Source organism: Rhododendron vialii, chromosome 8a (assembly GCF_030253575.1).
Source record: "Rhododendron vialii isolate Sample 1 chromosome 8a, ASM3025357v1".
NCBI lineage: Eukaryota > Viridiplantae > Streptophyta > Magnoliopsida > Ericales > Ericaceae > Rhododendron > Rhododendron vialii.
The window spans coordinates 6,523,658-6,584,036 of NC_080564.1; the positions used below are offsets into that span (position 1 = coordinate 6,523,658).

Here is a 60,379-nt window from a genome sequence, read left to right on the forward strand (position 1 = left end):
TTTCTGATTCGTCATGGGCTAGCACCCGGGAAGCCTATCTCTCAGTAATAAACTATACTACTATCCAAAAGGAAAAGCCTTAGTTGGGTCGTTTGCAAAAGAGAATCTTATTCACGCCGGAACGCAATCTCAGCATTCATTAACGGTAATAGTATGAATTTAAAATAATTTATTAATGATAATAGATACTATAACTGTTAATAGATTGTTTTTTAATTTGGATCATCCAAAACACTTTTGGATGGTCAAGATTGAGTGTCGTAAAACTTATTCACGGTTCCTCTGTGAATAAGTTTTTCCGTTGCTTGCTAACTGTAAAAACTTTTGCTATTTATATAATGGGTTGATATTGTTCATAAAAAAAGAGGGTACTGTATACTGTATAGTTCCATAATTTCAGCATGTCCCTTCTTTTCTTTCTTTCTTTTTTTTGGGGGAGGGGGGTTGGCGTTCGAACACATGAATATTTTATTTTCCGCGCGATTTATTATGGATATGATATTTCTAGTTTAGTGCCATTATATAATCCATATACCATTGCTCCACATACAACATAGATTATCTTTAAAAGTATTTAACATAGAAACTGAAACTTGGTTTTCTTTCGTTACTAGGACATCTCTATTCCGAAAATATGTTTTTTTTTTTTAAACAGATTTTCGTCATAACTGTAAAAAAAGAAAAAAAAAATGTCATTTGTTTAATTTGAACAATGTATAAAAACATAAGCAAAAACTATATACCAAGTAAGTATCATTCTTGCTAGGAAATATCTCTATCATTACATAAACTTCTACTCCAATTTATGGGTCTTTTTCATACATAAAAGCCCGATTTAATTGGTTGGGTTCAGATGTTGAGCACACTGACATAATTAATTTGCTTTGGTCAACAGTTATTTGTCATGTTTTTCCTGATTTTCGAAATAGGAAACAAGTTTGTTGTTCTATGCCCTACTTGTTGGGCAATTCAACCGTGCATGAAAATTAATTAATATCCACTCACGTTTACTATCTAGGATGCTTTAATTAATTATTACGATCTAATTTTAGCGAATAACTAACTCTTTGCCCCTTTCTTTTCTAATTAAAATAAGTACTTATTTTTTTAATTAAAGGTGATGTATTATGAGAGAATGACCTGTCTCATGAAGCGGAAAATAAGTATTTAAAAAATTAGAAGAACTCGGAACGGGGCCTAACTGTGTCTAGAGAACTAATGAGAATTGGGATTAATCAGTCTATAATGAATATATGCTAAAAAGAATGAGGAGAACCAATATTCGATTATAAGGATATGGAGGTCATGAAAAATGGATTCAGACCTAGGTTTTCATGATGAATATTTGATTCTCAGTTCTTGACTAAAAATTGTGTCTGACTCCATTTTTTCAGGTTCACCACCTTCCTAGTAACAATATTAATAACTCATCAACTTGTGTGCTGCAGGGAGAAATTAAAAAAATCCATTTGATATTTCCAGTCGATTCTGAAGCTTTTAATGATTTATATAGAGGGAAGTGATTACGAGTCTGTTTATTATTATTATTTTTTGTTCTGTGTTACTTATATTTATCGTCATTATGTTGGTCAATTGATTACGAATCACAAATAATTTAGTCAAAAAATTTCCATGAATTTCGGTAGCGTTGATGAAGAAGATAGCAAACGAACGTTCGTTATCACAAATCTAAGCTATTACAAGAGATATTTATACACATTGCAAATCAGCCAATCACAACAAATTCCTGATCATCCTACACCAAATAGATGAGTAACAAAATTTACACAAGTAATTAAATAACTGCTACAGTTGTTGGTATATTGTCTCTTGCCCAATTGAGATAGTGAAATCGAGCAACAAACAAGGGTTTGCTAAAAATGTCTGAGATTTGATCCGCTTATATCGAAACTCCAGACTCATTCGGTTATCAATAGATTCGCCTCAAAATAAATATAAAAAATTTGTTCAGGGTTTACTATAGCATGTTTGTAACCCATCAAGTCCACTTCTTAAGTTTGTAACCCCTCTAGTTCACTGGTAATATTTTGTAAGGCCTTAAATCCATTTTATTTTAAAAAAAATAAATTTACAAGACAAAAATGCCCTTTTAGGGTTTTAATCATACTCTCTCTCTCTCTCTTCGTCCGACCACCACCACCACCCCCACCGTCGCCCCACCCCCAGTGTCACCATCACACCACCACATCTGCTACCACGACCACCATCGCCCCACCACCACCACAACACCGCCACCGCCGCCGCCACAACTGTCAAAAACTCACATATAACGTTATAGATTTTACTCTCTTTTTTTTGTTTTGAAATTTTGATTACTCTCTCCACATTCTAAATCTCACCAACTCTGTCGCTCCACAGATAACATTATATGTTTAGGTCTGTTAGGCCGCTGCGCGAACCAATTCATATAAAGTTGTTTATGGTTATATATGATTATGTTTATGCATATATATATATATATATATATATATTAAAGTTTTAACAAATAACAGTCATTGAAACCATTACATCCGACAATCAAAACATCTGTATTCAAAATAAATAAAAAATGGATTCAGAGTCTGCTATTGTTCAACTACATAGTTATAAATTTGATCGATAGATCTACAAAACGGATTCAGAGTCTTCTGAATAGCAATATGAAAACAAGACAAAGAAATTACACCAAAAGACTTTAACCAAATTAAAATTCTAAATCTAATGTTTTTGGCTATCTTGTCAGGCTCAACATGCCTAATGTGCCTCTTCAACGTCATGAGGTACCTTTGGTAGAAGGATTTAATGTGGAGGGCTCTTTTAAGATTGGAGTTCATCCTAAACTCCATTTATCACGATGTCATTGTGGTGATGAAACCATACTCCTATTTCTTTTGGATTTGTCATTTCTGCATATATAAGAAAAAAGTTAAACAGATGGAAACATATAGCTTTATATGTTAAAAAAATGATTCAAGAATTCGTATGTTATTATATATGTTTCATGATATCAACTGTCAAACGAAAACCTAAACATTATATAGATCATGATACACTATAACAGAAAATCACATATAACCATATATATTAGGAATGATGGCATGATACAGGGTACAAAATTTGATATATAACTATATGTGCCTCATATACAGAAAACAGACCATATTTTTTTTAAATATGGTTATATGTACAAATAAAACTAATATATATTTATACACGAAAACTAATAAACTACTAAATTTATGTTATTGAATTGATCCACGCAGCGGCCTATAAACTTGAATATATAACCATATATATTCACAGAATAAAATGACAATCGAACAAAATAACAAAATACCATACATATTCACAGAACAAAATGACATACATAAACAACCAAAAGAAAAATATATAATGTCATATAATGTTACGCGAGTTACAATGTTATATGTTTACATTTGACCTAATTATATTACAATTTGTACGTAATTAGGGTTATATGTTAAAGAATCCGATGTAAACATATAGCATTATATGTTCTTCCACTGCAATGGAAATGATTTTAAAAGCTCATATATAATATTATATGATTCCATAAGTTCATCCAAGACCCTAACCAAACCAGATCTGCACAAATAGTAACAAATAACCGTATATGTTCAACTCTAAACTAAACTCGACTTACCTGTTTGTGTTGAAAACAATGGTGATGGTGGGAAAGGACAGCGATCTCATTGAGATTTGTGCAGATCTCGTTTGGTGACGCGATGGCGACCTATGCCACTTGTCGAACACGACGGTGAGATGCGTTGGCAACGGCGAGGTTGAGACAGGATGCGACGGCGACGGGAAGTGGGTGGAGACGGAGACGAAGAAGGGAGGCTGGGACGGAATGTGACAGCGACGAGAGGTGGGTGGCGATGGCGACGATGACAGGAGGCTGAGATGAGAAGCTTGTCCCCCCTCGGCCCCCCCTTCTCTCTCTCTCTCCGTTGGAAGAAAATAGAAAAGAAACTACATATAGTGGGGTATATATAGGGTTACATATAGTGATTAGAGCTATGTATAGTGGGTTATATTGGTATTTTTGTAGGCTAGTTAATTTAGTGGGTTATGAAATTTAGAAGTAGACTAAATGGGTTTGAAAACTGTAATAGCGAACCTATGAAAAATTTTCCGACATAAATACTACTCCTACAAGCAAGTAATCATAATCAAACCAAAAGTGTTATGTACAAAGAAATGTTACTCAAAAATAATCCCGAAATACACTATTTATGACCGATCATAAAAGATCCGGGGTTATTTTCGAGTAACATTTCTTTGTACCTGGCATCCCTCTAATCAAACACACCCTCGTTAACCTTTTAGTGTAAAAATGATATTTTTGCGCTAAAAATGGTTATTTCTCAAAATACTTTGGTAAAAGTGTCAAAATTTTACTTTTTTTATTTCTTTCATTGAGACAAATCAATAATCCAAAAAAATTTGACGCAACACTAAAAAAACGCAAAAAAATTCAAATAAAAATAAAAATTTGAAAATTAGTTAAGTCTAAAAGAATGCAACCTAAGCATGGTTTTCAGAGTAAATTTTCGAGGCGGGGGGGCTGCTGTCCCGGCTTTTCGGGCCCACTTCGGTCTCGCTCCGATGATCTGAAACGTTCACTTTGTAGAGCTCGTCGAGTAAAATAACTATGCAAAAAATCAGATTAATTGGATATCATTAAGTACCTGATCGGAATCTTTTTATCTTAAAAAGAATGGATCCGAAACATTGGATCAAATCCATTGTAACCCATGGACCGAGAGTTATATGGGCTCCGATCAGGCACTTAATGATATCCAATTAAGCTGATTTTTTACATAGTTATTCTACTCGACGAGCTCTACAAAGTGAACGTTTCAGATCATCGGAGCGAGACCGGAGTGGGCCAGGAAAGCCGGGACAGCAGCACGCTGCTGCCCCCTTGGGGCAGCAGCCCCCCCGCCTCCGTAAATTTTAGCCTTACAAGTGTCTTAATCAACTCCGTTGGCATTGTCAGTGAACACCCAGACATGGAATTGTCAATTATAAATGTCCAGTACTTTTTTTAATTTGACAGCTATCTATTTTTTCTAAAATTTTAAGAGCCCATTGAGTTGGATATTTTGATTTTAGATTTGTTATAATTATTATCTTCTCAATTTTCAATCATTACTCTTATTTTTTAGAAAAATGACTGTCAATGACTTATTTTGATAATTAATACCCGTCAAGAATATTTTCAATATTAACAAATATTCTTAGCATAATCTTGGCGGGTATTAATTATCAAAACACGTCATGAGCCGTCATTTTCCCTTATTTTTCTCTCTATCTCTCTTCAATCGTTACATCTATTTTCAATCATTACTCTATTTCGCTTTACACTCATTACCTATAAATCAAAATTCAAAATACCGGCTACAAATAAGGTCTAATTGATCCAAACGTGATAGCTACCTATTGAAAACGATAATTCAAGCAAATTAATCAATCACCACACCTGGGTTTTTATTCCATGCTCTGAACGATTAAATATGGAGTTTGGCATAGCTTCCATTGGTAACTCCTTCCTATTTCTAAACTCAATGAAGTGGAAAGCATGAGAAACATAGTATATGCATAACCATCGGCCATGCAGCCGATGAATCGAATTGTCAAAATCATGAATCAGACCAACCTGATCTATCTGCAAATCAAACCGAAGTATGCTGCGGATAGATACGGATTTAAAAATACTAATTCTGGCATATTCGATTCGGTTCATGTTCAAACCAAACCATCCGCCACTTAACGCAGAGTCAAGTTAGCCCTAATTACTCATGCCTCTCTCCTTCCCAAAGACCAAAGGTCCAAAACCCTAACATCTCGCGTCTCTCTCTCTCTGGCCAGTCTCCTATGCCTCTCTCCTCCTCTCTCTTCGACCATCTCCTTCTTCTTCGGCGATGACCCGCACACACCCCTCTCTCTCTCTCTCTCTCTCTCTCTCTCCGTCATCGCACGATTCTTGACTATAAAAAGGTATATATCAATTTTGATACTCGAACAGTCAAACTAATTATGATTCTCGAATTGATTATGATTTCGATTCTTGAACTTATTACGATTTCGATTCTCGAACTTCTTACGATTCTCGAATTAATTCTGATGAAGTTGGATTCTAATGGACTGATTCAGATCGTATTTCATTCAAAAGTAAAATAGCCACACGGAAATATAAATAGCTGGATGAAGTTGTAATTTGTATGTGATTTTGTTTTAGTTTTTTGACGTTATTGGAGAAGACAATCGTATTTTGCGTATTTCGCCTAACATCTCCACCTCTCTCTCTCTCTCTCTCTCTCTCTCTCTCTCTCTCTCTCTCTCTCTCTCACTGCAGTTGCTAATAGGACGAGACCGTATTTTGCATGCTGGTTCTGAGTTTTCTGACTTCTGAGATAGGTATCTATTTCGATCTTCTCTCTCTCTCTCTCTCTCTCTCTCTCTCTCTCTCTCTGCAGTTGCTGATAGGACGAGACCGTATTTTGCATGTTGGTTCTGAGTTTTCTGACTTTTGAGGTAGGCATTTATTTTGATCTTTTTCTTAGGCGGCGGGACCCTTTTTTCCTTTCTTTTTGTTCATATCTCAAGCGGCGGGACCATTTTTCTAGAATAACATTGGGTGAAAAATAAATAAAGAAAAACAATTAAGATTGATGTTAATTAATTAATGGATCTTCAAACTGAATTTGGAAAACTTAGATTACTCCATAAGCTAGGATTTGCAAGTACAAACATTCTTGATTATTTTCTCTAGTACTTCTCAAGTAATTATTACAACGGATTATACAAACACTATATTGTTATGTCATAACCGATGGTTGGCCTAGTAGTACCGACCAAACCCTAGAAACAACAACATCTAGCTTAGCTATTAGTACGATCGAGCTTATATATTAATCGTCTATCCCGTAATCAAGCTCCTAATAATAGCAGCCTCGGCGCTATCGGCTTCGATGGTTTCCAACAGTTGCGAAAGCCGGTCGCTCAGGTCGTCCACCTCTCTGTTCAAGTTCTTAATGTAGTTGCATGTCTCCTGTAACACCTTCGATGCCGAAACCTACACACATGCATATTATTCGAAACTATCAATATAAACACGTAACAGATACGTACTTCGACAACTTTAGCACAACGTTCGCGTCACATTATCGCAGGCCAACTTAACCATAGGACTACAAAGTAGTCCGGCCCTATATGTTTGTTGGAATAATTGTACCATGTTGTCTTGGGGGGAAAATAACTAAATAAACAGCTATGGTAAAACACAGGTTCGGTGAAGTACTACACTGTGTAAGATTAACCAAAAAAATTAATAAGAGTTATGGTAGAAATTTATATAACGTGTGTATATATCATCAATATATCATTCTCTTATGTGTAGCGTAGTGGTCTCTATTGCGGTCGTCTTGCCTTCATTGTTATACTGTATAAAACACATCTTTGTTGGATGCAACGCGTATAGTCACTGTAGACTTCTCTATCGTTTGTGTACTTTCACGCCCCACATGTCTTAGCCTGTCATATTTATTAGCTTGTTGGGTTAGACTAAAGATATCGAACTCCTAATTATTTTTTTTATCAAACCGAAAATTCTTAAGATAAGAAGGGAATAGGTCGATCGTATACACACGCAAATCTACTTATATATTAATGATACACTAGCATATGCTTGTACGTCCGAACATACGTACAAACACTAAAACAAGCGTACATGCACGAATGTAGATAGAATTCGTTGGAAATTCAGATAGGAGCAATTAAACAATCATAATTCTAAAACACAACTCCAGATACAATGCATCGAGATTCGTTCGATGCATGTCGGTCCACATGTATATATTCTAACGGTTCTGGACACAGTTGTGTTCGGAATTTGTCTTCCTAAACTTTTCCTTTAGATAGGTAGAGAGAGATAGAGATAAATACCTTACCGGAGCGCCTAGTTCGAATCTCAGGAAGAAGTTGCTGTAACCTCGACACGAGACTAATGATTTGGTCATCCGAGATCCTAGAAGTAGTACTCCCGGATGACTGCCTCGACCTTCTACCAGACATCTTAATTTGCACTATGGGATGTCAGCAATTTGAGCCGAGCTATTTGGTTTACTATGTAAGAGAGGGGAGAGAGAGAATTATAGAGAGAAGTGTGGGAAGAAAAGCTAGCTTCTTTCTCAAAGCACAAACGGTAGGCTTGTTATTAAAGAAGAAGAACTATGGAACATCTAGTGTTAGATATGCACTATAAATGAAGGGGAAGGACCAGAGAGAGAGAGAGAGAGAGAGAGAGAGAGAGAGAGAGAGACAGTGATGTTGGACATGAAGAAGACAATTGCATTGGAGAAAGAAGTGTCGCATTGGCTTGTTATTTGTGTGTGTGTGAGAGAAAGAGAGAGAGTGTGTGTGAGAGAGAGAGGACACAGACCATGTTTACTTTTTTCTGTGTGCTTCCAATTTGGGATTTGATTTCAAGTGAAGGTGTTTGTTTTTGAGTTAACAAAGTGGGCCTTAATGTACATGTCTGAATACACATGACCATGTGACTATCATTGGGTAATTAATAATTATCATCTCCTCCATATATATTCACCACCCACCCAATCAAATTTTCCGACAGTATATGTCAAGAAAATAACTGTACCTTTTGTTTTTTTGTTTTTTTTTTTGGTATTAGAAATTGCAATTGAGGTCTAAATACAATAAAGCCCCGTTCCACTAATTTTTTTTATATTTTTTAAATATTTATTTTCTGTTTTACAAAACAAATCATTTTTTCACAATATATTACTTTAATTCAAAAAATAAGTACTTATTTTAGTTAGTGTAATACACCCTAAGAGAATTTCTAGGGTTGTTTTGACTCGTGCATTATTTTCTAACTAAGAATCCAATCAAATTAATAAACCGACAAATTTGGGAGAAAAATCCCACTTACCACTAATTCATGGGCCAATTAAAGTCGAGATGAAACGTCGTATAAACTATCACCCTGATTACACACGAATTGACGTTAAGCAAAACAAGAGTCAAATCACAAACCAAAGGCTAATTGAGATTACTCATTGCCAGCCGTCAGGTGACTATCACCATGTTTTTTTATTTTATTTTATAGGCAACTATCACCATGTTAATTCCTCTTATCTTTGATTGTTAAAAGTCCCTCTTAGTTATTTTTTGTTACTCTTCCATATATATTTCTTTCCATGTCAAATAAAGGGAGGTAAAAAAAGTTAATTACTTTTCCTCCCCCTTTTCCTTTTCCCCCCACGTATTTGCCTTAATTATTGTAATTAATCTCTAGTTTTTTGCTTAACCATTGCCGACAACTTGCGTACCTAAGATATTAACCACTGACAATAAAAACTACTAGTACGTACTACTAGAAACTTTTATATTCTGTTTGCTGTTAAGTGTTATTAACGGATCGATCTACTAATTAATTAATCAAATATCCTTGAAGATTATGTTGGATTAGACAACTTAATACAGGCTTATTAGGAAACAGCGACAACTCCTTGCTAGAGGAAACTTCGTGACCACATAAACAAATTCCCGTATGACTTGAAGACGACTTCACTTTCTCATCTTTATTACCGTACCAAATTTACGCAGAAAGTTCACTGTGTGGATTGTATGCACAAAAATGCTAGAGGCACATCACCCCCAACCACACCCTCTCACATACAGGCGGATCCCACTGAAACGGGACCCGCCTGTATGTGAGAGGGTGTGGTTGGGGGTGATGTGCCCCTAGCACTACTCATCTTGTATGCACGGCAGTGGCGGAGCCAGAATTTGGTCGTGATGAGGTGGCACCAATCGATATAAATCTAGTTACATATTGTGCAGAGAAAAATACGAAGATAAAAATTTTAGTGTATTGTTTTGTCGTAGGCTTTTTTTTTTTTTTTTTGAAGAAAAAAAAATAAATGGTTGCTTAACCTCACTTATGGTATGCAAATACAAGATATTACGATATTAATTTTTCTAGATTCAAACAGGTCGTTCTCTAAATTATAATTTTTACAATATTTATGCAAAATATTGCACAAGCATAAATACCTAGCTAATCGAATCACATTAGTTTGTTAAAAAAAATGAGTGTTCGAATGGTTCACATAAAAATTTAATGTCCAAATGAATCATGTTGCTTTTCAAGTGGGAAAAAAATACAAATTTTGTAGGAATTTATGCAAAAATTTAGAGCGAGAGATGAGCTTTAAAGAACAGAAAGGGTTTAAAAAAGAAAAGAACAAACATGCTTTAATTTACCACCAAAGCAGAGCATGAGGTTGTGTCTTTTTCTTCACATATTTTTCATTTTACCTTTTTACGTGTAAATTTTTTTAAAAAAGTTTTTCTACGATCGGGGGTGGCACGTGCCACCTCCCCTAATTGCCTCCGGCCCTGATGCACAGTACATGAATAGCTCTAGAGCAATGTTGTAGATCCAGATGCTTGAATAAAGATCCACAAACTGATGTTCCGGCCGCTCGATGTAGGTGGTCTCACGCTACAACCACATTGTGGAATAGATCAAGTTAGTAAAGAAGTTTTATAAACACAGGTCTAAAACTGTTCATGAGTACTCCCTAACTTGAATACATTGCGGGGTTGAATGTACAAGTTATATACGCAAATAAATTGACATATGACTAGGGCTGTTTAACGAAACGAGCAATTTGCAAGCTCGGCTCGTTAAGTATAAATGAGTCAAGCTCGATCTCGAGTTTTCTGCTCGTTTATTAGCTCAGCTCATTCGACAAAAACTCGGTTCGTTAAGAGAGGCTCAGCTCAATTAAAGAGGCTCGTTTAATAAATAACTAAACTCGGCTCGTCGAGCTCAAATTTTTTAACTTGTTTAGTAAACAAGCCGAGCTCGAGCTCGACAAAGCTCAGCTCATTTATAGCCCTACATATAAATGACTGCTATACAAGAAAATATGCTTGATACTTGGGTTGTAAAACAGCCTTGAAATCTTCTCAGATCTTCGCATACTTGGGTTGTGAAACAACCTTCAAATCTTCCCCTAATTGCTGTCCAATAAATCCTCCTTCTTCAAACACTTTGGTCACATGTGGTATATCTTTGATCTTGGGATGTGATTGCTTCAATAGTTAGGTTCATCCAAGGATTCGTATTTGAATGATACAAGGGACACGAGCCAACATGTCATCACAACGAGAAAAACCTGACATCTCAAGTCCTAGCAATTGCGTGCCGCCCAAGCCCTGAAGAAAGAATGAATATCGTATCCCAATAAGATTTTTTGAGCTCGAAATTGTCATGAGCGTTCTTTTCATCATTTGAGCTATTACTTCCGTATAAGCTCAAGTGTATACAACTAGTGTAAAAACAAAAGTTGATGAAGTAATCCAAGCCCAAGATTTTATCACATTTATTTTTACACGAATATAAGACAAGTATGGTTTTTCATAAATTAGGACTGAATCATGTTGCTGCAAATAAAAATTCTTAGTGTTTTGAGTGATTTTTATATCTTTTTATATCTCACTTTGGTAATGATCATTTGCATAACAGGCCTTTTCTAAATAAAAAAAAATGATGCGTAACATGTCAAACAAAAGCAAACTTTTATATTGAATGATCCACTCACTCAAACTTAAAAATGAACTAAATCATCGTGGTAGATTCTTAATTTTGTAGGTTTAGAAGTCTAAAATATTATGGCATATTGCAATGTTATGAATCAAATATGAAAAGACCTGACCGTCGGTAGATAGTTGAATCGATTCCCGAGATTAGCCTAGATTCGTGGCGTAAGTCATAAAGAAACACAGAGAAATAATTGAATCCCGAGGAGTACTTGATCACCAAATTTTTACACTCCCTATAATAATTGAATTTCCCACCTTGTTAGGGACATAACCACGAGAGTGTCGCAACCTTAATTGTCAAAGGGTTTAATGTCACATGACTTTCCAGACAGGACACGTGGCATGTCCAGAGCCTAGTACCTAAATTATAGGAAAGAGAGTGTGCCCGAGAGGCAAAGAAATTAAAAACCTCCCACGCCTTTGCCGACCGTTGTCACGTGACACCAGGATCGAATTGTTGACCCCCACAGTAGATCTCATCTCAGTTTGCCCCATGATATTACTAAGTGAATAAATTATTTACACCGTCGGTGTAAACATTTGTTTTTTCTAAATCAATTGCATTGCGACACGTGTCAAAATAGTGGTCCTAATTAATAAAACGTGGCGACGTGGCGCAATACAATTGATTTGGAGAAAATAAATATTTACACCGGCGATGTAAAGAATTTATTCTCTATTACTAATGCAATTCGAATTGCGCTAATTAACCACAAAGGAGTTTCTCTCTTTTCAATAGTTGAGGTGGCAAGTCGCGCACCTCAACTATTTGCCGAGCCCTGAAGTTAATAATCGGACAAACCCTCCAGCAGTCCCAAACTTTCGAATGTTTGGTCTTCTCGAAATTCGACATTGCGACCTCACGGAACACAAACACCTGTTTATTTCTCATGTGCTAATTAACAAGGAACGAGTTCAACACATAATCTCTCTCTCTCTCCCTCGCTCGCTCTCGCCCAGTGTGCATGTGCCAGGAAAACCCTGTGTAAATGTTTTAATTACTATGCATCTTAAAAGTTCAATGATTATAAAGCTTCTCTCTCTCTCTAAGATTTCAACATAGAAGAGCACATAAACATCAACAGAAAGATAACTAAAATAATTAATTAGTCGGGAGAGTTGCAGACTAATTATGACTTGGGCAAACCAAATCTACTTAATTACGTAACCCCAAATATTCGGTGCTTAACTAAACCTCTTGTATATTTCATGATTTGAAGGATACTGGGTATTGACGTAAAAAGTCTAGTGTTGTTCATCAGAAATATTGGTAAGGGTCCAAGGAGTCATTGGGAATCCCCTAAGCTTTTAGGGAGGCCCCAAACTACTGACTGACAAGTTGTTAAAAGAAAACTTTTTAATATATATGATGAAACCACCAACATGAATTAATGCAATAAAATCAGAACACGATCAAAACCTGAAAATCGATGGAAATAAAATGGTGATCAGCGCGAGTACTGTTGCACTCAGATTTGTCTTCGTTGTGATTCGTTTCTGCTACGGTTCCTACGGGTTGGATGGACGCCCATATCCCATCATTACTTGATCGAACCCCTGCAGAAGTAGCACTACAATCTTTAGATTTTTTGAACTAAACTTGTATTTGTACTCTCAAGCTCAAAAGTATTAACATGAGTTCTACTGAAAATGAATAGAGGAAAAGATACTCATATAGTCACTAGGAAAAGGATAACCTGACCTGTTCATAAAGTTGACATCAGCCCATAACAAATAGGGGTTACTCAAAAGACAGGACTCCAAATCGAATCAATTTTGGGTCAAAACTTCATTCAGGTGTTTCTTTTATACTGTTACAAACCCTTAGTTTAAATAGTATATCTATTGTTTTCAATGTTTCAATCCCTTAGTTTAAATAGTATCTATTGTTTTCAATGTTTCAAAATGGCACAATTGTAAAATAGTAAAAAATGAAAAGAGATGCTGAAAAAATTGAATTATTTCTCTCCTCTCTCTCTCTCTCTCTCTAAAGCTTAAAATCTTATAATATGTATAACTTAAAAATCAAATATGTACAACTAAAAGAATTTAACGCCGACTCAAGGTATGAAATTGAATTAAAGGCCCAGTACGCCAAATAGTAAAGAAAAATCGCAAAAGTAGTAGGGATCAAGACGATTTTTAAAAATAACCAAAGCTCTTCGTGGATACCAACCGACTAGCCCCGTTCCACTACGCGAAATAAGAACTTATTTTTTAAGAAAGCAATTTTAAGCTCAAAAATGATAAGTTTATTAAAATTTAAAAATATACAATATGGATCTTGTTTGAAAGATCTCAATGAGATCTTTAATACGGTGCAAAAAAAATTAAAAAATTATTTTTCATTTGCATTATTTTTTAGTTTGAAAATATGAAATAAGTACTTATTTTTTAAGAAGGTGTTCTGGAACGGGCTAAAGGTTATCTGAAAAAGATATAAAAGAAAGATAACTATGGTTATTATCCGACTCCAATATGCCACAAAAGTAGGGCTGCAAATGAACCGAGCCGCTCGTGAGCGGCTCGCAGCTCTGCTCATTAGTGCCTCGTTCAAGCTTGGCTCGGAAGTTAAACGAACGAGTTCAAGCCGATTTTTTCAGCTCGTTTTGTAAACGAGCCGAGCTCGAGCTGGATAAGCTCGGCTCGAGTCGGCTCGCGAGCCGGGGTATATATGCTTAAGTTTAGGATTTTTATTGTTATTTTCATAATTTGTTCTTTCCGTTTTAACTTTCTAGTCAATCAAGGGAAGCAAGAGCACACGCACATCAATACACCCCCACTCCATAGTGTAGGCATGTAAAATTTCTAGCCTATCACAAATCGCCACGTGTTGCTAGGGCATACAAATTGGCCAATCAAATGTCGCCAAGTGCCTTTAAGTCAAGGTCAAAGTTTCATGGACGGGTCAATTAAATGATGTCAAGTGTCCGTGGTCAAAAGTCAGAGGCATGTAAATAGACCAATCAAATGGTACCACGTGTCAAAATGACACAGGTATTATTTTATCAAGTCCGGCCAATCAAATGGTGCCATGTGTCAAAATGACATAATTATTATTTTATCAAGTCCGACCAATCAAATTAGGCTAATTGGTGAATAATAATTTATCTCTTTATATATAATTACCTTTTCTAAAATAAAAAGAAAGGAAATGTGATTATCAAATAATTATTATTCCTTTTTCAACAAAGAAAATAATTAAAGAGATCATTAAAGAAGGTTAGGGTTGGAGTCTCCACCCAAATCCTTATAAATAGAGGTGCTCCCTCTCATATTTTTTCCATCTGCACATTAAAGCACAAAAGCTCCAGAGTTCTGAAGATCAAAGCCCTCATGCCCTTCAGAAGTCTTCAAATCTGCATCCGACAAGAAGGTTCTTCAGATCAAAGTTTCAAAGCTCCGAAGAACATTCAAGTTAAGTCCACATCAAATTAAACGGTTCTTCATATCAAAGCTTCAAAGCCCTGAAGAACGCTCAAGTCAAATCTCCATCATCAAATTCAAACTCCAGAACTCTGAAGATCAAAGCCTCCAAGCCCTTCAGAATTCACATTCATCCATCCTTCAAAATCTTTCAAGTCCACATTAAGCCAGACGTTCTTCAGTTCAAAGCATCCAAGCCCTGAAGAACGTTCAAGCTAAATCCACCAATCATAAGTCTCCTTCTACCAAATAGAAGAAGATCTCAAATACTGATTTGAGACCAAGCTCTGAAGCCCTCAAATCAACATCTGCAAATCCGCATCTCCTTCAACCAAATCGAAGAAGATCTCAAATACCGACTTGAAAAGAAGCTCCAAAGCCCTCAAGTCTCCGTCATCTTTTTCACCTAAATTGGAGAAGATCAAGCAATTCAACTTGAGAAGAAGCTTCAAAGTCCTCAAGTCAAAACCCATCAAATTCGCCGTCATCTTCATAAAGACCGCATAAGATATCGCCGTTCAAATCGAGATCAAGCTATTAAACCCTCGTTTCAACATCTGAAGAGAAGAATCAGAAGACTTTATTTTCTTTGATTAGAAAATACATCAGAGATTGTAAACCCTAATTTCATACATCAATAAAATTGACTCTTGTTCAACATTTTTTCGTCTTTTTCACAGACTTGAAATTTGTGTTCAACACATAGGAAAATGAAAAATATATACCTTCACAATCAAAATATTTTTGGTTGTATTAGAGCCCGTTTCAGAAACCTTCTAATTTTATAAATACTTATTTTGGTGCTTTATTCCACAAAATTCAAATAAGTAGCTTATTTTCACATTTTCAAACTTAAAAATAATGTAAATGAAAAATAATTTTTCAATTTTTTTTTGCACCGTATTAAAGATCTCAATGAGATCTATCAAACAAGATCCATAGCGATAGGAAAATTATTTGTGTAAGCACATGATTTTTGAGCTTGAAATTACCTTTTTAAAAAATAAGTACTTATTCACTCTTTTGTGGAACACACCTTATTATTAGACAAAAAATAAGTTCTTATTTCGATTCTGGAACGGGCTCTTAGGCCTATGTGAGGATATATATACATTTTTCGTCGGTTCGTTAAGACTCGTGAATAAGCTCGAGTTCGAGTCAAGCCAAGGCCTGCTCGGCTCGAGCTCGACTCGTTAAGTTTTCACTGAGATCGAGCTCGTGTTCGTTAAAAACTTAATAAACAAATTTAAATATCGTAAAACTCGGCTCGTTTGTAACCTTACACAAAAGCTAATAACACCAAGATGCTATTGAAAAAGACTTTCCTTTGTATAAGAATTTTAAAAAAGAAAAGGAAAGGATCGAGCAATTGCTTATAAACATTATAAGATTCAATAATAATATGAGAGAGAGAGAGAGAGAGAGAGAGAGAGAGACGGCAAAAGTGACAGGGGAGACCGAAAAGTGTCAGGAGAGAGAGAGAGATAGATAGAGAGTGAAGAGAAAGTGACGGGAGAGAATCGGTATTAATGTGGCAACGGATGCTCGCAATGGGTAGGCGCGGAAAAATTTCTGGGAAGAACATGGGCTCTGTTAATTTCGGCGTAAAATGTTTTATAATATAAAATATTTTTTTCAGAAAATAAATTTTAAATTTTTATTTTTCGATATTTGGTTGTTACTTGAAAATATTTTCAGGAATTAACAAAATAGTGTAGAGATAGAGTAGGGGGCTTAAATGTTGGAGAGATATGAGAATATTTGAATTGAACGTGAGTCAGGACTGACGATCTATAAAACTAAGCAGTGAAAATTGTAGTAGAAGGCAATAGGTTTATTTCGAAAAATAACTTACCGAAGATTTAAATGTAAGTCGTTTTTATCCAATTGGTAAAAAATGTTTTACATGTAAAATATTTTTTTAATTTTTTACACAACTAAACACCGAAAAACATTTTACGTCCAAACAAACGGAGTCCCAGTCAAACATGAAATTATATTTTATGAGAAGTAGTATCCCATAGTCATGAACTAAAAAAGTTGGACCTGCCAAGAATTGTCTCGAGGAAAATTTTAAAATCAGCTTAGTGGGCTGACAATAATGAGTGTGTGAATATATATTAAAAAGTATAAAAAATATACAAAAATACGTATTTTTTTTTAATCTTTTAATGTGCTTATCGTCAGTCCAGTGGGCTGACAAAACTGTTATCTCAATACACTGTAGTACGTAGGAGTTGTTTTCTACCAGCAGGACGAAAAAGTTGCTCCAACGTCACATCTTAATTGCTTCCCCTCAACGATTCTAGCTTGATAGCACGTCGGGCTTTAAAGGATGGGCTCAAGAATCAACAGGCTTTCAGAAGTTTGGGCCCAGATTTTGGGCTTTTAGCCATTTTCATTTCATTATAGCCCAGATGTTTGGGTCGAGATTCACACGGAGGAAAAGAAATTCAAAGCTTTTCATTTTACACAAACCGGCCCAGCAACAAATACCCAATCAGGCTGGATAAAGGCAACTTAGGCAAGGATCTAGTTTAGGTTGAGAATGATAAAACCAAGAAATCAGGGCGAATTCAGCTAAGGCTTAGGAGGGTCAAGTGTCTTCCTGAAATTATTTGATTAAATTTTTTTGAACCAAAAATTTAGTAATATATATTCAGTAATCTAGAACATCTATGCGATGGGTCGCTGGTTCGATTCCCCCTAGCGTCCCCTTAGTTTTGTTGACGATGCTTACAAAGTAGGAAAAAAGAAACTTCTAAACTTACAGCTAATGAGCGTTGAAACCAAGCCCATCAAGGATTTATGTAATAGCACTACCACAAAGCTAACAAACACCTTTCTACCTATTATAGAACTAAACACAAAAAAGTAGTATTTCATTCATTTTTCCTTAATGTTCTCTACCACAAAAAAAAATTGGATCTGCCAATGCTTAAAACTAGCAAAACTGAAAACAACTGAGGCCCGATTTGGCTAATAAAAAAGCCGAATTATTTTTTCTTTTTTCATTTAATTTTTTTAAAGTTTGTTATTTTGTGTTAATTTTTGGTGGATTATTAGTTCATCTTGACGAGAAGAATCAAAAAGGTAAAAAAAATCTGTTTGTTAGTATAAGAATTTTAAAATTGTGATCATAATTTTTTACTTTTGTGAAACAACCCATTCCTCCTTTGGGCCTTTTTTTTTTTTTTTTGATCCGTCCTTGGGCCTTCCTTGGGCCTATTTCGTAAACAACCCACTCCTTAAATTCAAATTTTCAATATCGCGAAAGCCACGAGCAAAACGGTCGAAAACCGGCTCCTGGATCCAATATTCAAATTTCAAATTTCGAAAAAAAGTTCGAACAACTGTGAAGTGTGAACATAACGAACGAATAGTGGGCCGTTCGAAAAAAGCAAGGCCCACCTTCTCCTTATAAACACCCCGCTCCTTCAACCCTAATCTTTCACCCCAGACGTCTTTGTATACGTCTCCACTCTCTCTCTCTCTCCCCACTCTCTCTCTCCCCCTCTCTTCACCAGCAACAACCGTCCAGCGAAAATGAGAGAGTGCATTTCGATCCACATCGGACAGGCCGGGATCCAGGTCGGAAACGCCTGCTGGGAGCTCTACTGCCTCGAACACGGCATTCAGGTTAAAAAAAAAAAAAAGAAAAAAAAAACTCCGTCGAACTTTCCGTTGTATTTGACGCCATTCCATTTCGTTTTAACCGATCCGTGTTATTTCTGCTGTTTTTCGCAGCCCGATGGGCAAATGCCGAGCGACAAGACGGTGGGCGGCGGCGACGACGCGTTCAACACCTTCTTCAGCGAGACTGGCGCCGGGAAGCACGTCCCCCGCGCCGTCTTCGTAGATCTGGAGCCCACCGTCATCGACGAGGTCAGGACCGGCGCCTATCGCCAGCTGTTCCACCCCGAGCAACTCATCAGCGGCAAAGAAGACGCCGCCAACAACTTCGCCCGTGGCCACTACACCAGTAACCCCTCGAAACATCTCTCTTTATAAATCGTTAGGGTTTCGTTTTTGTCTATCCTTGCTTTGATTTTGGAGTATTAGATCAGTATATTTTCGTTTTATATCCCTGTTCCTATGTTCGCTTTAACTAGTACTAGTACGTTGATCGATGTAGGGGCAATAAATGAACTGAAAGAGCCAGTCGATTGTTCAAATTTGGTTTGAAAACATGACGAGGTTTAGTGTTTAAGCGTCGCTTGTTAGATCTCGAACAGATCTTTTAAAGAGTTTTAATCGAGCCGATCTCATACCATTTCGAGTAGCTTGAAAATTTTAAACATTGTAAGTGGAGCAAATCAAGTAGTAGCCTGTTCAGTATTGACTAGAAAATTTATGTTTCAAAATGACGTTTCAGGCTTGACTTGTCAATGTAACAAACTGATCTTAAACAATCTTTTAATGAGCGAATGTGAGCTAAATTTTAAACAGTTTGGTTTGTTAATTGACCCGGGATGTGAGAAGGATCTGCCCATATAAGTAGGTCTTTTGATTATTTTGTGCTTCGTTTGGATTTGTGGTTAATATATGTATATTTTGTTGATAGTTGGGAAAGAGATTGTGGATCTGTGCCTGGACCGGATCAGGAAGCTAGCGGATAACTGCACGGGGCTTCAAGGGTTCTTGGTCTTCCATGCTGTTGGTGGTGGGACCGGATCTGGGCTTGGTTCTCTGCTTCTTGAAAGGCTTTCCGTCGACTACGGAAAGAAATCAAAGCTAGGGTTTACTGTATACCCTTCCCCTCAGATCTCTACCTCTGTGGTTGAGCCTTACAACAGTGTTTTGTCCACTCATTCCCTGTTGGAGCACACTGATGTTGCTGTGCTTCTTGATAATGAGGCTATCTACGATATCTGCCGTAGGTCTCTGGATATTGAGCGGCCCACTTACACCAATCTCAACAGGCTTGTCTCTCAGGTATAACCATTTTCATAACAACATGATTATGATTACAGTAGAAAACACACCATTTTTAGGTCTTGTTACATAGATAAGATATAATAAGCGATTGAGAACTGTTATTGCAAGAATTTGTTTAAGAATTGTTTAGGCATGAGAGATTTTTGAACTGTCTTTAACTGTGGTTATTTGTGCAGGTCATTTCCTCTCTGACTGCATCTCTTCGGTTTGACGGAGCTCTGAATGTGGATGTGAATGAGTTCCAGACCAATTTAGTTCCATACCCAAGAATCCACTTCATGCTTTCTTCGTATGCTCCTGTGATATCTGCAGAGAAGGCCTATCATGAGCAGCTCTCAGTTGCAGAAATCACAAACAGTGCTTTTGAGCCCTCTTCTATGATGGTCAAATGCGACCCTCGCCATGGAAAATACATGGCTTGCTGTCTGATGTACCGAGGTGATGTGGTTCCCAAAGATGTGAATGCTGCTGTGGCCACCATTAAAACCAAGAGGACCATTCAGTTTGTGGATTGGTGCCCCACTGGGTTCAAGTGTGGTATCAACTACCAGCCACCCACAGTGGTTCCGGGTGGTGATTTGGCTAAGGTCCAGAGGGCTGTTTGCATGATTTCAAACTCGACGAGTGTGGCTGAGGTGTTCTCGAGGATTGACCACAAGTTTGATCTGATGTATGCGAAGAGGGCATTTGTGCATTGGTATGTGGGTGAGGGTATGGAGGAAGGCGAGTTTTCTGAGGCTAGGGAGGATTTGGCTGCGCTGGAGAAGGATTATGAGGAAGTTGGGGCTGAGTCTGCTGAAGGAGAGGATGATGAGGGTGATGAGTATTAGGGTGGTGTTGGTGACTTGGTATTAGTTTTTTGAAATGGAAGCCAATGGACCTTATTGGTAGTAATATTGTAGTGGTTGTCCTGTTTTGTCTGAATCAATGTCTGTGTGTCGTTTGAATTCTGATCCCCATTGAAGGCTTTTATTTTCCCAAGGATCTTGGATTACCTTTTTTTGCATTACTTGCTATATTGGTGCATTTTGGGTTCATATCAAATTGATTTTCTGCATTTTGGTTTGGTATCACTTTTGCGATGCTAAACGTTCTGATTTTACTCTTTTATACATCACCAATCCATCTTTTATTTTAACACAGCCATGCCTAAATGCATATTCCTAAGGTCAAGTTAATTATCATAAAGTTTAAATTAGTTATTAGGTAGTCCAATCCCAAGGGACTACCAATTTTTTGTTTGGTAACCCAAAATGGGTTAGGACAATGTCTCTTAGGACTAGTAAGGTGGGCTTTAGGGGGTATTATGAAATTGGAGGGAATATTTGCTTCTTTTATCTTCTGTTGAATTTCCAAAGCATGGCGGAATTAGTTCTTTAACAAGCTGGAACATTCAGATCAAGGCCAGGTCCGAGAATCTTAGGCTTATAAAAGCCGGCCATGGCCGGCTCCTCATATCGTTTTCAAATGTTTTCTTCATTGGAGAGAGAAGAAGGGGCATGACTTGGCTCGAACCGAGAATCTTAGGCTTATAAAGGCCGGCCATGGCGGGCTCCAATCACGTCGTTTTCAAATGTTTTTTTCATATGAGAGAAGAAAGGGCATACCTTGGCTCGAACCCATGAGGTGGCACACATCAACACAAGGGTGCTGCCATCAAAGCTTTGTTCTGTTCCAATCATGATAGTGGCTGCAAAACCCAACTCTTGAAACCACCTAACTCAAAAATTAATTGATAAAATCGAAGTCATGCTAATGTATGTGATTCAATCTGTGGAAAATCTTATTTTGCGCATTTGATAATTTGCTCGGCAAGTTCTATAGGTCTGTCGTGTAGTCATGTAGAACAGTGTAACGCAGTCCAATATCTAAAATATGAAATACATACAAGCTGGATCCAACTATTAAAAAGGTCAAATGCTTACTAAAGATTGTTCTTACTCCTACAAGAAAGTGAAAATAGTTCACAATCTTCCATACCAATTTTGTGCATTCTTTTTCTTTTTTGGTTAGCAAGACCCGTCGAATAAAATCAAAATGTATTCTAATTACAACGATGCACACCATCGGCCGCCGAGAAAAAAAAAATGCACAGAATGGATATGGGAAATTGGTTTGATTAAGTTTTGTCCTTAGAGTGATGGATATGGGAAATTGGTTTGATTAAGTTTTGTCCTTAGAGTGACACAGGCTTAAATAAAGGGGCCGGTCGTGAATAATCGTATTCCGCTCACTTCAACCATAACAACTCGAAACAGTACCAAGCCCAAAGACCGAAAACCATAAGCCCTGACAAAAAAGAGGCATACAACAACTAAATGATACCCTATACATAAACCAAGAAATAGCCCACAACGAAAAGATTGAGATTTTTTCCCAACAAAAGTTGATGTGGTCTCTACAAGCAATCTGTTTTAAGTCTAAAATGGTGCTTAAATAGCCGGCCAAAGGTGTATTAACTGGAAAATCAACATTTTGCACCACCAGATTTGCATTGTGAATCTCTCTCGCATGCTGAAACAATACTCACAGCATAACAAGCTATACACATTGTCAACAACTTTAGTCTTCTCCGCTAGAGCTTGCGTGCTGGACAGTCTGAGTTGTATCTGATGGTATGGCAAGAATTTGAGATGGCCAAGAATCTGAGGACGATGGATAACGAGCATGTGGTCTGCTTACATTTGTTGGAAGCTTAGACACGGAATCTGAAGTATCAGGCTCATGGTATACTGTCAGGTCATGATGATTTAAGGGAACAACGAGTACAGAACCCAAAACAGGTGCTGGCTGTGACGCTTGTTCAACTACAGGAATCGCAAGGTGGTGATCCTCCTGTAAGTGTGGTACAGTTTCGAGTTGCGACTGTGAGTGATCTAACTTCCATGCATATTTGGAATATATTCTCTCTTGTACCTCACTTTTCAGATCCTCAATCTGAGCTTGAAGGGCAGAATTCTCGTCTTTCAGCTCATGCTTCTCGGCAGCTACCTGTTATCAAATAACTAACTTTCGACAATCAAATTCACTTAGCAAATGCAAACACTTGTCGTTTCATGAATTCAAACTCAATTATTGACTCAATGAAGGAAATTTGTGTTCCTTCAGTTAATCATTTTGAGCATGATCTTTGCTTCTAAACAACACATTGATATTGAAACATCCAGTCCACAGGGAACAAACTCCAATTGAATTTCCTTATATGAATAGAGAAGAATTGAGGCATTAGCGACCGATAATAAGCATCAAGTTTTCCTTAAAGCATAGAAAAGGATATTTGCGTTCTATATTGTTTGCTAATCTCTGAAATAAAGTTATCCGAAGAGCAGGATGACTTTTAAGAAGCTTACATAGTGAGATTCGGATAAAAGAGTAGTGTTCTCCTTTTTGAGACAGTCAACCTGAGCGAGCAAATCACGTAATATTCGAGTGGCATTACTCAATACAGAGGCTTTTCCATTGTTCTGATGAGCTGGTTCTGGATAAAATAGAAGGTCAGAAAATATGAACCATCTGTTTTCTTGCCCATAACCAAGCATTGTTAATCAACTTGGATGGATGCATCAAGATTAGGTACTGTGTAGTAACAGGAAAAGCATACCTAGTGTATCGCTGAGTTTAAGAAAAAGGACATTCAAAGAATCACGTTTCAGCTTCTCCCTCTCGGCTTTATGAATCTTCCTTGGAACTTTCCCAGGTTTATTTTTGCTTCGTGAAGTGCTGCAGCTGCAACATGGACATCTTTCAGAACCACATGACAAACAACAGTGACTACAATGAAAGAATTAACAATGCAAACTAAGAGTCATGTGATGAAGACAATGAATTGGTAAGCTACAACAAACCACTACTTTGAAACACACAAAATTCCCAAAGCAGCATAATTGTGAGATGCTTTGCTCTTAAAATGTTAAGAGCGCAAATGTTGAACACTGACCTGGGAACTGGTTTCTCCGGCACCACATCCACATTATCACTTGATGGGACAGGAGCCTCTGAAGCCATTTTCGGCTTTCTATATCAGCTAACCACAATTCGCTGCTTGTCATTAAAGAAACACCCGGACCAAATAAGCCACGAAGCTTAACAGACAACCTACTACACATAGGAAAAAGGAGTAACAACAAACAACTACAGATAAAAGTCATACAGATGAACAAAATCTGAGATAAGGAAAAACCATTATCCTATCAATTAGACGTGGGTTTCAAATGAAGGAATTGCACGTTGATTAGCTATCGAGAATTGATCAATTAGAATTTGATAGTCCTGCAATTTCTGCATTGATCTTTGCAGCATTAATGCTTTCTTGGTTGGTTTCATTCTCATCAATCTGCTCCCAAACAGGCTTCTTTTTTTCGTAATCTGGAACCAATCTCTCCAACCGCAACCTTAGGTCACGTGCAGCTAATTCGCATTTGGCTAGGGGGGAGAGTGGCCCAAACGATTTCGCACTTCGTGGGGGTTGAACTAGAGACTCATGCCCGTAAGACACTCACCTCCACTCTCCTTGCCATTTGCATTAACCTTCGGGACATCAAATGCATGCATCTTTACCCATTTCCTATCCTAGAAATTTTCCACTCTCTCGTGAATTTCACTTATATTAGGCACTGAAATCGAACACTTAACAAATACCTTCATTTGAAAACCACATGACATCAACAGATCTTTAGTATGTTCAGCTATCAATGAATTTACATTTCCATCACACTCGATTAGCTCACCATAATACCCAAAATCCGCAAGGGAAATGAATATCAGAAGTAATGCAATAACATCTGATTTCTCCAATAGCAATAAAAACGAAAAATTTTGCGAAATTGGTTCCAACCCATTTGCGTGAAGAAGGAAGAGACAATAAGAGCCGAAGTGCCACACCAAACCGTGAATAAAATGGATAATCGTTGAAGAATAGAGTCGTACCTTAGGGCTTGGAGATCTTCAGGGTCTCTCTCTGAAATTGCTAGATTTGAGGGAAAATAAATGGAACAAATATTGGGTTCGATCGGAGCGGGTGTGTGTGTGTGTGTATGTATGTATGTATGTAATAGTGTGTACGTGCGTTGGGGCTACAGAGAAGGTGGCCGGAGTTTGTGTTCCACGCACTGGCGTGTGGCGAGCACCGGCATTTTACAGGAACCGAGTTCAACTGCATGAGCACGTCACGTGGTGGACTTGTAATGGACGGATTGACGACAATGCCCTCCTGCGGGACCTACACGTTCGTCATTTTGAGCGGATATTCACGGCTTGAAAATACGTAAAGTAAAAGAAAAGATACTCTCCACTAGCTCCATACCCAGGAAAATAAGTATTTAACTTATTTTTTTAAAATTAAAGATAATGTATTATGAGAAAATGATCTGTCTTGTAAAGTAAAAAATAAGTACTTAATAAAAAATAAAAATCTTAGCGGAACATGAAGTTTTTGTTACATTTTATCTTTTCTGCAATTTTTTTAATAATTTTTGTGTGTTACCTTTTTAAAATATTTATTGGTCTTAACAATAGTGGCAGTTCCACCATTTGCTAAAAGTGGTCACTTGAACACTCCCAATTTTTTTTTGTTTTTTTTTGTTTTAGATTACAGTAATATTTTTAGTTTTATTTTGGTTTAACACTTCTTGAATACCCCACTCAAAAATTATTGAATACCCAACCAAAAAAAAAGAAGGTGTTTTTAAATATCCATCCTCAAACCTTGTTACCCAGACAGCAACCTGGGGGGGGGGGGGGGGGGGTTGAATAGGGTTGCTAATTAAAAATTACCAATTAAAAACTTCAAAGGCAAATAACCAATTAGCAAATATATAGAGAGTTAAGAAGCACAATACCAGTTTATAGTGGTTCGATCTGAATTTGTCCACGGTCCAGCCTACTCCACTTCTCTCCAAGGCAATCGCTTGAAGGTTCCACTAAAGAAAATGGAATTACACTAGTAAGCCTTGCTGGTGCTTACAATTACTGACGCTCCTAGCTTTCTGGAGAAGCTAGACAACCGGAAGGATTTAAAGTACAAAATCCTTAAAAAAAACCCACCCCTTCCAAAAACAAAAACCCCTGTTTTTGGAATTACAGAACCAGTGTTTGATTTCTCAAACACTTGATCTCTCAAAAGATAATAGAATTTGTAGCTCACAATTACAACAATCCTCAAAGGGTAAATATAATAATTTTGCTCACAAATCTCTCAAAGTAATTGTATAAAAAAAATTGAAGTGTATGAGAAGATTGCTCCAAGTATTTTCTCTGATGAAGCTTGAGTGTCTTCTCTTCTGTTGAAACTTCCTTTTTGTAGCAAAGAAGAAAATGACCGTTCAAAAACATTTCCGTTGATCAAAAGTCTTCTAGCAGAATACTTGTTCTTCATTAATTGCAAATATAGACTTTGAGTCCAAAATCTAGAACACTTGTTCTTCATTAATTCCAAATATAGACTTTGAGTCCAAAATCTTCTGTGAACTGATTTGCAACGTTCAATAAATTAAATGAAGATCTTCAAAGTCAACAATGGAAGAAAATATGAACGTTGTGTTCTTTCCGTTGAGTCGAAATCTTTCTTCTGCAACAATTGATCATCATGAAATGCACCTTATGAACGTTGAGCCGAAATCTTCTGAAATTTTGATCTCCAATGATCCCATGTATTAACTGTGAAGCCTCAAAGTCAATAATGGCAGGAGAAGAAACACGGTCGGTCGAACTTATTAATTACGGACGTTGGTTCTTGAGAGCAACAGAACGAGCCTTAGGCCATTTAATTTGCTTTTGACAAGTGTAGAGCAATGCAATCATGTATAGTCTAAGTTACTCATGGGCTAAATACATAATACTTGTGAAATTGATACACGTGGGCATCCAAACTGATCCATATGGACTTCAAGAGACTTTTTCTTTTTAAAGAAAAATGTACACAAGCTGTACACACATTTCGGTTTTGATCAAAAGAAATTATTTCTTTTGTGGCCGGAGATGTATCAATATTGTATATCTCTTTCAATAGAACATTTAAGAAAATGAACTTAGAAACATTGTTTTTAAGAAATCAATTTTGTCATAGAACATAATCAAAATAAGTTATTTCTAACAGACCTCATCCCTCGTAAGTTTTCATCCGGCACTTTTTGAACAGTTATGTTTCCATCCTTCTTTTAAATAATCCCAGGATTGCCCTTGATATATATAGGGCTTCATCCGAGCAGTTTTTGTTTATTTTTTATCTAACGGTTCAAATAACAACTGCTCAAATCAAGCCTTTTCCGGTCATTTTTTTTGCCGATTTCTCACAAGTACCCTTAAAATCACGTTCTGCACACATTGAGCGGCTCGGATCATCGAAATCCGATCGGAAAAGGCGAGAAATGGAAGGTCCGCATATAAGGTCCTCATTTTAAGGTCCTTACCTGAAAATTTCTGTATATATATATAGGCAGAGATTTTTGTGACTATAAAATAATGTTGAAGTTCCTCTAGCCTAATTTTAGAATAATCATCCCTAATTTGAATCCCAAAATTTTAGGCAAATCTTTAAAATCTCCGGCCCCTAATTTCAGCAACTACGCCCCCCCCCCACAAAAAAAAAAAAAAAAAAACCATTGCAACCTATTCCAATTTGGAGCGACAACTTTCCAATACCCCATTCCACTTTACAGTGGCGACCTCCCATCACCACGTCGCCGATCAACCAGTCATCGTCGCCGAGAGAGCAGCGGCGAGAGGCAGGCGGCCCCCCTCGCCATCCCCCCGGCGACCTCCCATCACCACGTCACCGACGACCTCCGCCTGTCACCCCTCCCATCACCACGTCGCCGACCAATCCTTGTTTGTACACCCTTCTTTGATCTGTTTTTCATCGTTGATTCGGGTCCAGTCGTGTTGGCGATGCGCCACCACTGTTGATCTGATCTGCCTGTCGCCCTTCTCTCGCCCGTTGGTCTGATCCGCAAACAAGGGCCTGTGATTTGGTCTTGCCCTTGTTTTTTTTAAGGAAACAAATGCACACCAGGTTTTGAATTAAATCCTTGCATTGTACACAACTAAATTTAATCATGTTATATGTTTATATGTAACTTATTTGTCATGTTTTCTTGTAAAATTTTCATTTGTAAAATAATATTGTTGTGGTAAAAGTTTTACATGGTGTTTTTCGTTTCATAGTGTGTTTTTTTTCAAGGTGTGTTATTTGTTTATATGTAATCATGTTTACGTTGTGTAATTTGTTTCATGGTGTATTTCATCGTGGCATATTTTATTAAGCATAGTTCATGATGTATTGTGATCAATCCTAACAATGTATTTTGATTTGTATTTTTAAATAAATCATGGTGAATTCATAAAATCGTAATTATTTTTGTTCGATTAAAGTTGAACTATGAAAGTAGTCAATCATATTTCAAATTACCATAATTTGCAAAAATAATTCATGAAAAACATGGTCGATTCCACCATGTTCCAAAAGGCTTCATGATAATGCATGGTTGATATGAAGAAACAAAAATACGGTTTTCGAATTTAAATCGGTGAAAATTAAATTTTGAAATCCTCTTTTCTAATTATTTCCCGTAATTATTGTAATTGAATCTCATTAAATTAGAAAATGATTTAATCCCACTAAAATAGGAAATGATTGAATCCCACTAATTTAGGAAAGCAATATACACATATATGGATATCTTATTAAAAAGGGTAAGATAGGTAATTCACTATCTAGAAGGACGAAAACATAAGTGCAAAAAAAGTGCTGGATAAAAACTTACAGAGAGTTGCACCCGAGGATTATTCGATCTTTAATTCTCCCAAAAAAATATAGTTGTGGTTTCTAGATGTAGTAAAGGTTTTTGCAAGCCTGACCTTGAGATTTTCAAGGTCATAGGCGGGGTTTGAAAATGAGGCCTTTCATTTTTTAGTATATTAATTAGTTGTTCGATATAGGAAACAAGAAAACCTTGTTGTTCGGTGGCAAAGTGGTTGTACTAAGCCTCGAAAGCATTGTTCAAAGCATTTTTTTTAGGGAGGTTCCTAAAATTGTTGCATTAAAAAGGGAAAATGACGGACAAGGACTTGTTTTGATAATTAATACTCGCCAAAGACATTTTCAACATTAACAATTGTTCTCAGCATGTCTTTGGTGGGTATTAATTATCAAAACACGTCTTAGGCCGTCATTTTCTCCGTTAAAAATTGAATGGGCCAAGTACCCCCTAGTGGGCCTATGCTCAGAGCCAGACTTGGATTTTTTAACATTTTTCTCAGAATTTCCGAAGCCGCTACTGTTTAATAATTTAAATATAAAATTAAAAATATATTTTAACAAAATCATCAAAAGAAAAAATAATTTAAAATAGAAATTTGAATTATATTTATCTTTCTAATTTTTTGAAGTTTGGCGCATATTTTCTTTTTCTTTTTCTTTTCCTTGTCAAGATAGATAATTAAATTTTAAAAATTAGCATAAAACAAATAAAGATAAATCAAAATACATAATTTGGGTCAAACCCCTAGTGTTGGGTTGTGAGCTCACCAGATGACTTCTATTTATGTATATTAAACCGTCCATATATTACATTGTTTATGTTTATATTTTCAAATATCAAAAATAGCTCAGCCTTATAATTGCAATTATTGTTCAATTTATAACAAATATTTATGGGACAACCATGTGATTAAGATTGTTGGATGAAGTTGGATTTTTCTTATAGTGTAGAATAAGTAGACCCATTCATTTTCTTACCAAATTTGTTTGGTTCGGTTTCATGATTCTATATTTTGTTTTATAATTTCAAGAATCGCATCCTATGCTAACTACTAAATAAATTCAACTACCTTTTATACAAAAGTGCTTTGACTATTGTCCGTCTTATATTTAATTACAAAACTAGCAGCTAACTCGTGCTAGGCACGAACTAGTAATTAAAAATGAACAAATGCATAATTATCTTTGTTGAGAATTTAATGGATGGATTGATTTGTGAAGCTTGAAATTAGAAAGAGTTTGAGAGGTCTAATGGGATTTTAGTAATCTTGTCAATTAAGAATTTTACTAATTTACAATTCAAATTAGATGGGATACACATCTCTGGAGACTCTTTTGCTTTGAAGGAGGGTAAGAGGGTAATTCCACATACCAACTCACCTAGGCAATTGTTTCTCCCTAGTCAGCAATTGCCTAGGTGAGTTGGTATGTGGAATTACCCTATTGCCCTCCTTCAAAGCAACCAAGTCTTGTCCACTCATTGTGGTTTGGGTGCTTGACCTCTGGTGTAGGCCCCTTGGGCTCTCTGTCGTGGTGCCACTCCTCAGTGGCGAAGCTCTTGGGTCTGCGTCAGCTGAGTTGGCTCCCACATCGGAAGTTTGGGTATTGTGTGTGTATTTAAAGGGTCCATTATGCTTTTCCCTAGACTCTTTTGCTCAATAATGCTAAAATCCTTCTGCACAAATCTCTTATGGTCAACATCAAACTACCCAACAGTCCCAGCTCAATCGCACAATTCTTCAAAAAAATCCTGCATTCATGTTCTTAATCCTTGCTCTCGCAGATCTTAGCAGTTAACGTCTTATTTGAAATATATTTTCACAATCACGCTCCCGCACTGACACACGAATTGTGCGACTGAGGTTCATGTCCACAATACATCTCTAGAGACTAACGTGTGCGATCCATGCCCATCACATTTATCACAATAAAATACTAAATAAAAAATAACTATCAAAAGAATTTAAAACCAGACAGAATTATTTGCAGTTTGCTTCGAGGGCTCTTCTTCTTCTTCTCAATTTTCCGCTTCAATCTCCGATGCTCTCAGGCTTTTCATCAAATTATCCACGAATTCCGTCCATTCCAAACCCTAATCACTTGCTTCCGTAACCGCTATTCGTCGAAACCAAGTCGCTGGAAAATCGCGCAATCCAGAGCCCTAGTTCTTCAAAGCGGGGGACGGGATTCTATTTTTGTCGGGGGGGCGAAGTTCGAATTTTCGAAGATGAGTGCTCAGAAGAAGAGGAATTTCCAGATAGAGGCGTTCAAGCATCGGGTCGTGGTGGATCCGAAGTACGCAGAGAAGACTTGGAAGATTCTGGAGCATGCGATTCACGAGATCTACAATCACAACGCTAGTGGCCTCAGCTTTGAAGAGCTTTACAGGTTTTTCTTGCTTCGTAATCTATCTGTATTTTTCACATATGTTTCTCATCGTTATTAATATCGAGCTTTTTGCAAAACGTAATAGGATTCGCTTACTAGTTTTAATCTAAGTCACATAATTCGTGTGCACGTGTGCGAGCGTGGAAGTGGAAGTGCCTTTTAGAAATAGCCCAAACTATTAGAATTCGCGAGAGCGAGGATTTCTGCTCCTACCGAACAATCTTGTGCTTAGGTGTTAATATGTACTTAGTAATTGAACGTCTTTTAGCCAAATCGTTCTCGTTTGAGAACGAACGTTTTTCAAAAATTTCCCAAGCCGCTAGAATTCACGAGAGTGAGGATATAGAGCTTGAGCGGAGAGCGAGGAGCAAGAGCGAAGGGTCCTGCTGAAGGATTATGTGACTAGTTGTAAATATGATGTACTTAGTAAGTGAACGTTTTGAGTCAAACCGTTTGTGAAGATGTGCGTTTGCAATGATGCGTGACGTAGAGTTGTGGGAAGTTTTGATATCCGCATAGGAAATTGATATAGAAGAAAAGTAATTAGAGCGACAAAAGAGAATTTTATTTGAGGCATATGCTTATTATGCATGTTTGTCTATGTATCGACTGGAAACGTCTACGTAATCTTTTACCAAGACATGATCGAATATCCAACTTTGCCAAGACATTTTTCAATACTAGACGCCCAGGCACTCGTGATGCCTGCATAAACTGTGTTACGGAAAAGATGGAAAGAGTAAAATCTTGAATGGAGATTAATCTGTCATGAAGTCTGGGATGTGGAAGTAGAAAAGAGGGGAGAAGAAATTTGGGGTGGCAGTTTTTTTTTCCCCTTCTTGGCGGTTTTTTTTGGTAGTTAAAGGGGTAATTTGAAAAAAAAATGTGATAGCTAGCCTCAAAACTGACGTTCACATCAAAAGGGATGTGCCCTCTATAATAGGAATAGATAGATATGGTGGGGTTTTCTCTGCATGCCATTCTTCTGTAATGGTGGCAATGTTGTAAGGGACTTGTAGCTGGTTATTTGGAACCGTCAGATTACGATTATGTCCCATAAGTCATGCTATACGCTTAAATAGACAAGCAGAGAAGTTGGAAAATGATTAGAATAATACCTGTCAAACTTAGTATGGAACTTTGGAAGTTTTTCTATACATAAGTGTGAGTGGAACTGGTGATTCGACAACCACAGGATGGGGTTAGCCAAGGATGACTGAACCAGCATATTTTTCCCTTCCTGATTTGGGGGACCCTAAGTTCTTTGGAATGGCATTTTGGTTTGTTTAGAATTTTGAAAATTGATTTGTTGACCGCATCTTTCGTTACAGTTATAAAACAGGATGGAGGTGTCTCAGTCTTGTAAGTTTGTGCAACAGCGATTTTATGAATTAGTAGTAGCTTTGATGTGGAAACGGTTTCGATCTTTGAATCCATTATTGCTCCACACATAGATCAAAATCTAGGCTCTTAGTGTTTAAAATGGATACTTATTATGTATTCCATGTCTCTTCTCTCCCAGTCTTCCTTTGTCGTGATAATTGTTGGCTCAAGTAAAAGATTCTTTTTCTCCACAACTCTTATTTTCTTTAAGCCATTCCTGAAGTAAAAAACCACAACGATTCCATTTCAGTTTTCACTACGAGGATGACTTTCCATGGATAAGGGTTAACAAGAAAGAGAGAATCAGAAATGAGGAAGACCTCACCTCCTACTTCGAGCTTGACGTGTATAGTAATAATCCCTTAAGAGCCAGTGCATAAATCCCACTGAAGACTTTTTCTTTTCACTACTCGAGAAATTCAGAATCCGTAGTTAGTTTTGCCATAGTTGTAAGGGCGAGAGGCGCAAAGATCTGTTGGGGTCTATGCGCGAGGCGCAAGGTGAGGCTCGTGCCTTTTTTAAGCGAGGGGCACCTAGGCGGAAAAAATAGGAAAAATAGCATGCACCAATACTATATAGCCTAATACACAAAACAAGAAGAAAAAGCTCTCTCATTTTCATATGCAGTATAATTATATGTACACACAAACAGGCGCATACATATCTGAAAATGTTAAAAAAGAGCTTTTTCATTTTGATATGCAGTATAATATATGTCGACTATATACCAATGTTCTAAAAGTCGTTAGGCGCTAGTCGGGCGGTCGGCCACGTTCGAGCAATTAATCGGTGCATATTAATTAGTAATCGGTGATTAATCATAAGTCAAACCTAATCGGATAGACCCCGCCGGCGATTAATTGGCGATTAACCGCCGATTAATTCCTTGTTTTAGAACACTGCTATATACGCGAAGAGAGAAGATCAACTAATGATCGAGAGAGAAGAGAAGAGGAGAGGAGAGAGAGGAGAGGCAAGAGAAGATCAACCGATGATCAAGATGATACTTGTGTTATTTTCGTTTCTGGTGATCGAGAGGAGAAATTTGCGATTGACTGAAGTCAACGATGAAGGAGTGAAGGTAATACGTTTAACCTAGTTTTGATCCTATGGTTGTGATCAAAATTGAAAGAGGCGCGCCTTTTCTCGCCTTTTGTGCCTAGGCGTGCCTTGGGTGTGCTTCATTGAAGGCTCCTTGCCTGGGCTCAGTCAAGGCGCTAACCCTGCGCCTTGATGTGCCTAGGCGTGCCTTTGACAACTATGGCTGTGGCTATATGCTTGACACACTCTATTTGCATTGTCAAACGTGAATGCATTGACAGATGCTTGTTTTACAAGTATCCCCCATTGTTTTTATTTTACGATATTCACCTGCAATTGGTCTATAGTAATATTTCAAGTGTCTGAATGTCTACCTTGTAATGTTTTGAGAACGGCTTGCTTGCAACCTATGGTGCTTAGGCCCCACAAAAGATGTTGAAGTTCTGCGAAGGAAAAAGGTTTCTTAGACTGATTGGAGATTGTCGCTTTAGTTCAAGGCAGAATGTAGCTTTGACTTCTTTAGTCTGAGTTTTTCATCGATCTTAGTTTGCTCTTTGTAAAATTCTTGGAAGCAGGGGGCTCATGTTTCTAGTTAAAGTCAGTTGTTCCATGTGGTGATCTGCCTTTGAACAATTTGAATTTTTTTATCGTGCCCTTAATGTGAATCTTCAAGGATGTATTAAAAAGCCTTCTGGCTAACAACTCAGTTTCCAATAGGAAGGCTCTACACTACTAATGGTTCTGTTATGTTTACAGGAATGCTTACAATATGGTTCTGCACAAATTCGGAGAGAAACTCTATTCTGGGCTTGTGTTGACAATGACATCACATTTAAAGGAAATAGCCGAATCAATTGAAGCTGCTCAGGGAGATTTGTTTCTGGAAGAGCTAAACAGGAAATGGGCAGACCACAACAAGGCATTGCAAATGATCCGAGACATATTGATGTATATGGACAGGACTTTCATCCCCAGTACACGCAAAACCCCAGTTCATGAGCTAGGGTTGAATTTGTGGAGGGACAACATTATCCACTCTAGCAACATACAATCGAGGCTTCATGATACACTTCTTGAACTTGTTCAGAGAGAGAGGACTGGTGAAGTTATAGACAGGGGTCTCATGAGGAATGTAATAAAAATGTTAATGGATTTGGGTTCTTCTGTTTACCAAGAAGATTTTGAGAAACCATTTCTCGAAGTCTCTGCTGATTTCTACCGCGGTGAGTCACAACAGTTTATTGAGTCCTGTGACTGTGGGGATTTTCTAAAGAAAGCTGAGCGACGTCTGAATGAAGAAATTGAAAGAGTCACCCACTATTTGGATGCAAAAAGTGAAGCCAAGATCACTAATGTGGTGGAGACGGAGATGATTAAATGCCATATGCAAACATTAGTCCACATGGATAACTCAGGCTTAGTTAACATGATTGTGGATGATAAATATGAGGATCTAGGAAGGATGTACAGCTTGTTCCGTAGGGTGCATAATGGACTCTCAATAATCAGAGATGTCATGACTTCTCACATTAGGGATACAGGTAAGCAACTAGTTACTGATCCGGAAAGGTTAAAGGACCCTGTAGATTTTGTGCAGCGGCTCTTGGACAAGAAAGATAAACATGATAAGATTATCAGTTTAGCATTTTCCAACGACAAAACGTTCCAGAATGCCTTGAATTCCTCGTTTGAATATTTCATTAATTTGAACCCTAGGTCTCCAGAATACATATCGTTGTTTGTGGACGATAAGCTCCGGAAAGGACTGAAAGGGGTGAGTGAGGAGGATGTTGAGATGGTACTTGACAAGGTGATGATGCTTTTCCGTTACCTCCAAGAGAAAGATGTGTTTGAAAAATACTACAAGCAACATTTGGCTAAGAGGCTTCTACCAGGGAAAACTGTATCTGACGATGCGGAAAGAAGTCTGATAGTTAAGCTCAAAACAGAATGTGGGTATCAGTTCACATCTAAGTTGGAAGGTATGTTCACAGATATGAAGACATCTCAAGATACAATGAAGGGGTTCTATGCGAGCTTGGGCCCCGATGTAACAGACCACCCCCAACTAACTGTCCAAGTCCTCACCACGGGCTCTTGGCCAAGTCAGTCAAGTGCCACTTGCAATCTCCCATCCGAAATCCTGGGGATATGTGAGAAGTTCCGTATGTATTATCTTGGGACCCACACCGGGCGGAGGCTATCATGGCAGACAAACATGGGCTATGCTGATATAAAAGCAACATTTGGGAAAGGCCAGAAACATGAGCTGAATGTTTCCACATACCAGATGTGTATCCTCATGTTATTCAACAGTGCCGATAGGCTAAGCTATAGAGAAATCGAACAAGCGACGGAAATACCCGTCTTGGACTTGAAGAGGTCTCTGCAGTCTTTGGCCTGCGCCAAGGGTAGAAACGTACTTGGAAAAGAACCCATGACCAAAGAAGTTGGTGAAGATGATGCCTTCTTCTTCAATGATAAGTTTTCGTGCAAGTTGTACAAGGTGAAGATAGGTACTGTGGTTGCGCAAAAGGAGAGTGAACCAGAAAAGCAGGAGACGCGTCAGAGGGTGGAGGAGGATAGGAAGCCCCAGATAGAGGCAGCGATAGTGAGGATCATGAAGTCAAGGAGGGTGCTGGATCACAATAACATTGTCACTGAGGTCACAAAACAGCTGCAATCGCGGTTTTTGCCGAATCCTGTTCTGATAAAGAAGCGAATCGAGTCGCTGATTGAGAGGGAGTTTCTGGAGAGGGATAAAGTGGATAGAAAGTTGTATCGATACCTTGCATGAAGAAGTTAATTACCCAGTGATTGTGTCTTGTGAAGGGGCTTTTTGTGGCCTCGAATGGTTGAATTGTATGCTGGATGTTGTTCTTAAATCATTGCTAGCCCAGTTTGGTTAAACTTAACATTTTGTTCTCTCTCTCTCTCTCTCTCGATTTTGTCTGTAGAATTTTCTTTTATGCAGTCCTAAAACAAGGTATTAAGCGATCTTTAGTTTCACAAGCTACAATCTATACTACTACTTTTAAAAGCACGAAGGTGTTTCCTAATTTTTGCCTTCCAAAAATGCCTCTTCAAAAAACTTGTAATAACTGACCCACCCTAAATGGAAATTAACACCGCTTGAAAGCTCTCTGCACCGTTTTTGCTTTGTGTTGTTTCATAAAGATGCACTTTTCCAAAAACGAACCAACGGCAACTCCCATCTGCCAGACCTTTAAACTAAATTGAAGCGGTGTGTACGTCTCTCACGCCAACGCCTCTAGACTCAATTCGACTGAAGATCCCTCCGACGACCAGAATCTCTACGTCCGTCGTTGCCCACCACCTTGAATCTCTGTCATGCTGCAGCTTCGGCTTCCATGTGGTACGCATTATTTCTCCTGGTAACTTCACTCCCTCTCTCTAACTGTCCAGAACATGAGACCATGGAATGTTGTCGTCAAATTTTCCTTCACAAAACATCCGCCGAAGATGTATCGTAACACCAGACTTCGACAATCAGTCTTGTTCCGGTGAGGATTAGACCACAAGTTAGGTGTTCGATGGACGTATTACTGCAAGTTAGGTGTTCTATGTATGGCAATACGAGGATTAGACCACAAGTTACCGCAAAGTATGGATATCTTTGCGGTAAGGCCATAAGTTGAAACTGTTGAGTAGGATGTTAATGGATTCTGCTCCTATTTCTTCCTAATCAATGGATGGGGAACCAAAAACTTCTCTCAAGTTTACCAATATCCAATGTGTGGTATCTCTCAGTGTATCAATGCTTGATTTCTATTTTACATACGCATGGTAATGTTATGGCCTTCTGGTCTGCGGCATTAGGGACCATTATCAACATCAAACTATTATGGAAGTTATCAATCTTGGCTAATTTCTTTGGAGAAATCCCTGCAATGTTCAAAATTGAAGAATGTTGTAGCCGCACAAGTTTCACCATATATTTGTTTTGATTGTCGGGTAAGATTCCGTAGGATAGATCATTGTGTGGTTCAAAACTGTTTGTCGCTTCGAAGAAATCAAACTAGAGAAATATTGTTATATGATCTAAACAAGCACATTTACGTATTTGTTCTACTTTAGATTTCTATTTCTATAGATACTTAATTCTGATCCAGTCATGGTTTAATTCTTTGAAGCTTTATTGGGTTAACTGAAAAAGCATGATTAGACTTTTCTTGGTCAGAGGAGGCACATGTTTTGTTCAGATAGGATTATGCATAATTCAGTTATCTGTTGAACAACTTATTTTGTGGCTCACGGTATGAGGGTGCGTCAATATGTATTTGAAACTACTGTGTAAGTTATCAATCCAGGCTATTTCCTTTGATCAAACCAATGAAATTTCAAAACCGAAGAATTTTTTATCGTTGCAAGTTTCGCATTTTATTTTCTTGATTCTCGGGTAGGATTTTCGGAAGTATCTCTAATTATGTGGTTCAGAACTTTTGGTTGCTGCAGAGGAATCAAATTGGTGGAAGATAGTTAGCTGATCTAAATAAGCACATTGGCTTATTGGTTCTACTTCGAATTTCTTTTAGTTCTGATTGGGTCCTAATTTAATTCTTTGAAGCTTTATTGGTTTACTGGCAAAGCCTCATCGATCGGGCTTTTGTTTGTTGGAAGAGGTACGAATTTATTGTTCAAATAGGGCTATGCATGATTCAGTTTTCTGTGCAATGGCTTATTAGTACTTCTCTTTTCCCGTAAGATAACTATTACTAGATCTCAAAACTCTAAATATGTTTATTCATTTCATGCCTTTTTCTTTCTCCTGTACTCTTCTATGCTACTTTGCATATTCATTTGTGTTGTTTAGTAAAAGGAAAATGCAATGTAATACACAGCAGTGTGCACGTGAGGAACTGCAATAGTAATGATATTTTCCGCAATTAATAGCAGTCAATAGTAGTGTTCATTTTTTGGTTCCTCACCTCCATCCATTGATGAATAATTCTCATCGGTTTAACGAGTTCCTCTTACATGATTATTCATTATGATCTTTTTGCTTTGGTATCGGTGCAAGATCCAATTACTTAAAAGTATTATTGGCAGCACAATGAACTTAGACATTGAGATATGTAGGGTAATGGAATGACACTCAATTCTCTGGATATATTATGTTTCATTTTTTTCCTTTGTTTTGCATGATGAACAATTGCTTCAATTTGCTTTGCACTATGTTTTGAAGACTATTCAAATGCAATGTGGAGGGACAAAAATGCAATGTGGTTAGAATTTGAAGGCATACCAATTTGACCCCACAGATTCGAGATAAGAAAATGGAGGTTTCTTTACTCTTTTTGGAGGAAAAAAATGCTTTGAGTAACCTAAATCGGGACGCAAGTAAAAATGGAAGGCCAGTGATGTATACTCATTGGGTTCTGTGGTTCTTGATATATTTTTTGTAGGAGAGAAGCTTTGGCATTCATGATGCTCACAACGAAGTTCTTGTTGACATCTTTAGGTGCCTGTAAATCTAAGCAATGGAAGGAAGAAAGGCTTTTTTTTCTTCCATTGGATTTTGAAGTTGCTTTATGCCTGGATGATTACTTCTGTTACAATAACTTGCTGAGTGCAAGTGGCACATTCATGGGTTTTGTTGCATTCAATATGAACTTGAATACTCTTGTATCAAAATGTTGTCCCGCTACTAATATGGTTTTGATGTGCTGGTTTGGGAATCATTCAAGTAGACAATGTACCTTTCATCAATACTCTTCTTGTCTATAACATTGGATGAAACCAATGTATCTGCTGGAAATATATCTGTTGGGACTATCATGAATTAAAAGGAATTCTGTGCAGCTGTTTACTTGTGATCTTAAACTAAGGATTGAGCTATATCTTGCTGTGAAGGACACTGATTCTCTGGAATTTCTGTGCTGGTATCTCTATTTCATCTGATGATGCTCTGACTGCTATTGGATCTAATTTGCTATGTTGTTTCTTCTCCTGCCGCTGGATGCTTCGTCTGTTATGAAGTGGAGAAGCTATAAAGCTGGATGTCTTAAATGTTTGAAGTTATTTCTGAGTTAGAATTTTACTGCTGGTCTCGCCTTTCTCTTAAGGTTGAGTAGCTGAGATATGGGCATCATTGTTCTTAGGCTCATTCAATTTCTATTGAATGAAGTCTCTTCTTCTTTCTTCTCTTTCTTTTATAGGCCTATTACAGTACCTCATCCGATGTGGTCCGTATTTGGTCTCCCCTCGATGTACCCTTGGTCGAGTTCTAATAAAATTTTGTTGCCTATCAAAAAACACATTGGATGAAACCAGTCACCACTTGCTTCTATTAATCTAATTAAAAACTCTTGTAGGCACTAAATTAGGGTTTTTCCAAAGTAAAAAACCATTTAATGAGAAGAACGTCACATGCAAAGCACGTGCTATTTACTAGTGTATGGAAAAGGTTCATGAAAGAGCTTTATTGAGTGGAGGTTTGAGTTGCGCTGGGACGTTAGGACGGATAGCGTGTTGTCGGAACAAAAAAAAAGACTCCATTGTAAACACGTTAGAAATATCATGAAGGGAAGATCAATGGTAGCAAACAGAAGTTACAATCCTATAATCAAAGAACTGAAATGCACTTTTGGGACCTGACTATAATAACTCAACACAATCGAGTTCCTTTGGTAATGGTAATGTGAGCCAAAAGAAAGTCAACACCTGTTTGTCTAGGAAATTACGCGCATTGTGATTTAATTTGGTGTAAGAAAATAAAAAATAAAAAAATCTAGAAATATGGTTTTTTTTTTGGATTTGAAAATGCACGATTTTCCATAGAGAACATTTAAAAAATGGGACGAAGGGAGTAAATAAGAGTAAAATACAAATAATTCGTGAAGGAATAGGGCCGTGGGATAGAGGATTAGATTAGAAAATTAGTTACCGAGCAAAAAGAGTGAGAAATCAATAAAAGTTTTATTGAATTAATCTTGAAAGTGAAGGAATAGGATGCTGGAATGAAGCATTAGATTACAAAATTAATTTTATTCAGTGTATATAAACAATTTATGTATGTATGTGTGATATGGTTCGGATCAGATTGGAGCCAGAACTGTCGAAGTAGATCCATAGACCAGCATTTAACACGGTTTCTATTTTTTTAAAATCAATACCAAACCACATTACTAAAAAGCCGAATCAAACCATTCAGTCTAGATTGATTTGGACTCGATTCATGGTTTGACGGTTATTTTGCTCATAAAATAGATCAGTAAAACAAGAAAGGAAATCAAGGTTCTGATAGTTATTAAGCCTTAGATATCAGAAACCCCAACGGCCTCTACGCATTCACTTAATCACAGTCCATCAAATTTTCCAAACAAAAATATTTTTATTTTCTGGGGTGAATTTTAAGCCTTATCATTTATCAATCAAACCCATGAGGCACAGCAAAAGCATCTTCTTATCATGTTGAAGCTCGACGAAGAGGAAGGTCTTTCTTTTGGACGTACAACACAGGCATCCAACATCGTCTAAGCTGAGGACTAAGCCCACCGTCCACTAGTAGGAGGCCTAATTAAAGCCGTGACAAAAGTCTCATGTTGACTGACCCATAAGAGTGGATAGAACTTAGGTTTTGCACCTGCGAGGAGGTAGCAAACCCCTAAATCTCAAGTCTTGATCACCAAGCCGACCCCTTGGGGTTATTAGAAGAAGAGGAAGCTTTAGATATCCTATGTTTATAGAACTAGGATATACAATCCAGGTTGAGGGATGGAGCAGAAAGTAACTGAAGGTTTGAGATATAAGAAGCTACTCTTAAACACGATTAGTCTACTTTTAAACACGATTAGTCTACAATTCAACTGACAGTTTTCTTGCATTGTTTTGTCAATCCCAGCGACCATAAGGTCTCCAATAGCTGGAAAAATCAGGATTCACATTGCAAAGAAAAGTACTTCAAAAGCAAGAAAAACAGAAAGCAAGCAATACAGTTCAGTTGTTGTCTTCTTCATCACCATCTTTGTCTTCATCATCTTGCTCATCATCGCCTTTTTCCTGAATAAAAAGGCATCTTTAAGAAGTCCAAACAAAAAGAAGTCACAAATTTTAAATGGAATAAGCTCAAATATGTGACAACTCTTGATTAGCCTCACACCTAAATTGTAGAAGCAATTGGCTACCAGTACGTATGAGCACTATCTAGGAATTTAGTTCATCAAAGACTACGGGCGACAAATGGTGGAATCAAGGCTGTTTAAGCCAAACAATGTAGCCAGCGAAAATGCCACAAACTGTTACTACTAGTACATTCACAGGCGACTGAAAATACAGTACTGGCCACATGGTTGGCAATTTTCACACCCCGTATATGTAATACAGTATTGAATATGCTCCCAAATCCTCAATTCTGTTATAAAAGGGAATAGGTAAACCTTATAAGTCAAGGAGAAGGATCTTAGGTGTAGCTGACCATGGGCATTGTACTGCAAGTACAGCACTTAAAGGCAAACCTTCATATCTAGCCTACAAGCCAATGATGCCCCCGGGGTCTTCCCGGGGTGCTAATGTTGGGCCAAAGTCCTGCCTCACAGGACTGGGGTTCTCGTGGAGGTTTGTGGAGCTCACTGTTCGATAACCTTCTGAGGATAATGTCATGGTAGGACTGCGCTTACAAGAACCTACACTGACTATTCAGAATCTTTTGGTGGGTTTGGACTTTGGAGGTTTCACTTTCGAGGTGGCATGGGTCCATACATATATAATAACAAAGAAAGCATAAGCTATATGAGACAGGAAAACCCCACAAACTAAAATAACCATAAACCCGTCCAGCTTGGATGAAACTGAGATATGATCAGAGAATTATGCTACAATGACAAACGGATTAACCAGCAAGCCAAATGGCACTCTCTCCTGCACATACCTTCCGCTTCCTCGATTTAGATATTCATTTATTGGTTGACAGGACCGTCGTTCCAGTTTTCCCTTCACAAACTTTCGTACTTTTTCAAAACGTTTCAGACCAGAAAATGAAAAATAACCAACAAGCTCCAGTAAATCTTGTTTGCTAATCTAAAGTAAGAAAAAAGAAAAAAGAAAAAAACACTTAATAAAGTCTGTGTACACGTGGAAGCAAAGCATGTATTTGTAAGCTGAAGAGAAGGTATTATTAACGTTTCCAATCTAGGATCACTATATTGTTTCATTAAGGGAGTGGATCACTATGTTGTTCACTTTAAGTGTTTAACGAATGAAAAAGGGCATCATCATAAGGTTTCATTCGATCTACCTCCTCCTCATCCTCATCTCCATCAGAATCTTCCTCATCAGCTTCCTGTATCAGTAAAGTCAAGAGTTCCTCTAAGCCCAAACGAAAAGTAGAAAGGCAAGTAAATTCAAGAGGCAAGTAAAATATACTGGAAACATAGATACATTGATAAAATATTTGAGAGGATTGGGCCACAAGTCCTCCTTAATTATCTCTGCCACCTGCAATTTCAAAGCAAAAGCTAAAATGCTAAACAGAAAGAAAGAAGACGAGGAAGAAATATTAACTATTTTAACCAATAACATCAATAAGAGCAGATCTCACTAAAATATATGACAAGGAATGGCTGAACATCATGATGCCAACTCATAAGTAATTCCCCAAAGCCAATCACACTCCCACCAAAAAAGAATAAATCTTGAGATATATAACAACGCAAATAGCATGTAGATCAGAAAAGTTACCTCGTCATGAAACCCCTCTAGAATATCTTTCTGCTGAGACTCACTGAACCAACTAAAGAAGCTGCATTATTAAGGAATTAACTGAGTCGGTACCGAATCACATACTATAACCTGAAAACATAAAAAATGAAAACGTCTATTTGGTGGAGACTAACCTACCATTTGAAACATGCAAGTTATCTAACCATACCATGAAGAGAGAGCGAGAGCTACAGAAGGATAGCATATATACATGTTTATGCAATGTGCAAGGTAGGTTTCATCGCCCCTTTCACCTCCACAACTACTTGTGCAACTGAGGTTTAAAGAAAAACTTCCACCAATTCCCAGGATATTGATACGATGGTGAGATTTACTGCTACAAAGCTTATAGGAGTACATGAAAGTGAAATGACAACACCTATAGACTAGTAAATTGCACTCCAGATTTCATTTGTCTTTTAATATAGTTGTCATAAGTGAAGAATCTTATTGCAGACAGAAAAGAACATAGAGCATGCACATTGATTACACAAATCAAGAAACTCATGTTGGCATATAACCAATCAACCAGATTTACGATGCCAACAAACCGAAAAATGAAGCACGAGGAATCATATTTTTAAAAGGCTATATAGGGTGGACAACACATTTCATGTGATGACTGGGAGTGTGGCCCAATACTCGCAATCTCAGATAAGCCTCGCATCATAGTACATGACTTGCACAACCTCATGGTACTTTCAACAGAAGTACTCTTATATTTTATCCATTAAACAAAAGGAGAAAATAAAACTTGTACATGTTTAGTTGTCCCCATACATGCTTACAGATGAAAGGAGTAAATTTGAGATTCATGAAAGAAATTCTATCAAGATGAACCTTTATGACTGTCTACACCTCCTAAAAGTGTGTCCCATACCCCACTATTTATGATTATGATCGCAGAAAATTCATCATCCCAGTAATAAGGGGCAAGGAGGTCTTGCCACAGTTTCAAAATTTCCACGTATCTCCTACTTCTAAAAAACTAGCTCGATTGGAAAAGACCAGATAATGAGAAGAAATACCTCTCGTCAGTAGATGGCCTCTTGTTGCCTTTCTTCTCATGATCAACTCCGTTAGCAACGACATTCTTCACATGTTAAATTCACTTTTCATTATGACTGAAAATAATTAAGGTTACATGAAGACAAAAAGCTATCAAGATTACCATGCCTTCCTTCCACTTGATGTTTGTGCCAGTTATCTTGGTTGTTCCTTCATCGGAGAATGTAAATGACTTTGTCAGCTTTGTATCTTCAAAATACGGATTAGATTTGAAATTCTGGAAGTTTAACAATGTGCAAAACAAGTTAGTAAGAACTCAAGACAAGATCGATCGGAAAAGTGAACGGAATTATCGATCTATTGGGAGAGCCTACAAAAATAGAAAATAAACAGCTACTCTAAGTATGCCTAACCCAACTAACAAGGTAAGGGAGAAAAGACTTACAAAGGTGATGCTGTACCCTGACATCACGTCTTTAAAATCCTCCACATCAATAGAGTCTAGATACTTGCAAATCTAAATGGGCAAAAAATACGAAATCAAAAAAGTCACCATCTGAATTCAGTGATGCCCAAGAGCCGTTGAGGAGATCATCCCCACGTGTTAATATCAGATCCCATTAACTTAACTCAAATCAAGACATAGTAAATCTAACTAAGAAAGGGAAATAAAGGAAATAATATTCCAGTTGATTGTTTTGTGACAAAAGCCAAACCTTAGTGTCTTCCTCACTCAAAAGATCACAAAGTGCAGGATGGCTAAGGAACTGCAGAAAGCAATATGCAGAGGTACTTCAAATGAGAAAAGGTGGAACTCTGATTGTGTGACAATTCTTCAATAGTGAACAGGAAAAAAGAGTCGCTGGATTTCTTACAGCAGTCAACCAAAAGTCTGGAATAGATTTGATGACCTCATTTCGTTTAACATAGACAGGCCGGCGGACCCCATTATACTTCTGCTCAACTTCCAAAACTTTCTCACTGGCTTCTTCATTAACCTGTTGGACAGCAAAGCAATAATTAAGTTCCATAGGCTTAGTGACCAATAGAAAATTTAAAATGCCATTTGATGAACTACTCATGAATCATGATGCATCGAAGCTCTGGAATAATTTTGTTTATAAGAGTGAACGACAAACTATAAACACAAATGAAAATTTAGAAGTAGAACAATGCAGGATTAAAGACATCACCGAAGTCTAATTATTCAACTGCAATATATTTACAAAGTACTGGAAAAACAGTAGATACCAAACTCCAGGTAAGGGGAAAAGAGTGAAGTCGTACATAAAAGCAACATGATTTTGTAATGATCTCTACCAACAATTCCAGAATATTGGGAGTTTCTAAACATAGCATTATGCTCACCACCATCTACATGACAAAAGATAATGAATCTAAAAGAAGAACCTCTAACCACCATAGTAATTAACTTGAGGATAAATATGACGGTACTCACTGGTGGACGAATATGTATGGCAAGGCAAGAGGAAAAGTCCTCGCAAATGACTTCCATAACAAGAAGTTATACAAGAGGTAGGATCGGGAAACTAATTAGAGGAACTATAAAAGCATGAGGCATCAAGTTGGCCTTCTATTATTTCTTTGAATTCAATACCCTCGGCTTGTTTATGGTGGCAAAAAATTAGTGTAGGTACCCTCTAAACATTCAAAAAGGAACTTCTTTCTAACTCGGTTCCTTCCCTATCCCTCTGAATCCCTTTATACGCTAGAGCCATGAAGATTGACACCAAAAAATCAAGTACCCAAAAGTTGCTTCATTTCTTCAGAATGCCTTCCCGTTTAATTCTTTCCAACCACCAAAAAACCAGGGCTGCAATAGGGTTACCATCAAAACAACAAAATCCTAATGCATGTCGAAATACACCAGGCAATTCAGGATCAATGCCCAACAGAAAATTTCTTTAATCACCATGCGCATAAGATATCGTTGATCGGTCCATACAATATTTAGGAAAAGCGATATGGTTATGGTTGTACACTGAAGGGAGAAGTATACAAATAATTAAATTTAGAGGCGTTAGTTCAAAAGTATTGAGATAATAGAGAACACAATGCTCTCAGTAAGGGATTCATGCAACTGACCCCAATTGATTGGGACTTACACACGGTTTGGTTTTATCTTCAATCAACACTACCCAATCAAGAATGACCACCAGTTTCACTCTGAATTTCGCGAACCACAACAATGCACAGCCATTAAAGGACAGTGTATCCAGTAACAGCAACAAAATATGTACAAACAAAGAAGATTAAAAAATTAAAAAAACTTTCATGCATGTATGTAGAAGATATATATTTCGATACGAAGAATTAGGAATTCATGGCAATGTGGGATCGTATTTTTGAGGAGGGAAGCGAGACCTTGTCGAGTTGATCTTGGACCTCCTGTAGCTTCTCGATGGAGAGAACGAGGTCGGCGTCAATGTGATCAGAATCCTCCTCCTCTGTGATCTTGGATTTCTTGCCACGGTCGGCTATCATCTTCTCTGGCGGTGGTTAAAACCCTAGCTCGAGGAATGGGAACGGAAAAGGAAGACGGTTGGAGAGAGAGAGAGAGAGAGAGAGAGAGAGAGAGAGGGTTTTAGAACCCCGGACGAGGGTGGTTTGTTTAGCCGGTTTCTGTTTCGTTCCACTACCCGCCCCGAAGTATTTATACCCACGAGATGATATCTGAAGGCCTTTGGGTTGGGCTTCACTAATAAAGCAACATTCCCCTGACTGTGAGTGGGACCAGGAATTGTGTTGTGTTTGGGAACTGAGAGAATACAATGGGACAGAAATTGTGGAAGGCAAATGATTTTCGCATCCTTTTTTCGCAATTGTGAAATTGTGGGATATTATGGCCCCATTTGATTCGACTATCAATCCCACGGCACGGGACTATTAATATCTTGTTTGGTAACCCAAGATAAGTTGGGACTATTTGTCCAATAGACTATTAAGGTGAGCTTTTAGGGGTATATGCATTTGGTATTCATTCATAATCCAATCCCAACACAAGCTATGTGAAATTACTTTCCTATCATTGTTTAAACCAACTAATGACCAATCCCTCCTCCTGTTATAAGCATAGGGCATTGACTGTGCACACATGATACGTGCACGATTTTACACATATTTTGTAGTCGGCGAAAGTTGTTTGTGAAACAAATGGAAATCCATTTTTTTCGATTTTGGAATTTTTCGTTAACAAATGAGTTGTATATGTATTTTGTAGAAGAAAAATATCAACACAAACACGTTTATGATCCATATTAAAAAAAACTCTCCAAACTAAAACAAAAAAGAGTAAAAAAAAATAAAAAACTTTCCCAAACAGAGCCTTAAAATTTTAGCATTTCCATTTAGTTATTCTCTCTCGGTATTTTTTGTATTGGTAGTTTGGTACTATCCAGTAATTCTCTTTATTTACTCAAATTTCAAACACACCGACTGGGCCCCGTTTCTCTTTATTTACTCAAGTTGTTCATACACCATCTGTCTCTAAATAAGTGTGGCACATAAAATTAGGTCTTACAAAATATGCATGTTTTTCATTAAAAAAATTTAATTTTTTTTCACAATCTAATAGAACTCATTGCTATCTATTGATTTGTGAATTTTTTTTTATTTTTTTAACGAAACAAATGCATCTATTTGAAGGTCTAGATTTGCGTTTTGGACACTTATTTAGGGATGTAGGGAGTATTAAAATAAAATATTTAACACATTTTTTTCCACTAACCCAATACATTTTCTACAACTTACTATATTGTTTAGTGGAAATAATTTGACATTTATGGACAACAAGAAGTAGTCAATAACTTAACGCTTAATAGAATACAAACTCCTCTCGGTCATTATTTCTCCAAATTTTGCTATAGGGACTGATGAAGAGAACCGATTGTGAACCTATACACGTGGTCAGTGTATAATCGGTTCTTTTGGTCTGTCCCCATAGCAAAATTGGTTCAATGAAGTATGTTTGTATTAAATTAGAGGCCGGTCCTACATTTTAGCTTTGGTTTCATCTCAACCCTAAATATTGTTACTAAACCTGAACATGCTTTGTTATGTTGCACAATGACTTTTTTGCCCCTTTGAACGATGTGAATTGTATATATGAATTGCATACGTGAACTATGTGATTTGTATATGTAGACTATGTGACCCGATGGGTATTTTGGTCCAAAATAATGGGTCGAGACTATATCAGATAGCAATATTATGCGCGGGGACTAATTTGGGCCCGGCCTATAGAAACCAATGTTTGTCACCACTGGTTTAATGTAAAGGCCTAGTAGAGTGTAAACAACAAGAAAAAATGACGGCTCATGACGCGTTTTGATAATTAATACCCACCAAAGACAAGTTAAGAATATTTGTTAATACTGAAAATATCCTTAACGAGTATTAATTATCAAAACACGTCCTTAGCTATCATTTACCCAAACAATAATTGGATCGAGCTCAACATTCGGACAACGTGGACATTAATCACGTTGGGCTCACAGGCCCGGCCCAATAAAAGTTTTTCCTCGGGGTTTATAAATAAGAATGGACGTTTCTAAGTTCAGACTGTTATTTGTATGCTGCAAATTTTTTCTTGCACTCATGGATTCCGTCCACATAATTATTGATGTCGGACCAAATTAATTATTTGCATGGATGAGTTTTATGGCAAGAGCTACACAATGAAAGTTAGGATCACTGTATGAAGGTGCCCGAAATGGACCCACAATCACCCAAAATTGGACCGTATTTGATGGATGACAATTGGACCAAAGCCTGATCAGTATGCAAATATGTACTATTAACAAGCCGCAGTTTAGGTGAGCTTCGTCCCAATTGGGTGTCTTTGATTGATTTTTTGCCAATCGTAGGTTTGGGTCTCGAATTGAACGAAAAACTGTTCTTTGAACATGTTGTTTTATTGTTAACTCGATCTGTCTAACCTATGGTGATTAAATTAAAAACGTGGATCAGGCAAATATTTGCAGATGATTTCAAGTAGGATGAACACAAAACTAGGGGAAAGAACTACTGCAAATTAAGAGCCAGCTAATTGTAAGGGTTGAGTAATTGAGATTCGGCCTTAATCAACTATGAAGTGGTGAGATGCAACTCTTAGCCCATCTGATAGCCCTTGGAAACCTCTTTGGTTGTTAACCCACTAATTTAGACGTCAAATCCTCTTTGATTGTTAACCAACTAATTCTCCTCGGTGCACTATAGAAAAGAAAAAAAAACTATTAAGTAGAGGATTTCATACACTGGGAACATGATTGTGTAAAGGGATTAATGCTCACACAGAACAAGGCAGAGAAGCTTTGGTTTGAAGAACTTGACCCAATTTCCAACTCGGGTTTGCACGCATGGGTTGGCAAATCCTATGTCATGGAACCAGACAAGTCGGGTTTCAAACGAGGTCCTAATTTGGAGATTTGCACAAAATTTGTGAGTATCCCAGTTGGGCGTTTGAGTCCAAGTTTTTCACCCGCTTTCATTCATGGTACATTTCTTGCTCCCAATCTACCAGACATGGTTAGCAAACTTAAGCAATTTGGTCACCTTCTAATCAATCAATGAAAAGTCAAAAGTGCCCCATAAGTACATTCCTTCGCCTTATTTTCGACAAGGGTATAAAAGTCTTTACACTGTTGGGTTTTGAGAAGCCCGATTGAATTTAGTTTGCATTTCGCTTACTATTCAGGAGCTTGACCTAATCGGTCAGCTCGCAGAGGTCTCCGAGGAAGTGCCCACGACTGCTTGAGGGCAATGCCCATTCCCTTTGGAAGCTCTGAGGCTTCCTAGAACTGGATTTCAGCATTTCCATGAACAAACTAAAATTCAGGAGCTTCAAACTCTTTCGATCACTTCAATATTAGGCCGGGGGAATAGTAATTCCAACAAAGTAAACTCCTCTTTTTTTGTCGATAACAAAAGGTTATTGGGTAGTTTACATGCACCTCAATTAATTGCATCCTCTTCGGATGATGACACGGAAGTTTCTAATTACTTTCTCCTCCACGGACTGTTTACAAAATATGGCCAACACAGAGTATAGCGTGCCAAGTTTGGCAACCACACACAGAAGCATATAGGCGATCACGATTTGATACGACTTCATAAAGTAATAACAACAAATATAGTGATCTAAAATATGCACGGTCACTCTGGAGGCAACCGAAGCATTTTCTTGTCGATGTTTGGCACACGAATCCTGAACCGGAAAAAATTCTATGCCAGCATTTGCTTTGGTTTGCGATGGCATCATTGTCACACAACCTGTCCTTTTCTCTTTCCTAGTTTGTTTGATTATGGCCGGGAATTCCGCCCACAGAAAGAGAGTGCTATAAGGACAGTTTGAGAAATCTATTAGCCGCCTCCATTTGATTTGACTAATGAGATCATTTAGCATCTCTTTTGCATATACAGGTCGTTCAACGTGTTATAATTAGATAATGACGTCTCATTCTCAAGTTTATCGATTTATATTTGTCGCGTTTCCTATTTGCATTCAGTATTATCTGTCATGTTCTCTATATTTAGTTAATCTCAACACTCTGGGCCTGTCCTAGTGGTTCGAGCGGATGCCCAGACTTTGAGAGTATTCCTCAAGGTTTGGGGTTCGATTCCCTACAGAGTGAGTCAAGGGCGGAACTAGGAATTAAATTTACCTGGGCTAACCCAAATTACATATATATAAACCAAAAAGAGGCAAACTTATATATAAATACGTAAATGTTCAAAAATAAATAAAAGAGAAGTAAAAAAAAAACGTACACTATCGAAGTTGTACCCTACGATGTTTCTCAGAATAGAAATCATCTATTATCGAATCTGAGTCGATGTATTGGACAAGATCTCGTTCGATGTACATAATCATAGAATCCGCTAGAAAATCATCCTCCATTTTGTTGCGTAGATCAGTTTTCACATGCTTCATAGTTGAAAATGCTCTTTCCGCTGTTGCCGTGGTAACCGGAAGAGTTGCAACAAGGCGAATCAACTTTTCGATCAAATGATAGCTCTCCGACTTTTTTGTCTCAACTAACCCTCGACATAATTCAGAAATGGTGGTCATATTCTGGAATTTCTGTTGACGAGGTACATCAAGCTTATAATGTTCCAACTGTAATCTCAAATAATGTCTCTCCTGATTTGTGAAATCATCAGGATAAAATTTCTCGGCAAGAGTGTAAATATGATCAACGTTGAATGATTTAAAGCCATTCTTAGGTTCTAAAGCCGAGCTTAGGACAAGGAGTTCCATTACCCCCTTGTTGAATCTGTCATTCAACTCCGCCAATTGAAAATCTATTGCGGCATTGAATATATCAATGTCGTAATGATGCTAAACTCTGAGGACATCCTTGTGCTGACAAGTATGACCCGGAGCTATTTTGTAACGAGCACTCATGTCGGGCATATCAAAGTCGTACTGTGTGCAAACTGATTTCACATGCATCATAAGAGGGTCAAAACCCTCTTCTCTCAAGGTGTGAAGGAGTGCTTTTGTAGTAGAAACCAAGTCCATGGCATTTATGATGTCAAGAGATTTGTGTTGCAAGGCTCGACAAAGCAAATTAGTGATTCCTATAATTCTATGCATCAAATGCAAAATAAATATGAACTCAAATGACTTCATCGCAAGCAAAACACCTTTAGCTTCCCTACGTATAGAGTTAGAGGATCCCTTCTCAAACATTATTTCAAGAACTTTAATAGTTGCAGTAAACATGTCAACCAAGCTGCAAATAGAATCAAAATTAGAGCTCCAACGAGTTGTTCCAGGTCGATGCAAAGTACCAATCTGATTAGCCCCTCTACCCGTCTCATGTTCACCGGTATCTAACATATGTTCAATTTCAATGGCTTGGGCGGATTGTAACTCGGTATGTCGTTTTGGAGAAGCATCAACAAGAGTGACAACAGAAGTCAACTTTGAAAAGAACAACCAGATAGAGCTCTCAGTTTCAGCAGCTGCAACTAATGCTAGTTGTAGTCGGTGGACAAAACAATGTATATAATAAGCATACGGGCAATCGTTAAGAAATAAGGCTTGTAATCCATTCCATGCACCACGCATATTGCTAGCACCATCATATCCTTGACCTCGCATATTGTGAATGTCCAAATTATAACGAGTGAGGACATCGGATATCTCTTTCTTCAGAGTTAATGCAGTGGTGTCCTTAATATGCACAATATGAAAAAAGCGCACCCGTAAAAACCCTTGGACATCAACATATCTCAAAATAATTACCATTTGCTCTCTATTGGATGCATTCTTTGCTTCATCTACCAAAATACAAAATTTGGCATCCCCAACTTCCTCGCGAATCTTGTTTCTCACTTTGTTACCGAAAATATGCAAAATCTCCTTTTGAATCAATGGCGAGGTATACTTTGCATTTTTTGGAGCTTTTTCTAAGACAACATCGGCAATATTACCATCCAATTTTCTCTCAAACTTAATCAATTCAATGAAATTACCATGGTTTTTTGAATCAATAGATTCATCATGACCTCTAAGAGCACATCCTTGCAAAGTAAGCCATCGAATACTCTCAATCGTTGCCATAAGCCGCAACCTATTTTTCTGAATGTCTTCTGATGATTGTGCATTCATTACTTTGTCAATATGTCGATCAACATTCATTAAATCATCACAATAATTCACAGCATTGGAATGTGGTGAATTGAGACCTCCTACATGCATCGAAAAGGCATCGAAAACCACCTTCCAATTTATAAACCCCTCACCAGTTAATGTACAACGGTTTGCTATCTTCTTTTCAAAAATGAAACATGGAAAACATAATGCTGCATCTTTTTGAGGGGAATACTCTAACCAAGGAAATTTGCTAAACCAAGAGGATTGAAATCGACGATATTGAATTCCAAACTTGGACCGTGGAAACTCCGGATAATTAGGTTGATATGGCCCTGCTTTGATATAAGCTCGTCTAATCTCATCATGTTGATTAACGGGATGTTCCCATATCGGAAATCGTAAACCCGGCTCCCGTACAAGAATAGTATCATCAAATTCAACTCTTTGAATTTTTGGAGGAGGTTGCTCATCGTTAATTGAAGTATCAACATTGAACTGCGAATTAAGGAGCATCACTTTCTGATATATTCACTCTTCGTTTGAAGAACGATAAAAGAGTTTTTCCTTCCTTTTTTTTGTTGTTGTTCCATTATAATTTAAACCAATATAAGCACACTAGCCAGTGCTCTGCATCAACTAAATCAGTAAAAATCTAAGCACACCGGTCAGTGCTCTGCATTTAATAACATAAGAGCAAATCTAAGCACACCCGCCAGTGCTTTGCATAATAAATGAATACTTACAAATATTAAACCTCGCAAGCGAATGGGAGACAGCAGTGTGTAGTATATACTGGTCCAGGGGTCCTACATTTCAATTTTCAATAAGATTAAAAACAAATTAAAATCCCTAAACTTAGTATCAAAAAACCCTAATTACAAAGCACTAATAAATATTTTCAAATCAAGACTATCAAGTGGATTGTCAATTGGAGAATAAACAATAAAAAGGGCAAGAGAATAAACTATTGTCTTGGACTCTTGTGCATTCTCCAAATTCCAAAAGAATACTCAAAAAGGTGGAAAAGATGCCCTGGGCTTTTGGCAAGCAAGGACTGGGTTTTTTACACGAGTCCTCAGGTAAGGGCAGTGGTTTTTGAACCCGAGTTGTTAATAAGAGTATACTCCTTACTCACCGATTTTGGAGTATCAGTCTAGCCCTTTCGCCCAATCAATTTCCTTCATCTTGGTCATTCCTTCTTCTGGCCAAAGAGACTTCCGGAGAAAGGTCGGCTTAAGACCTCAATAGATCAAAGGAAGCCTCATTACTCACCGGTTGAAATCGTCGCTTCAGGTTCGGGCGTTTGTGCGATGGAGGGAAACGAACATGGATGACAACAATGGAGGAAAACAATATATGGGGCTGAGGCATTGTGCTTTGTTTGCTCGGCAATTGGGCTCGGCTGAAAACAAATGGGATGGGCTAAACATAAATGGACTGAAATTTTACATATAATTTTTTTTAATTTTTTATTTGGTTTTTCGAAGCCCACCTGGGCTTCAGCCTATGACAGCCCACACACACTTCCGCCATTGGGGTGAGTACCCTAAAGTAAGTGGGGGCGGTGACTGGTGTGGCCGTGCTAGCTCCCTGGAGGTTTGGGTTGTGCAGTTGGATCCATTTAGTGGTCTGATTGTAGGGCCGTTCCTCTATTACCCAAAAAACAATAATGTCAGCATAGCAAGTTAGCAACACCAGTAAAACAGTCAAGCAAGTAGTTGAACTGCTCCTCTCTTACAGTTTGGTGAACTGTACTAGTTTTAGTTTTACCATGGAAGGCAGCAAGTGCAATGTATTATTATCAGAAGTGAAAAGCCAATGCCCTAGTTAGAGGGGAAAAAACAGTTTGCCTACAATTAGTTTCTGAACCTAGAGTACTAGTTAGGTAGGTAAACTCGATTGACCAAATGAGCCAAATCTTTCCTGTCAATGACTCAAAGGATATAGGATGAACCATGAAAGAGAGAGGTTCCGGTTAATGGCAACGGGGCAGGGTATGGATCGGGGGACCCGATTCCATACATGATTCCTAATTGGAGGGCCCTTCACCATCCCCGCCTTGATCTCTGTTGCAAAATGCAGATATTAGATAAAGAACCAAACCCGTCTACTGATGGGAATCAAGATTTCTCCGAATATACCCATATCCAAACTTAAAAATATAAGAAGTTAAGAATAAAACTAAATTGACATTTCTATTTAGATATATAATCTCAATTGATATTCTGAGGATATAAAGTTAATTTATACTAATAGGTAGTAATAAATACGATTTCCTAATTAAAGAGGTAATCACTTACATATATAACTATACCTAAGATTTATACGTACGTTACTGTTGGGATTTTTTTTTGGACAAATTCCGTCTCCATATGAACGGGACGGGGCGGGTATCCATTGGATATGGAAAGATTGCCATCCCTAGTACTGGTTGTCTGGCCTACCCACCATGACATACTCCTATTTCATAGTAGTATTTGTTTAAGAAATCTAATTAGTTAGTCAAGATCCAAAATATCTCTCTGCATCCTTTCCCCACTCTGAAAGGTCACGTGCGTGTATCTACAAGACACAACGAAGGAATAGAATAGAAGGTCTGAGAAGAATGGAATAGAAACTGGCAGTTTTGGATCCAAGGATGCCAATATATATTATATTCTCCAAGGGGCGCATCAATTTGAGCTATAGTATTGGGAAATGGTTTTAACTGCATAGCTAACACAGAAAACAATCCACCATTGATTACTTTATTGAGGATCATTAAACTATTCTTGTAAGAAAATTGATGCGTCCTTTTGTCTTGATTATAGGAAAATACAAGAAGGATACATGCACAACATGAGAAGTTTGACACGATTCGTTAACACGACTTAAACCCACTACGAAATTATATTAGAGGGTTTGGTTCAATGACTCTTTTTGCATGAACACAGATATGGCACAACGCGACAACATGAAGGTTGTATTTAAACGAATCGGAGACGGGCTGATAAAAGGGAAGTGGAGCTTCATTTGAAGTCCATGGCTTTGACTTGGGTTCCTTGGTAACTGTTTCAAGAGGAGAGACTGGGCTTAAACTTAAGCTTCTCATTAAGCTATCGTGATTTTCGCAGAAACACCCTAAATGGGTGGCCGAAGCTACGGATCGAGGCAGCTCCCAGGGATCATTTAATAATGGCTTTGAACCATGTGATTGTACTGTGAACAGCTTCTAAGTACATCCCATTGAAGTTGAACTGCTAGTGCTTCATATTAAATCTCTTTCTCCTACAGCATCACCAAATCTGGGGATTTTCACTGGTGGGTTTGGTTTGGTTTGGTTTTCCCAATAGCTTCTCGTTTAAACGGTGACAGATACTCACATGATCAGTTCAGCTCAAATAGTAAGTTCCATCTAAGACCCATCTATATATCTTTAGCTAGATTTTGGGTCTGGGGGAGCTAAGGAAGATAAGTATGGAGGAGAAGTGTGATCAGAATGATAAGATGGAGGATATACTGTTGCCGGGGTTTAGATTTCACCCGACAGATGAGGAGCTTGTCGGGTTCTATCTGAAAAGGAAGATTCAGCAGCGACCTCTGCCTATCGAGCTAATTAAGCAAGTGGATATCTACAAATACGATCCTTGGGATCTTCCAAGTAAGATAATCTTCCCTCATGCATGATGTTATTTCTTGTTTTGAGTACTAAAAGCACATGCACTAGTCTTCTTTTACTTCTCTTTCCATTAGGCTTTTCTGTAACTGCCTTCATGGTTGGGTTACTTATGCATGCTGCTATATTAAGTATTGACAAAATAACACATCAAACTACTTCTACTCTATTGACGATGCGTTTTTTATAATTGGCTTCAAAAGATTTATCTTCTCTGCTTATTTACTTATGCGTTTAACGCAAGGTTTGATCGCTGAATTTGCTAAAACTATTCCTCTACTGGAGGTGGAGGATACGGTTGGTATTTTCTGACCTGTATTCCTTGATTCAACTGCCATATTCAGCCATTCCTTCTGCATAACAATTTATTTTCCTCTAATAACTCTTTGCCAGAACTGTCATCTACCGGGGAGAAGGAGTGTTACTTCTACTGCCCCAGGGACCGTAAATACAGGAACAGTGCGCGGCCAAACCGTGTCACAGAGGCTGGTTTTTGGAAGGCCACTGGAACAGACAGGCCGATTTACTCATCCGATGGCACCAAGTGCATAGGTTTGAAGAAATCCCTAGTTTTCTACAGAGGAAAAGCTGCCAAAGGAATCAAAACAGACTGGATGATGCACGAGTTCCGGCTACCTTCCTTATCTCACCAATCATCACCTAAGAAGAGTACTTTTGATAAGATCATCCCTCCAAGTGTAAGTGTTTTACAATCCTCTGCTTCTAGTTGTTGTTCGCTTCTATATGAATCATTAGTGGCTAGACCACATGTTAAGCTGTCGTTTTCTCCTTTGACCAGCAGGATTCGTGGGCAATCTGTAGGATATTCAAGAAAACTAACACCATGGCACACAGAACTCTTTCTCATTCATGGGTATCTCCAGTTCTTTCTCATTCATGGGTATCTCCGGTAACTGAAACAACCCCGCACGATGTGTTCACCCAAGGTGTACACTCGGCTTGCTTGAGCTCAGAGTCCATCTCTTGCACAAGTGAAACTGGATCAACTTTCCAGTTATGCAGCAACAACGGCATGCATCAGGTCTCTACCGACAGTTTTTCGGCTCCAGACATCCCCTCATATAGACCCATGAATCCAACAGTTTATAAATCATCTCCTTTTACCATTCCAAATGGAGATCTTCCGGATGGTTTCATGGTTTCACCGGCTGAAATATCCGCACCCACCACCAAGAATACAGTTGATGTTGCTTCCATGATTTTCAATCCTCTCGGTGGAAAGACATCCGACAACATCAACTTCGGAGGATCACAACATTTCAATGGTTTCTGTATCAGTTCAACAAAGGACATACAAGGAAGCATAGGCACCGGAGAGGATGAAATAGGCTTTAGGAACAATCAGTGGGGAAACATCCGAACCATTGGCTTGCCTTTCGGTTTGAGTACTCCGAATCTTCCAGACACATGGAAGCCCACTCTACCATGGGATTCACCCTCCTATCCTAGTGAGATGTCCACTACTTATTCGGAAAGATGTTATACTTGAATGAATTAATGCCACGGTTAAGTGGTTTACATGTCACTGTGGATTCAGGGAATAGAGGCTTTGCATCAGAAACATATTTTGCTCTCAGTCTTACTTACTGTGCAGATTTTCTTTCTCCTACTTGTGCTGAGTTTATTTAGCTTATTTGTCATATTTACCACAAAGATGGGGTCTAAATTTGACTTCCTTGTCACGCAATGAGAACATCATGTATTACACACGTTGTCGAGGGAAGGGGATGAAGGGACGTTCCAGTTTGATCGGGACCTATAAGGTTGCCTTAAAAGGTCCCAAGCACTGCACCGGTGAAGGCGTCCCAGAATTTCGGTACTTGAATGTAGGAGTTAACACAAATGAAGCAATAAGAAAGCAACACACCGAATTACTGCTACATGCCTAATAGTAGTAATCAAGAAGCAAACGAACAATTAGCCGCAAAGTTTGTCAACGAACTCGAAACCTTTATTCACAAGTCAATGGAACAGTTTGGCAAAACAGCATACAATTTAAACAGGGGAATCAACATTCAACTACATTGAATTCACAGACTTAGAAATGGTAGATTTTGCAGTTAAGAGTTCCTCTGACACTAGAAATCTGTTTCGTAAACTGGCTCTTGTATTCTCTATAATCAAAAGCCTCGTCCTGGGCGAATCCTGATGATTTGATATCTGTTTCGTAAACTGGCTCTTGTATTCTCTATAATCAAAAGCCTCGTCCTGGGCGAATCCTGATGATTTGATATGGTGTGTTACTGTGTTTCCCTGTGAACTCTGTGGAACTCTTACGGAATGATAAAAGGGACCAAGATCCTTCTGAAGTTTTGTTTTAGGTGACGTTTGATTTGAGAGGCACAATAGTCTCAACATCATCTCCTCTTACCACAACAATATAATCGAATACCCAACAACAAGAGAAAGTGAGTGTCAAATAGAACTTACAATGTGTAGAAAGGCACAAAAATGTGTTTTAGCCTTAGTGGCTCCGATCATCTTTAAAGCGGTCTACTTTCGAAAATTTTTTCGTAAATAAGGCAATATTGTTTTTATTGTTAGTTTCCATAATCTTTTATTACGTTGAAAACCGTATTTGTCAACATAAAATTGGTCTTGATCCAATTTAGAATGAGGGGATACGCTCGTGGTATGGGCGCGAAGTTTGGTTAATTGGTTGAGAAATTTGGGGTATGCGCCTGGGGCGCCCTGTCATGCGCCCGGAGAGCATGAAATTGCGCTGCAGCGCATTAAACCATCAAAAAAGGCCAAACTTTGCGGGCTTGTGCCGGACACTTCCGAGCTCCAATTTACGCGTGGTTTGAACCGTTAAAAAGCTTGTTGAATTTACTTTCTAACCCAAGTAATTTGGATTTAATATAATTTATATATCAAAGGAAGTGACATTTTTACCCTTAGTGGGTCAAAGAACAATTCATGTAGATAGAACGCTCGAATCTTTTTCATTTTAAATCGGATATAGACCGATATTATATAGATAATTAGGGTTTTAAAATTATTAAAACACGGTTGAATCCAACTGTAAGAATATTTATGTTTCGTTAATCAAAAATGGGTAAAAGTCATACCACTATAAAAACCGTCGGTGCCACTAAGACTAAAATACATTCCAAGTTTCATTATCCCATTTTCTTAAGTATATCTTTATTGCTTAAGTGTTCGGCAGAGTACATAGTACATCCACACTTCATCAAAGAGTACAGAAAATCGTACAATGTGTACAAGGGCACAAAAATGTGTTTTAGAAAGTGAGTGTCAAATAGAACTTAAATTGTATAGAAGGGCAAAAAATGTGTTTTAGCCATAGTGGCGCGGATATCTTTGAATCGGTTCGCTTTCGACAAATTTTTAGTAAATAAAGCTATATTATTTTCATTGTTAGTTTCCATAAACTTTTAGTATGCTGAAAATCCTATTGGTCAACATAGAATTGATCTTGATCCGATTTAGAATGAGCAGCCGATTTAGAATCTAAATAACGTGTTTTTGACTCACTAAGGATAAAATGGTTATGTCATTTTGATGTACAAATGATCTTGGATCAAAACCACTTCGGTTAGAAACTATATTCAACAAGATTTTTAATGGTTCTAACCACACATAAATCGGATTTCGGGAGTGTCCGTGGCATGCATTCGAAGTTTGGTTAATTGGTTGAGAAATTTGGGGTATGCGCCTGGGGCGCCCTGTCATACGCCCGGGGAGCATGAAATTGCGCCTGGGGTGCATTAAACCTTCAAAAAAGGCCAAACTTTGC

At 37.8% G+C, this 60,379-nt stretch overlaps 7 protein-coding genes across 14 annotated transcripts; 3 read left to right on the forward strand and 4 right to left on the reverse strand.

The window, feature by feature from the left end:
* Positions 1–6,726: 6,726 nt before the first annotated feature.
* Positions 6,727–8,494, reverse strand: LOC131335080 (transcription factor PRE6-like). The gene is made up of 2 exons (XM_058370270.1): positions 7,972–8,494; positions 6,727–7,102 (listed from the first exon to the last, which is right to left on the reverse strand). The coding sequence occupies exons 1-2, from the start codon at positions 8,098–8,100 to the stop codon at positions 6,947–6,949; spliced, it is 285 nt and encodes a 94-aa protein (XP_058226253.1). The 5' UTR covers positions 8,101–8,494; the 3' UTR covers positions 6,727–6,946.
* Positions 8,495–18,447: 9,953 nt separating this feature from the next.
* LOC131335075 (tubulin alpha chain) lies at positions 18,448–21,006 on the forward strand. Its single transcript, XM_058370260.1, has 4 exons — positions 18,448–18,726; positions 18,835–19,069; positions 19,652–20,022; positions 20,202–21,006. The coding sequence occupies exons 1-4, from the start codon at positions 18,634–18,636 to the stop codon at positions 20,853–20,855; spliced, it is 1,353 nt and encodes a 450-aa protein (XP_058226243.1). The 5' UTR covers positions 18,448–18,633; the 3' UTR covers positions 20,856–21,006.
* Positions 21,007–22,215: 1,209 nt separating this feature from the next.
* LOC131335078 (transcription factor bHLH47-like) lies at positions 22,216–25,173 on the reverse strand. Of its 5 annotated transcripts, none has more exons than XM_058370266.1 (5): positions 24,952–25,173; positions 23,963–24,063; positions 23,627–23,745; positions 23,376–23,503; positions 22,216–23,016 (listed from the first exon to the last, which is right to left on the reverse strand). In XM_058370266.1, exons 2-5 carry the CDS (start codon positions 24,028–24,030, stop codon positions 22,588–22,590), a joined length of 744 nt encoding a protein of 247 aa, XP_058226249.1. In that variant the 5' UTR covers positions 24,031–24,063; positions 24,952–25,173; the 3' UTR covers positions 22,216–22,587. The 5 variants fall into 5 exon arrangements, with proteins under 5 accessions (XP_058226249.1, XP_058226250.1, XP_058226246.1 ...); XM_058370267.1 differs by having other exon boundaries at positions 23,963–24,120; XM_058370263.1 differs by having other exon boundaries at positions 23,627–23,751; positions 24,952–25,171.
* A 5,451-nt stretch (positions 25,174–30,624) lies between these two features.
* Positions 30,625–36,507, forward strand: LOC131335081 (cullin-3A-like). The gene is made up of 2 exons (XM_058370271.1): positions 30,625–31,168; positions 34,349–36,507. The coding sequence occupies exons 1-2, from the start codon at positions 31,008–31,010 to the stop codon at positions 36,387–36,389; spliced, it is 2,202 nt and encodes a 733-aa protein (XP_058226254.1). The 5' UTR covers positions 30,625–31,007; the 3' UTR covers positions 36,390–36,507.
* Positions 36,508–41,369: 4,862 nt separating this feature from the next.
* Positions 41,370–47,011, reverse strand: LOC131335082 (NAP1-related protein 2-like). 4 transcript variants are annotated; one of them, XM_058370274.1, is made up of 10 exons: positions 46,706–47,011; positions 45,196–45,318; positions 45,037–45,087; positions 44,766–44,837; positions 44,484–44,597; positions 44,341–44,405; positions 43,292–43,352; positions 42,992–43,048; positions 42,849–42,893; positions 41,370–41,614 (listed from the first exon to the last, which is right to left on the reverse strand). In XM_058370274.1, exons 1-10 carry the CDS (start codon positions 46,823–46,825, stop codon positions 41,552–41,554), a joined length of 771 nt encoding a protein of 256 aa, XP_058226257.1. In that variant the 5' UTR covers positions 46,826–47,011; the 3' UTR covers positions 41,370–41,551. The 4 variants fall into 4 exon arrangements, 2 of the variants coding, with proteins under 2 accessions (XP_058226257.1, XP_058226256.1); XM_058370273.1 differs by having other exon boundaries at positions 42,977–43,048; positions 46,706–46,978; XR_009202416.1 differs by having other exon boundaries at positions 41,554–41,614; positions 42,734–42,893; positions 42,977–43,048; positions 46,706–46,978.
* Positions 47,012–51,680: 4,669 nt separating this feature from the next.
* Positions 51,681–53,456, reverse strand: LOC131298514 (uncharacterized). Its single transcript, XM_058323996.1, has one exon. It carries the CDS (start codon positions 53,454–53,456, stop codon positions 51,681–51,683), a length of 1,776 nt encoding a protein of 591 aa, XP_058179979.1.
* Positions 53,457–55,938: 2,482 nt separating this feature from the next.
* LOC131335083 (protein FEZ-like) lies at positions 55,939–58,260 on the forward strand. The gene is made up of 3 exons (XM_058370275.1): positions 55,939–56,583; positions 56,992–57,296; positions 57,401–58,260. Exons 1-3 carry the CDS (start codon positions 56,400–56,402, stop codon positions 58,106–58,108), a joined length of 1,197 nt encoding a protein of 398 aa, XP_058226258.1. The 5' UTR covers positions 55,939–56,399; the 3' UTR covers positions 58,109–58,260.
* Positions 58,261–60,379: the final 2,119 nt, after the last annotated feature.

Excerpts from the sequence above, each read along its gene's own strand:
- LOC131335078 (XM_058370263.1), bottom strand. The coding sequence starts at position 24,030 with ATGGCTTCAGAGGCTCCTGTCCCATCAAGTGATAATGTGGATGTGGTG. Across the intron at positions 23,504-23,626 it reads TAAACTCAGCGATACACTAG|AACCAGCTCATCAGAACAAT; the intron begins GTATGCTTTTCC and ends TATTTTATCCAG. Across the intron at positions 23,017-23,375 it reads TTTTATCCGAATCTCACTAT|GTAGCTGCCGAGAAGCATGA; the intron begins GTAAGCTTCTTA and ends ATTTGATAACAG.
- LOC131335080 (XM_058370270.1), bottom strand. The coding sequence starts at position 8,100 with ATGTCTGGTAGAAGGTCGAGGCAGTCATCCGGGAGTACTACTTCTAGG. Across the intron at positions 7,103-7,971 it reads GAACTAGGCGCTCCGGTAAG|GTTTCGGCATCGAAGGTGTT; the intron begins GTATTTATCTCT and ends GCATGTGTGTAG.
- LOC131298514 (XM_058323996.1), bottom strand. The coding sequence starts at position 53,456 with ATGCTCCTTAATTCGCAGTTCAATGTTGATACTTCAATTAACGATGAG.
- LOC131335083 (XM_058370275.1), top strand. The coding sequence starts at position 56,400 with ATGGAGGAGAAGTGTGATCAGAATGATAAGATGGAGGATATACTGTTG. Across the intron at positions 56,584-56,991 it reads CGATCCTTGGGATCTTCCAA|AACTGTCATCTACCGGGGAG; the intron begins GTAAGATAATCT and ends ACTCTTTGCCAG. Across the intron at positions 57,297-57,400 it reads ATAAGATCATCCCTCCAAGT|GATTCGTGGGCAATCTGTAG; the intron begins GTAAGTGTTTTA and ends TTTGACCAGCAG.
- LOC131335075 (XM_058370260.1), top strand. The coding sequence starts at position 18,634 with ATGAGAGAGTGCATTTCGATCCACATCGGACAGGCCGGGATCCAGGTC. Across the intron at positions 19,070-19,651 it reads CGCCCGTGGCCACTACACCA|TTGGGAAAGAGATTGTGGAT; the intron begins GTAACCCCTCGA and ends TTTTGTTGATAG. Across the intron at positions 20,023-20,201 it reads TCAACAGGCTTGTCTCTCAG|GTCATTTCCTCTCTGACTGC; the intron begins GTATAACCATTT and ends TTATTTGTGCAG.
- LOC131335081 (XM_058370271.1), top strand. The coding sequence starts at position 31,008 with ATGAGTGCTCAGAAGAAGAGGAATTTCCAGATAGAGGCGTTCAAGCAT. Across the intron at positions 31,169-34,348 it reads AGCTTTGAAGAGCTTTACAG|GAATGCTTACAATATGGTTC; the intron begins GTTTTTCTTGCT and ends TTATGTTTACAG.
- LOC131335082 (XM_058370273.1), bottom strand. The coding sequence starts at position 46,825 with ATGATAGCCGACCGTGGCAAGAAATCCAAGATCACAGAGGAGGAGGAT. Across the intron at positions 44,838-45,036 it reads TGAGTGAGGAAGACACTAAG|ATTTGCAAGTATCTAGACTC; the intron begins GTTTGGCTTTTG and ends TTGCCCATTTAG. Across the intron at positions 41,615-42,848 it reads GAGATGAGGATGAGGAGGAG|GAAAAAGGCGATGATGAGCA; the intron begins GTAGATCGAATG and ends CTTTTTATTCAG.